Below are 72,089 nucleotides of genomic sequence, written 5' to 3' on the forward strand. Positions count from 1 at the left end.
CACCATCACCACTAAGATCATTTTCAAATAATGCATGACTAGCATGGCCAGTTGGATGAAATAGAACTGTGTCAAGCTCAACGCCGACAAAACTGAAGTGCTGCTCTTCTGGATTAATAGTTCACCTTGGGTCTCCTCCTGGTGGCCCGCCGAACTCAGACCTACACCCACCCCACCCAACCATACTAGAAACCTAGGCCTCATCCTGGACACAAACCTCACCATAAAGACCCAGGTCAACGCCTTCACCTCCACATGCTTCTGCACCCTCCGCATATTATGTAAAATCTTCAAGTGGCTCCCACTGGACACCAAACATACAATCACACAGGCCCTAATCACAAGCAGACAGGACTAGGGCAACCACTCTATGTCGGCATCCCAACCATTCTTCTTCATAGTCTTCAAACCATCCAAAACAACGCCAGACTCATCCTCAACCTCCTGCACCAATCTTACACCGCACCACTCCTCAGAGAGCTCCAGTGGCTCCACATCCAAAAGAACTTTCAATTCAAACTTCTCACACACGTATTCAGGTCACTACAGAATACAGGACGTGCATTCCTCAATCACTGGCTTAACTTCCACCAAATGCACCAAACAACTTTGCTCAGCATCTCTTTAACTCACACACACACCCTGTATCCACAGAGCAGAACAGGAGGTCGATCATTCTCCTGGTAAGCCTCCAAATACTGGGCCGATTCCCCTCCCCATCACATCAGGGCCTCCTCCTCCTCCTCACTTCTTCAATTCCTGAAGAAGCTGAAGAGTTGAGTTTTCAATTAGTCATTTTTCAGGACCTTCAAGACTGCTGGGACTCAGGCCCAGTCTTCCACAAACCTACTCTCACCTATTCAGCACCTGGATACCCTCACGGGTGACAAGCATTGCTACTCCACCCTACAAACTTTTTCCACTAAACTGGCTTTCAATTATTTGAGGTCTTGGGCTAGGTTTCTATTCTTTTGTTTATTATGAATCTATATTAAACCCTTCTCTACCTAGGAATGAGCAAAACATCAAATAATTGCCAAAATTTGCCTGGAGAAGATTTTTTTTTTTTTAAATGAAAGAGAACTCTCACTACTGTTGTCTCTGGAAAATGTTCATTTGTAGTTTTTGTATTCCAGTTAAACTTTGCAACCTCCACAAATGTTCTAAAGGATGCACATTTTGAAGAAAAGTTCGAAAAATGTGGAACTTCGCTCGGTCCTGTCTCTGTCATATAAAGGCTTCCTTTCACCTGCCAGAAATGTGAGTCATTCCTGGTGGTGGCCATTTGGGAGGAGACTGGGAGGGGATGCAACTGCGAGTGCCTGATGCTGACCCGAGTGAAGTGACAACCATCGTTCTCCATCCTGCCTTTGCCAATGGAGTCTTATCTGGAAGTGGTGTGATTCTTGAGGCGACCACACACCTGTGTCTGGGTGCATGTGGTCAGTCATCTGTCCATTACTGAAAACACACTTCACCTCCAATTCAAGAAGTACCTGGAAAGGCCCCAATTAAGAGGGTGGTGATGAGAAATGGGATAACATTGGGCAGGGCATTAAGCATTTCTGCTTTTCTATGATGTAATATCATCTGTGCCTCACTGGAGCACACACAGAGTCCCACACAATGTGAATCTGAATTAGGTGCATGTTCAGTTTTTATTACATAAGTGTAGGCTTGAATAGTTTCAGATTATTTTTCTCCTCATAGTTAGCAGAGTTTCCGGCTTCAACGGCCCCTACGTGGAAGCATTGTTTTCGCTGTAATTAAAATCATGCATGCAGTAAAACATGCCCAAAGAAACACAAAAGTTTTGTTTCCACTCTGTCTGCTTATTCTAATCTTCAGCTATGTAGATAGAAGCTAGGAGATCAGTTTTTTGTATGCGTATGTTTATCTTGCATTGCTTTTCCTCAAGAGTGACTAGATACTTTAGAGAGGAAGCTATGCCACGTTGAATGGGCTGTAGCCAATAGAAGAGGGGCTCCCTCCTCCCTTTAAAAAAAAAAGTAAGCATTACACCCTTGTGCCTCTATGTCTACGAACATTGTAAAATAATTAATCGTATACTCAAGAACGGTCTGGAATACTGGGTGGGCAAATCTGGCCATGCGCGCTCTGCAATATATCGTGTCTTTTCTTTCGAAATGCAGAAAAAATACACCCTTTGGTCTGTTCAGTTGTCCACATGTCCACTTTCCTGTGACATTCCCTACACATCAACTCTCCCTTGACTGTTGTTTTCTATCTATGTGTGTCCCTTGGCCAGTCACTAGAACAGTACCAGATGAACTTCCAAATGAACACGGATAGCAAACTGATTCCTTCTGAATAGACAAATGACCAACAAATTCCATCTCCATCACGTTATGCTTGGACCCCTCTTCAACTACAGAGAAAACAGGACCCTCAAAATACTTCTCATCTTGAAATGTTCATTCTCAACAAGAAAACCTCATCGTCAAGGGTAGCTATCTCGATCTTTCCTTTCTTTGTAGAGTAGGTCGAGTAGGTCCCCTACCAAAAATCCAACCACTGGATGGAGTTAACAAGAGTCCTCGAGATGGCACACCTTGACTATTGCAACATCATCTATGCAGTTCTCATAAGGAAACTTATTGCTGGCTACAAACGTTACAACCATTCAGCCAGACTGTGCCTAAACCTCCACAAACATGTCTACATCAAGCCCAGCATGACATTTCTCCATTGGCTTTATGTCAGAGCCAAGTTCAAGTTCAAGGATCTCTGCACTATTTACAAAGTAACCTGTGCCCATAAACTCCAAAGAAACTGGCCCCACTCTACAATCCTGCCAAACCACCAATCTTCACCATCTCATTTAATATTTCAAACATTCTTTAAGAAGTTAAAATGTGAATGACAGATCCTTGGGAATACAGACCCTGATGTTATGGATGCGCTCTAAACCCAACTATTTAAGATTCAAAAAGCTCATACAGACTGAACCATTCAGACTTGCTTTTCAATTAAGTTCTTTTTTCCGTTCAGAATGGTTAACTAAGTAATCTTGATTGGAAAATGGTGAAAATGCAGAGCATACAATACTAAATGTATTTTGAAAAGTGTAATTTTCACACAAAATCTCACTTGTACAACTTCCGACCTTTCACTTTCTTTTTACATTTTTGGAGCAAAACCTTCACAGGAGATCAGAAAAACACTAAGGGATTGATTTAGAACATGGCGGAGGGGTTTGCTCTGCCACAAACATGACGGATATACCGTCTGCTGTATTGCGATCCCATCATATATTATGGAGATCGTAATACAGCAAACTGGATATCCGTCACATTTGTGACAGAGTATTCCGTCCGCAAAGTTATAAATCAGGCCCTTAGTAATTTTTTGACACCCTTAATCTGTATCCTGCCTTAAAACAATGGTCCAACACAGGAATGCCTGACAAACAAATGCCAAAGGACTGTCTTATTACCATCGAAGACTGAATGTGCTGCACTCCTTATGGCTGAACCTGTCTAAAACATAGTTTCTGTTTTTACTTCCTGTCTGTCTTCACTCACTGTGCAAGCATGGATTTCCTCATTTTCCAACAATTGGAATTACATTTTTAACATGCTAATTTACAGATTTATAATCAAAATTTCGAAATAAATGTATATAAATTGAAAAGGTTTCGAAGGCTAACAAACTGTTCACTCAAAAATAATCCACAGTTTAAATGATGACTATGTGGGATGGCACTTGAGTATATACAAGGGACTATGCTGTGGTTTGGTAGTCTAGTGTTATTAATTGTATTAGTATGGAGGTAACCACAATTGCTGTATCATGGTTGCATACTCTAAAGGACTGATCCATAGTTGACAGAACGTTCTCTTTCTATCCAGTTGGAAAAGGAATGCCTTCCTCTTAATCTAGAGATCAGTGTTGATCCAGCAGTGACCTCTGTATCTTGACAGGAAGTGCTGACATGGTGATCCCTGTCAAGTTACAAAAAGGTTGGTGGGTGGCAGCGGTCAGTTGTGACTTCCGTCCACCAAACTTTAACCAAATTTGTATTGTTCAAATTTAAACTCTCAAAGTGGGAGATCGTTATTGAAAACAAAAAACAAACGATCCCGTCCGACATACCCAGGGAGATTTTTTGTTGAGTGTAGGGATCATTATTTTTTTTTCTATTTCTTATCACCAGGTTTGGCTGTTGTGATGGACAGAAAAGAAAGGCCACCACTCAGTCTTCCCTATTTAATGAGGTAATGAAATGCCCTTTCTCTGAGGGCCCCTGTTCCAAGAAAGCATTACATAGACAAAGCCAAATGGGCTCTGTAGGAAGCTGGCTCTCTACACAGTGCACTGAAAGGAAGTGCACTGTGCAGAGATTGTCCAGTGGATCCCCAAAGGTTTGCAGAGGGAAATAGATAGGTCTAGAGCTCCTTTTGTGGTAGTGTGGGCGAGCAGTTAGGCGTCGTCAAGGAGTCATGTTAAGTATTTGTTGTACTCACAGAGGCCATACATGAAACACACACTCAAAGAATAAATCCAAGACCAATTTAGAAATATAACAGTTGCTTTTATATATGCTTTGAACCAAACAACTTTGTTATAAGATAAACAGTTTTTATATTAAAAATACTTTTCTGTTTCAAAAATCGACACAGTGCAATTTTCAGAGTCTTTAATGTTAACCTATGGGAGGAAAACAAGAATGCAGTTTCACAGGTAAGTACACGACTTACGAATCCCAGTCTTCAGGGTTTTAGTGTAGCAACAGGCAAGGTACAGGGTGGTACCAAGGATGCACCCACAGAGGCAGCTGGGTACAGAGGTCAAAGTTGGAGTCAGTGCCCAATGTTAACCAATGGGAACTTTGGGGAAATGATAACGCTCTGCTCCCAGGTAAGAACAAGCAGTGTCAGGGGTTGGCCTCCAGAGGTTGAGGCTAGCACCAGGGAGGCCACAAGGCAGCAGCAAACTCACACCCTCAGCGGTACAGGGGCGCCCAGGTGTAGAGTGCCAACACAGCGTCGGGCACCCAATGCTATCCGATGGAGATGGGGGTATCCCCTGAAGTGTTGCTTACAGGTGAGTAAAGCGGGGTCAAGGGTCGATCTCCTGGAGTTGAGGTAAGTACAAAGGGGGCCACAAGGCAGAACCAAACTTACACCCTCTGCAGCATGAGGCTGGCTAGGTGCAGAGTGCCAATACAGCATTGGGCCCCAATGTTATTCAATGGAGGAGATGCCTTTCAGAAACAGACTGCAGACTCTGACCAGGAGGCAGGGAGAGGTGAGCCAGCAGCTGCTAAGATTAGTTGAGATGCCAGGTGTCTTAGGGACACCAACGGTTCAGCTTCCTAATGCCCATGGGCTCCCAGTGCAGGGGTGTTTTTTGGTATCAGAAAAAGCTTACCAGGCAGGTTGCAGGCAGGGAAAGTCCCTAGATATAGGCTGCAGGCATCTCTGGGGAGTCCGGCAGGGGTCGGCCCAGGGCTGACTCTTGGTCAGAAGCACTGGGGAACCTTCACTGGACTAGTGGGCCACTTGGACTCAGGCCAGGGGCCTTGGGTGTAGAGGTGGTTCCAGGTGGCATTTTTGCAGTTTGTCAGTGAGACTTCTTCTTATTTGGAGGTGGTTTCTTCTGGACAGGCCTGCTAGCCACTTGTGTTCTTAGTCTTTATCCAAGGCAGGCAGTCCTCCCAAGCCTTTGCAGGTTGCTGGGCTGCAGCACAGTCATCTTCTAGGTGCAGGTTTCTTTGAGAGCTGTAGACAGGCCGATAGGGCTGGGGCCAAGTCAGTAGGTGCCATACTGAATACTGAATTTAGGTGTGTTGCAGGGAGAGCCCGGTGGTAGGCAATGGGATACTCACCTTTAGGATGACTACACCCTTCCTATGGCCACTTCCTTGGGGAAGTGGTATAGCCCTAACCCTGTTGACCTAATTACTTCCATGCAAGAGGGAGGAATTTAAAAATAGTATCCACTTCAGCTTGTCCACCCTAGGGGTGGGACTTGCATGAAGTGTGCACTCCTCCTAATTTACCTAATTTTCCTGCCAGTCCTGATGCCAAAAGTGGGGTCAAGACCTGGGGGTCGGCCTCCTCCACCATGTGGAGGGTCCTGGGTCACATTTCAAAGGTGGCAAGCCCTTTGAAGCTCCCGCCCCAGAATGTCCATCCTGCCTGGGAGAGGAGGTCACGCCCCTGCCCAGAGCACGCCTTTGTTTTGAGCTCTTGAGAGCATTGGCTCTCACCTCAGGGGACCAGAACTCTGTTTTAAGGTGGCTGTACTGGTTTTGAACATTCAGTGCCCACATTAGGAGTTGTTAGGTTTTCCAGGGGGCACCTTTAAGGTGCCCTCTCAGTGCATGTATTAATAAATCCATCACTGTATTCAGTGAGGGTTCATTAATACGAGATGTTTGATACCAAACATCCATATTGTGAGTGAATCCATCATGGGGCTGGGGAACTCTAAGGATCAGTGTCCAGCACATGTACTTAAAATGGGTTCCTGTACTTAAAATGGGTTCCCTGTTCACTTACTATGTCTGAGAATCAACAAAGACATAGCAGGGGCATATGTGCTCATGCAGGTCTGCCCTCACATGTAATATAATGCATCCTGCCCTTAGGGCTAGAAGGCTTGCAAGAGTGGTGACTCACATATTTACATGCAGGGTAACGGGGACAGGGCACACAGGCTGTGTGCCATGTCGTGTTATCATTTTAGTTCTGTAACAAGACACACAGCCTGTGACAGCAGCACTGTGGACACTTAATGAAGACGTCCCTGAGGGTGGCACAATTCATGCTGCAGCCCCCAGGGGCCTTCCTTTAGTACCCCATGCCCTGGGTACCAGGAGTACCTTTTACTAGGGACTTATAGTGGTAGCTAGATTTGCCAATTGGTAAAAATGACTGTGCAGTTTTAGGGAAAGACATCTGGCACTGGGGACCTGTTTAGCAGGGACCCAGTGCACTTTGATTCTAAACTGCACCAGAAACCAGGCAAAAATTGGGGGAGAAGGGTGACGATATCAAAAGAGGCAGTTTCCTACAGGCTCCATTGAGGGAAACCAGGCAGTTCTCTTGACCCGAAATAGTGTGGGCATTTGCAACTGAGTACCATCTCAACCAACATATAAATCAGCCGCTAGGTCAGAGGGGAAATTATCCTTCGAACTGGAGATGCCCTTGTGTCAGTGACTGTTGTAGAGTAGATGTTTTGTTGTGTATGGTTGTAAGGTAATGCCTCTTTTTGCATGTTCATCCCCACAATTTTTTCGCTGCTGGTTTATCAACTTTGAGAGTGCATTGATGCCTGCTAACCAGACTCCAGTGCCAGTGTTCTAACCCCTCACAAAGTTTATGTCATATTGGCTAGCTCCAATCTGCAGAAACTGCCTTACTTATAAGTCCCTAGTATATGGTACCCAGGGATTGTAACGCAGAGTCTCCACCCAGTGCTGCAGTACTGATTGTGCCACCCGGTGTGTGACAAAGTACAAAATGGCTTCCAGCCTGCCACTTCAAACTGGAAGGTTACTGGCAACACTGCTAGTTCTACTTTGCTATTCAAACCAATGGCAAAGCTCCCACTTCCCTTAAAAATATATGCAAGTCTCACCTAAGGAAGGCTTATAAAGCCCTTAAGCAGGGGGCCGTATGTTATTAAGTAGGACATGTATTTTAAAAAGTTGTAACAGCAACACTTGTAAATTGTGATTTTGTTGTGGGAGAGTTGGTAGCCCATTGACTAACAAAGGGTTACTGGCTGACCCCTCAGTCTGGCTAACATCCGAATGGGACTACCTAACTGGGGCATGTAAGGTATCAAAGTGACATTAAACCTGACTTGATGTCCAAGTTGAACTTAATGTCACTATTAAAGAAATTCAACTTTTAGAAAGTTTGACCACTGTGACTCAGTTTGTACAGTGGCCTAACATAGTCACTGGCCACCAGATAGCTTTCTCTCCTGCTGGGGAGAAGTGTGGATTACTCCAATGCCTAGGAACAATAGCATCCTGCTTCTGTGCAAAGTGTTACCCCCCTACCCTTTGCAGGAAGCCACTGAGATTGTTAGCCTCAAAGGCTAGCTTCAAAGTCAAAGCCACTTTTGGTAGGTAAATGGCAACCAGACTCCTAGGAGGCTGCCCTTTGTTCAGGTAGACAGGCTGGTGGCAGGGACAGAGACAGGAGACCAGTGTCCAAACCAGGTTTCCTGTGGGCAGGTAGCCCACAGGTAGCCAAACCTCTAGGGTGGGCTACCAAGCACTTAACATCCGAGGAAGGGTTCAGACTTTTAGAGACTGGGGAGAATAGTCCACTCTGGGATTGCTAGATTCCATACATAGCCAGAAAGTCATCACCAAAAGGGTGACCTGTGCCCAGATTGTTTACCCAAGAGGGACATCAGCCTCCACCAAAGAATACCGCTGGGACCGTTGTGGACGAGACCAGTAGCCCAGGTGCAGCTGGCCTTCTACTGTCTCAAAGAGGACTTCGAAGGACCCGCACTTCTCGACCACACAGCACCCACAGCATCCTTGAGCATTTTTCATCTTCTGCATCCACAGCATCAGGACCATTCCATTGAAGTATATTGCAGTCAGGCTGTAAAGTTTGGAACAGGACTGGAAAATGCTTTGTTGGCCAAGTAATTGCCCAAATACTCCTTATTGTCCCACCAGACCTCCATCCTGCCGGATTTGGTTGTCAGAGTCGGGCTACAGTAGCCAAACACACCTCTGAAAAACTTTTCAAAAGTTTACAAACCTTACAGTTACCAATGGTTGTTTGGGGTTAAACTGTGATTTAAGGTTTATTGCAAAATCTGTATCTCCGGAACCCTCTGGCAGATTTTGCTCATCATGATCTCTAAAAATTCAAAAAACTGTAATCCATTTTAATAAATTGGTGTTTGGTTTCTTTTGTGTTGTGTGGCTTTCTTATTTTGTTTGGTACTGTTAAATGCTTTACACTAGTTCCTTTGTTTAAGCCTTTCTGATGAAAGCCATAGCTACCCAGGGTTGAGCTTAAGGCTTTACAAATGAGCCTAACTGGACCCAAGACAGTTTTGGCAATTGTAATTCATGGTAAGGGCACCCAGCCATACCATACAATACACCCAAATCCATTGTGTCAGTGTCTGTTGTATTGTTTGTATTTTGTTGGGTATGGTTAGTACAGGTTGTCCAATAAGTGGTGGTAAAGGACAAGCTAAATTAACCCCAGAACAATTGTCATTGTAGTAGTTATTGAACTTGTGTAATAAATAGTGTTATTTTTGTTTTCCCAAATGCAGTAGCGGCTGCTGCCAGGAAGGGATGGGGGGGTAGAGGGCAGCGTGGGGGCAGCACGCGGAGCAAGGGTGCGGGGGCAATATAAAATAAGCTTGCCTGCCGCCTCCATGTTCCACTGCTCCAGCCACCTCTCGTCTTCTTCCTCCCTCCCCACCCAATCCAGTCGCTTCTTCATGCTGTTACGCAGCCGAAATTGGCCTGAGCAGGCAGAAATGCTGCTCAGGAAGGGAGTGGAACACTGCGCTTGCTCTCCACAGCGCTAAGTGCACATGTCGGTTTGACCTGTCTCAGATGGCCGACCAAACTGACATGCGCACTTAGAAGCACATCACCAGTTCTCCTCTACTTGTTGACGTGGAGGATGCTGGCCCGCCGCCCTACGAACGTGGAAAAATAAAGGGATGATAAAATAGTTTATTATCCCTTTATTTTTCTGCTTTCAGCAGTGGGGCAACACACCTCCGCCGTAGCGGAGGGGCCGCCTCTGCTCAAATGAAGGGGCTGAGAGCCAGGCATGTTCATCTTTCCTTAATTTAAATTAGAGAAAGAGAAGCTGAGCAGTAGAACTACATTTCCTACAATTTAACATGATATTATTAGAACCACTTTGTCCTTAGGGGCATGCACCATAGACTTCATATTAATGTAATTTTTCTTGGCTGCACAGTTTTAATATACAAAGTGTGCCTAGTGTGTAAAGTAGCTCTATAGGGTCATGCCCCCTCTACTGTACAGGATAGTTTGCAGTTTTTAATTCTCAGGTTCGATTCTTGGAGGGGATTAATCAACATTTTGTAATATTCAAGATGATAAAATGAGCACAGTCAAGGTCGGTAAATGTAGTATCTTCTATTGATCCAAATGAACTATCTCCACATAACATCCATGACCCGATACAACTCCATCGAGTTGGAAAGATCTCCCCATCCGACTTGCTTCTGCTGCTTTGCACCTGATGCAGATTTTTACCATGTGGTTTGGGCCTGCCTTGTGATGATACCTCACTGAAAGAGGATACAGCAAGAACTCTCAGAAGTGCTGGAACGGCCCCTGAATCTTTCTCCTAGTATGGCCCTACTAGAATTATGGATGATCTTGACTGCCCATTATTGGACCATACGTTTATTGAGGGTCACCTGTTTGGTTGCCAAACGTAATAGATTGCCCGCAGGTGTACCTCCCCACGAGCCCCCTCCTTGGTAGAGTCGAAGGCAGGCGTAGGCTGGTGCGCCCAGCAGGAGAAACCTATTTAAGCTGCACGGGGCTGTTCACAGAAACATGAGAAGGTTTGCTAGAAGTGGGGGGAACTATCATGGTTTGGAGCTGTAACTTCCAATCAGGACACATATATACTGTGGTTCTATTACATTAATGATGGTATATTGTTTCTCGTGGACATGTAAAAGAACAATAACATTTGTTTATTAAAAAAGTAGTATCTTTTATCAACGCTTTGAAACTTTGTTGACCTAGTGCAATGTAAAAGATCATACCAAATTGCATAGGTTTAACACCAGTATAGACCATTGGTGCACTGAAACTCAAACACTTTTATACACTGTTGGTCGGTACAAATATTGGTTATGTTCACATCGGTTAGTAGAGTATAAATGTTAGTACAAAATTTCCCTGGATGGATCAAATTTATATAAGAGTGGCCCACTTTATAATTATCTATCACAGGAATTGGGTGATTCTGCGGCTTCAGCTTTTGCCTCGTAGTTATGGATTTTTTGTAGTTGCCACATAACCTGTCATCCTGCTGCATAGTCTGCAGATTTTAGCAAAACAACAATTTGTTTGTATCTCAAACAAATCAAGAGTTACTAAAAACAATAGTGATGTGTTCTTGTGCAGTGGAAGGCCCCTCACTAAGGTGGACTTTAGATGGATATTAATCGGGTATTAGCAGGTGATTTTTTTCCTAAACAGTGTTACAATGTATAAAAATGGCAAAATAATGGACCAGTACTAACACCAAACGTGCCGCGCATGATTTGCATTTTCTTGCCCTTTAATTTAATGAATCTTGAAGCATAACTTGGCCCTCTCTGCCGCATGATTCCAGTGACGCTGATGACATAGATAACACCTTTTTTTCGGAAGATAAAACGCGATACAATTTGTTGTCGTATTTTCTTTTTGTAATGGGTATGCATGTAAAGCTCCCCTTATATATTGGCAAAGGTGAATGCGCCAATTAAGTAAATAAGCAGAGGGTCAGGGAATCAAAACGATCTGACAAGCAGTTGGGAAGGTGCAGTCAGGGGCGTTGCTTGTCAGGATCAGCCTGCGAACATTAGACCGTGTTTTCAAAAGCTTGGGCTGCTGGGAATTAGCCCGGTTTCCCACCCGCCTCCTCGCGGTTTCAAAATGTCAGTCACATTCAAAGACGTGATAAAGGCCTTTGATAGCGCTCTCTGGAGGCGCGTGAAAGCCCCTTGTAGTTCACTGTATCACGGTGTCTTTTGTAGAGACACTTGGGCGCGTGGGCATTTGTCGGGCAGCTTCTCTAATCATGGCTGCCCCGGCCAACAGATTACGCATGTATAGCTTTGATTCTCGAACACTGCAGTTGCTAAGAAAGAGGTCCCACATGGGAAACCCAGGAAATGGCCTTTATCCTGGTTCCTCTGAAATGTAACCCAGTCCTGCGGATTCGTTCAGCAGAGCATGGGCAGAAAGAAGATCATCTTCCAAGTGGCCCCATGTAACACGTGATAACCTCAACTGACCTCACTTTTTTACCAAGAGCGCTTTGCATTCTGGATAGTGAGGTTCTGTGTTCCCACTGCAATTTTGACCTCAACTTTCGTTCCTACCGGCAAAGATTTGTTGGTGAAACAGTTATGACAATCTGACAGTTTTAGACCTGACATACTTGGCCGCAGGTCTGGAGGTGTAAATGTGAGGACGTAGCATGACTCTCCCCCTGTTTGTGTCTCAAGTGGGGCGATATCAGAGTATACATCCTGGCTGCTATTGGATGGTCACTCTCTTAGCTAGCCATTGTCAGCCAGCAAAGCAAGCTTTCCCAGATCCCTCTCAAAGAGTTAAGACAAGCATTGTGTTAGTGCATTGCTTCCCAGATTGTGGGTTATTACCCACAGGTAGGTCACCAGCCGATTTTTGTTGTGTCAGGGAAAGTCTGAACAATATTGATGCCTTCAAATTCTGTGTTTATCTTTCACATTTGGTGCTTCAAAGACGGAGGTCAAACAGGAGACTGTGGGCCTCATTATGACCCTGTCAGTCACCAGACCTCCAGGGTCATAGTCACTGTCGGACCACCTCGAGCGAAACATTACGAATGTGGCAGAAGCACCACGGTCGGACCGCCAGCACTGCCAGGTTGCTGCCAGTCGACAGCCTGGCAGTCTCGGCGGTTGTAATCCGCCAGGGCAGCGCTGCTTGCTGGGGATTACAAGTACCCTTTCCGTCAGACTTTGCATGGCGGTAGCCCTGCCATGCAATGGCTGGCAGAAAGGGGGTTCCGGGGGCCTCAGGGGGCCCCAGCACTGCCCATGGCATGGGCAGTGCAAGGGCCCCCATGGCCAGCCCGTCGCACCTTCCACTACCCAAATTACTGGCAGTAGAAAGGGCAACGGGTGCTGCTGCACCCGCCGCACCACCACATTGGCTCGATTACGAGCAGGCGTCAATGTTAAGGCCCTGTTTCCACCCGGTGGCCCTGTGGTGAAATCCTAATAGGACCGTCGGTGTTCTGGACCCACAGACGGCCTGATGGCGGTACGAGATTGGCAGGCGGCCTCCACCGTCCGCCAAACTTGTAATGAGGGCCTGTATGTCTTCTGATAAATTGCTGGTTATATGATTGGAGTTTACTTTTCTTTCTGTGATTGCAAAGTCAGAGGTGTTTTTAAAGTGAATTGTGTAACAGTCTTGCTGGAATACAGGAAAGTGTGATGCAGTGTGTTTAAAACTGTAGATACCTGTAAATGATCTGTATCCATTCAGCAGTTAAGAAAAGCAACAAAGAACAACATATTTGGTAATTCTGAAGTGTAATGGCAGAGATTGTAATAGGAGCAAAACAAAAATCAAGACACTTTGCATCTTTAAATATTCACAAAACCCCGATTTCAACACATTATCATTTGTGTGCTATATAGTTTTGTCAGCAAAACAGTATGTCTGTGAAAAGTTGGTGTCACTTTAATAGAAAATTTGCTGTCTGTAAATGACAGTGTCAACAACTCAATACTTTAGTTAGATTCAAAAATTGCCCCTCCTCATGTGCATTAAAGTTAGGCAGGTTACAAACGTTTTTCATTCTAAAATGTGGGTTGTGGTTCTGAAAGGTTTGGGAATCACTGCCCTAATGGGTATGAATACTCTTCACTGAGTCCCTCTGCAATCATTAACTGAATTGGGAACCAGAAATTCGTCGCCCCCATATCTTTCACCCTTTTATTGCAGTCATGCACTATGTCATGGACTGAATTCTCAAACAGAACCCAATATGTCTTCTTGCTATCACTAAACTCTGCAGGTGTTGGTCTGGCTTCACTCAAACCCCCTAATCAGAGCATGTTTCATCCAATCTAGTCAGTTTGTCATGCTCCGCCAGCCTTCCAATGGCATCAGTCCCTTCCAGGGGGAGTCAACTCAATACAATCCCTGGTTTCGGCTCAAGGGAGTAGCCAGAAAATTAAAATACCCCCACTTTGAACCAACACTCTTTTGACACCAAGCAGGCCAATCAAGTTATTGCGACCCTCCCCGGAAGAGCTTGCTTGTCTCTTCTAATCCAGCATCTATCCATTCATCTTTTTAATCTTCCATCCACCTCTGATAATCACAATTTCACCTTTATATTGTCATCCATTCAGTCTTTCTTCCAACATTCAGTCTGCAACCATTCCGCCCATCCGTCCAGCCATCCCTATCCAAACTTCTGCATCTATCTTCAAACCTACCCATTAAACATATACATCCTTACACTTAGCCATCCATCCTTTCACTCATCCATCCTCCTTTCATTCAGCGATCTTTTCACTCACCCATCCACCCTTTTACTCATTCATCCTTTCACTACATACAAATATCTATCCTTTCACTCCACCCATGACCCCTTTCACTCAGTCATCTACCCTTTGACCCATCCATCCACTCATCCATCCTTCCAGCCGCCTACCCTTTCACTCATTCATCCATCCTTTCACTCACTGATCTATCTGTCCACTCTTCCACTCATTTCTTCTTCCATTCACCTTTTCACTCATCCATCCATCCACCATTTCATCCAGCCATCTATCTACCCTCTGTTTCAATATCCATCCATTCTTTCACTCAATCATTTCACTCACCCATCCATCCACCATTTCGCTCAGTCCATCAATCCACTCATTGATCCTTCCATTTATACTTTCACTCATTGATTCATCCTTTCTCTCTTCGATTCATCCAGCCATCTACCCTTCCACTCATCTATCTATGGCTTCAATCTTTTACTCGTCTATCCATCCATCTTCCCTTTCACACATCCATCATTATATTCATCCTTTGATTCATTCATCCATGCATCTATCCATCCACCTTTTCACTCACATATCCATCTATCCATTTACCCCTTAACTCATCATTTATCCTTTTACTCACTCATTCATCCATATATTCACCCTTTCACTCATCCATCTGCCCACCCTTTCATCCAGCCATCCATCTACCCTCCGTTTCACTCATTCATCCATTGTTTCATTCATTTGCCCTTACACCCATCCTTTCACCCATCCGTCCATCCATGCTTTTCCTCATCCACCCACCCTTTCAACCCAGCCATATATCCAGGAATCCATCTATCTACCCTTTCACACATCATCCATACTTTCGCTCATTCATCCATCCTCTCATCATTCATCCAACCTGTTAGAAATGGGGTCTCTAGCTGGCAGTCGGTTTGCACCCTGTCCAAGTGGGGACCCTCACTCTAGTCAGGATAAGGGAGATACCTGCTCAGATAACCCCTGCTCACCCCCTTGGTAGCTTGGCACGAGCGTCCAGGCTTATCTCAGAAGCAATGTGTAAAGCATTTGCACATAACACAAAGTAACACAGTGAAAACACTACAAAAGGACACCACACCAGTTTTAGAAAAATAGCCAATATTTATCTATTTAAAACAAGTTCGGACCGGCCGTGGCGTCGCGGGCCAGCTACGGTGTCGGGAAGTCCCGCAAACAGTACCTTGGATTTGTAGGGCACCGTGATCCTCGCCGTGAGCTCCAGAGAGTGGCGTCGCTGACGGCACAGTGTCGGTTCCAGAGTCGGTGCAGAAGTCCCCTGGCCCTTGAAGTCACACATGTTGCAGATCGAACTCCGGGCTGATGAAGTCAGGAGCGATGGCGTGGACGGCGTCGGGGTATGAGGTGCGAAGTGGGACAATGAGATTTGCGGTGTCCACAGGTCACGGCTCAGGCAGAGGCTCGGTCACGGCATCCATCAGCGTCAGTGAGACCAGGGCTGCTGTGTGAAGCGGGCACTGCAACGTGTGGTGTCCACAGGTCACGATGCAGGCAGCGGTGTCGTCGTTGCGGAAGTGCTGTCGTCAGTAGGCCCAAGCTAGCGGTGCGGAACGGGAAGGTGCTTCATGACCCTCACAAGCGGTGTCCACAGGCCACGGTGCAGGCAGGGATGCCTGGTGACGACACTGGAGTTGATGGTGCTGGCGTCAGTGGACTGGGGCTGCAGTGCGGGAAGGGATGGTGCCTCGTGCTCCTCACGAGCTGTGTCCACAGGCCATGGTGCAGGCAGTGGCGCCGGTGTCAGCAGGAGTGTCATCGTCGGGGAAGCCCAGGCTGCGGTGTGGACAGGCGATGCCAGAGTGCGGGGCCCACAGGTTGTGGTGCGAGCAGCGACTCGGTGAATTCGTCTGATGACGGCGTTGTGAGACTAGGGTCTAGGGACTAGGGTCGCAATGTGAAGCAGGGCAATGCGACTCCGTGCGGTATCAGCAGGTCACAGTGCGGCCAGCGGCTTGGTTGGCGGCGTCACAGTGGTTTCTTCTCTTGAACAGCACAAACCACACAGTTCCCAGTGCTGCAGGTCGAGGAAACTGAAGTCTTTGGTGTCCCTTAGACTTCCAACAGGAGGCAAGCTCTATGCCAAGCCCTTGGAGAACTTTCTCAAGCAGGACACACAGCAAAGTTCACCCTTTGCACTCTTTTCAGGCAGAAGCAGCAACTGCAGGACAGTCCAGCAAAGCAACACAGCAATGGGACAGTACTCCTCCTTCAGCTATTCAGCTCTTCTCCTGGGCATAGGTTTCTCTTGATTCCAGAAAGATTCTCACAGTCTGGGGTTTTGGGTCTTCTTCTTATACCCTGTTGTGCCTTTGAAGTTGGCAAACTTCAAAGCAAAGTCTCAAGTGTTTGCAAGATCTCTCCTTGCCCAGGCCAGGCCCCAGACGCACACCGGGTGGGGTCGGAGACTGCATTGTGTGAAGGCAGGCACAGTCCTTTCAGGTGTGAACGGCCACTCCTCCCTTCCCTCTAGCGCAGATGGCTCATCAGAATATGCAGGCTACACACGCCCCCCTTTGTGTCACTGTCTAGAGAGGTGCAAAACAGCCCAACTGTCAAACTGACCTAGACAGACAATCCACAAACAGGCAGAGACACAGAATGGTTTAAGCAAGAAAATGCCTACTTTCTGAAAGTGGCATTTTCAGACAATTTAAAAACCAACTTCACTAAAAGATGTATTTTTACATTGTGAGATCAGAGACCCTAAACTCCATATTTATCTGCTCTCAAACGGAATCTATGCTTTAAAGATTTTTAAAGGCAGCCTCCATGTTAACCTATGAGAGAGATAGGGCTTCCACAGTGAAAACCGAATTCAGCAGTAGTTCACTGTTAGGACATATACAACACACTAGTATATGTCCTACCTTAAACATACACTGCACCCTGCTCCTGGGGCTACCTAGGGCCTACCTAAGGGGTGCCTGACATGTAGTAAAAGGGAAGGTTTAGGCCTGGCAAGTGGGTACACTTGCCAAGTCGAATTGGCAGTTTAAAACTGCGCACCGAGACACTGCAGTGGCAGGCCTGAGCCATGTTTACAGGGCTACTACTGTGGGTGGCACAACCAGAGCTGCAGGCCCACTAGTAGCATTTGATTTACAGGCCCTGTGCACCTCTAGTCCAGTTTACTAGGGACTTACCAGTAAATCAAATATGCCAATCATGGATAAACCAATCAACAGTACAATTTACACACAGAGCATCTGCACTTTAGCACTGTTTAGCAGTGGTAAAGTGTGCAGAGACAATAAACCAGCAAAAACAGACCTGTAAAAAATAGGAGGAAGAAGGCAAAAAGTTTGGGGATAACCCTGCAAAAAGGGCCATTTCCAACACAACCTTTCACACATCTGTTCATCCATTCATTCATTCTTCCTCCCTTTCACTCATCCATCCTTACATCCATCCTTACACTCATTAGCCCATGCATCTATCTATCCGCTCCTTCACCCACCCACCCTTTCACTCACTCACACATCCATCCAACCATCCATCCACTCACTCACATTCGCAATAATTATTAGCCTTTGTCTGCCGAGTTGCATACAGAAGAGGCCCATCAAAAACCCCATCCTGCTGTAGCTGCTAATGTGATGGGATGACGTTGCCCCTGTCATTTCACCTTTACATTCTGTCATCCATTCAGTTTTTCATCCAAAATTCAGTCGGTCACTATTCCATCTATTCGTCCGCCCATCTATAGCCAAACCTATCCCTTGATCTCAAACCTATCCATAAAACATATCCATTATTTTGCTCATCCATCCTCCCTTTCATTCATTCATCCATCCTTTCACTCTATACACTCATCTATCCATCCATCCTTTCACTCATTTGTTCACCGTTCAACTCATCCATCCATCCATTTATCCTTTTGCTCATCCATCCATCCTTTCACTCACTCATCCAACCATCCTTTCACTCATCTGTCCATCCATCAATCCTTTCACTCATTTATCCATCCACAATTTCATCCAGCCACCCATCTACCCGTTTCACTCATCCATTCATTCTTTTACTGTTCCTTTTTTACATCCATCCTTTCACTCATCCATATATCCACTCCTCCATCAATCCACCCTTTCCCTCAGTCCATCCATCCACTCATCAATCCATCCATTTATTCTTTCACTCATCGATCCATACTTTCTCTCATCATCCCCCCACTCTTTCACTCATCCATTCAACCTTTCACTCATCTATCCTTTCTCTCTTTCACTCATCTATGCTTAGATCATCATTATTTCAGCCAATCATCTATGCATCTATCCAGTCACCTTTTTCCCCACATCCATCCATCCTTTCACTTATCCATCCATCCTTTCACTCACTCATTTATCCATTCACCCTATCACTCATCATCCACCCTTTCATCCGTCCATCCATCTATCCTCCCTTTCACTCATTCATCCTTTCATCCATCTTATCACACATCCAATCCTCTACTCTCTCAACCCGGCCATCCATCCAGCCTTTCACACAATCCATTCAACCATCCATCTACTCTTTTACTCATCAGCCATCCTTTCACATATCCATCCATCCTTCTTCCCTTTCACTCGTTAATCTTTACATCCACCCTTTCACTCATTTGTGCATCAATTCATCCACCCCTTTACTCTCCCACCCATCCACCATTTCACTCACACTTCCATTCATCCATCCATCCACTCACTCACCTTCCCACCCTTTTGTATAAGGTATGAACCTGTGTTGCTGACAGAAGAGGCCCAACAAAACTCCCACCTCCACTGCAGCTGCTAAAGAGTGGGGTTGTCACCCCTGTTTCAGCTCATTATCCATGCTCTGCGCCTCACATGTAATATCAAATCCGTATGAACATCCTAGAATTTCATGCCTGGTACCTATGTATGAAACAACTCTTTTGGTGTTTTAGTGGTAGATTCCTGGGGGTCGTAAGAGGAATCACCCTCTCCAGAACTAACCTTTCTTTTTGAAGGTAACATTGACTCTTCTTTCTCTCAGAGTATCCATGTCTTCTCTAATTCACCAGCTCTCTTTTATTCTTGACTATAATAATTCCTCTTCCTTTCTGTCCAGTCCCATTCATTTTGTCTGTCGTTTTGCCTCCCTTCATCATTATGGGGCTGGATTACAGAGTGCGTGTGCCCACGTTCCGATCCCAGGGCTCCTGTATTACAGAAGATGCTGCACCTGTGTAACAGCCCCTTCTGTAATACAGATAGCGCTGGTGCACATATAAAGATGGTGCTATCTTAATGGGACGGTCCCTTATTTGCATCGGAGCATAGCCCCATGAAAATGAGGGAAACACTTAGCCTCTGCGCATATATAATATTATGGATGCCGGCGAAGAGGCAAAAAAGCCACTATGAGGTGAGCTAGCTGTGAGCCACAAAGAAGTGGTGCACAGTCAGGGCACCCCAAGGGTGCCCTCTGTAAGGGACACCCATTTGAACATCATCCTCATGATTACTCCTATTAGAACTGGGGTTCTTGGTTGGCTAAGGTAGGCCAGGCAGGGACTGCCACTCTAGTCAGGGCAAGGGAGTTACACACCCAAGATATCCCCTGCTCACCCCCTTGGTAGCTTGGCACAAGCAGTCAGGCGTGTCTCAGAGGTCATGTGTAAAGCATTTGCAGAACACACACAACACACATGATTCAATAAATACACCACAAAGGAGACACAAGAAGTTATATAAAAGTAAACTGTTTGCGTAAAACATCATTAGATCAAACACGACATGTATCAGTAATACCCTGCTCCACGAGCATTTCTCAGAACATTATACTGGTTACTAGTACTCTAAGAAAGTAAGCAGTAGTCAGGTAAACATTATCACCAAAAAGGTACATGTGATAAGAAACACATCATCATGAATGCAGACGAAGGTAACATTGCCATATTGCATGAGTCACGTAAAACAGTACCATGCTTCCAATAAAAAGAACGGCACATGTACTATAAAACCGCGTCATGAGTGCCCATGGAAAGAAACATCCCCACATGGCCTGTGTCATGAACACACCCTCCCTCTGTACAAAAGGCAGATTCCCAAAAATATGTGGGCCACCCCACAACGACATGCAAGACCTAAACATAATCAGGTCACAAAGGGTGGAAAGGAATGCAGCGTACAGGAGGGCAAAATTATTGTGATGAACTGTAATTATTACCTGCTCGTATGTAAGCATTTTCCATAAGCGGGGTACCACGCCCCTGCACAGCTTCTATGCGATGCGCGGAAGGGGGTAATTAAATGAACCTCCTACTCAGGAGATCCCGCGCTCCTCTCATAAGGATTAAGGTAATCTGGGACGCACATGTCCCCCTCCAGGAGCTCCAGCGCTCCTAGCAGAAAACATGCAGTAAATGAGCAATTGGCAGAGCCGTAGATCTCCGTTGAGGGTCGCCAGCCCGGCCTGCTACTGATATCTGCACCGCTATATCACTGCGGCCCTCTCCCTTGGGGTATGGAGAGGGAGGGGGCACACAGGCAGTCTCAATCCGTGAGGAACCCTGGGTCCCTCGCGGAGAAAGGAATCATCAGGCAGCTGCCCACCTAGCTGCGGCAGCTGCTCACTCCTGCAGAATCCTTTCTGGCCAAGCGCCCCACCTGGAGGGCGTCTCGAGCCCTCCCAGACTCAGTAGCAGGGCGGCAGTGCTCTAGGTGGGCTCGGTCTCCAGCAGCTGGGTCCGATGCACCCACCCTGGGCCGTGGCGGTGGTCTTTCCCCAAGTAGGGGCCATCTTGTGCCCCTGGGGCACCAACAGGTGAGTGCTCCACAAGCGCTCAGAGAGAGGCTGCCGGTGGGCTCCTCTCCACTCTTCCTGCTTCGAGGAAGGGGGCCCACAGCCAGAGGGACATGAGGTGCATCCGTGCGCCAAAAACTGAAGCACTCTTCACACACTGGGACCGGGGAGCAAGGAGCACTCGACTCGTGCTCTATTCTGCCCCCGGAGGCACCACAGCGCTCCTCACATGCTGTAAAACAAGCAAACAAAGCGTTCTTCATGTATTCCTTCAGGTCCACACACCCAGCGCTCTTCATGTGCTGTGGTGAAAGAATGGAGCACTCTTCCACACTCCTGATTTGACTAGCACATTGCTTCCCCCGTGCTTTAGGAATGTGAATGCAGGGGAGAAGGGGGGCAGACCACCCAGCCCCTGGAGACAGCAATGGGTGCACAGGGCTGCAGGGCTGAAGCAAGTAGGCCAGCACAAGGGTTCAAAAGGCAGTGGCTGTCCTTCTTAGTGACCCAGCAGGCCATAGGTTAGTCCCACAGCAGAGCAGTCAGAAGGAGGTTCCTGGTGAGTCCATCCAGCATCTAGTGCCCAGTCTTTCAGTCCATAAGTATCTAAAAATGTGCCCCTGGTACTTATACTCATTTTGGGCAGCTTCCACAAAAGATGGAGAGGGAGTTCCAACCAGCACTACCCGGTTCCAGGAAGGTCCCCTTTCTCCTCCAGCACTGGCTCCAGACATCAGTAGGGGGAAATGAGCCCTCTGTGTGAGGCTAGGGCACAGCCTTTACAGATGCAGGTGTGCCCCGCCTCTACCTCTCCCAGCCCAGGAAGACCATTCAGTAAGCAGATGCACTCTTGTGACACCTCCACCCTCCCTGTGTACAGGCTGTCTGAGAAGTATGCACAAAGCCCAGCTGACGCTATGCCCCAGATGGGGATTGGAGTCAAGCTGCAAAACACCAGAGTCATAAGCACAGAGAAATGCACACTTTCTAAAAGTGGCATTTGCACAATGATAATAAAAAATACACATCGGCCAGTAAGCAGCATTTCTCACTACCATTCCAACCATGCTTACCACACCCCTTATAGAACAGACAATACCACGTAGACATATGTTAGGGCATTTCCAATACTATCATATGAGAGGAGCAGTGCTCACAGTAGTGAGAAACTAAATAGGCAGTTTGTCACTACTAGAACATATACTATATAAAGACATATGTTCTACCTTTTACATACACAGCACCCTGCCCATAGTGCTAGCTAGGGCCTACCTTAGGGGTGACTTATATGTAATAAAAGGGGAATTCCAGGTCTGGCAAGTAAATTTAGATGCCAGGTCCCTGTGGCAGTAAACTGTGCACGCAGGCCCTGCGGTGGAAGGCCTGAGACAGGTTTGAAAGGCTACTTCTGTGGGTGGTGCAAGCTGCGCTGCAGGCCCACTAGTAGCATTTAATTTACGGGCCCTGGGTATAAGGGATACCACTGTACAAGGGACTTACAGGTAAATTAAATAAGACACTCGGTGTAAGCCAGTCATACCAAGTTTAGAAGGGAGAGCACATGCACTTTAGCACTTATCAACAGTGATAAAGTGCTCAGAGTCCTAAAGCCAACAAAAAGAGGTCAGAAAACTAGGAGGACGAAGGCAAAACATTTGGGGATGACCCTGTAAAAAGCGACAGGTCCAAGAACTCTGTTTCTTCTATTGAACCCTGTCTGAAACTTGCTGAAACCCTGTTTCTCTTATTGATCCATCATGAAATCATTAATGGTCTCCCTATCTTTGGGCCTTGAAGTTCTCCACACCCTTTTCCAATACATCTTATTTAGCTCAACTAGTGACAGGTTTCTCAGGCTAGCTACCTCCCATTTGATATCTGACATAAATAGGTAACGTGTGAAGAAAGTGGAATTATTAACCTGTATTAGTGCCTATTGAAATCCAAATCCTGTGATTTCACTGCTTGCTGCAATTTGGGAAACATTTTCCTGGAGCGCAATGGAAAGTCACAAGTTACTTGGCTATTTACCACCAATGTCCAGGGATTTACCTATGAAACAAAAACGTATCACCAATTATACCTTTTTAGCACTGGACTCTCAGGTTATCGGATTAGAGCAGTTGAAGGATTACTCAGGGATGTGGTGTGGGATTAGAGTTCCTAGATCCAAAGGCCAGATATACAGATAAATTATTGAATTTCCAGTCAGAGCACAGTCTTTTAAAAAATATATTTTATTCTGAATCACACGAAATGCAACTCTTTACATAAATGCCTTCAAAAGTAACAAATTATTAAGGGTGCTATGATCACACTGGGAAAAAAACAGCTAATAGGGAAGTGTGAGAAAAGGTCTCTTTTTGGCATGGTTATCCCCCACTTTATGCTTGATGTTTGATGTAGCTTAGAAGTTGTAGTGCCTAGGGGCCCTACTAACCAGGTTCCCTGGGCCAGAGCTGTTTCCCTAAAACTATTGTGTTGCATTGGCATAATTGGATACACCCTTAACTACCACTATAAGTCCCTAGTAAATGGGTTCCTAGGTACCCAGGGCATGGAGTACTATGGGTAATGCCCCCTCTAGTGCCATGCATCTGGATGCACCCAGCACTGTCATTGCAGGCTGAGTGGCCTGGTGCAAATCTAAAACACAAACTCGACATGGCACACTGCCTGTGTGCCCTGTCCACCATACACTGCATTTACTATGGGTAAGACACCCCACTGGCAGGCCTTACTGCCCGAAGTGAGGGTGCTCAATAATATATGTGAGGGCATAGCTGCATGCGCAATGTGCCCCCAATGTGTCCTTGCCAAACCTGGGACATAGGTAGTGATCAGAGCAGCCATTTTAATACATGTGCTGGACACTGGTCAACATGAATTTCCCAGCTACATGATGGCCACTCTGAACCCTGGGTTGTTTGGTATCAAACTACTCTAAATGATAAATCCAAACTGGTACCAGGATTGAATGTATCCCTAAATGTACCCAGGGGCACCTTAGAGTTGACCCCTGCCAAAGCTAACTACCCTGGCATGGTTGCTGACTGGTTCTATCCAGCCTGCCACCTCCAGACACCCAATATACAAACCTTGGGGGAAAGCCCTGACTCTCTGGTTTGTAAAACAATGCCCTTCCTGGGTGGAGTCGGTAACACCCCCTTCCTCAGGAATGTGCACTGCCCTGGCAGTAAGCTTCAAAGGGCTTACCCTCTTTAAAACTCAACCCCCAGGCCTACTGCTAGCAGCAGATGGTCAGCCCCTTTGCAAACCCCAACTTTTGGTGTGAGCAAAGGCGGGAAACCACACAAACAATAGGAAGAGTGGCCCCACCTGGCATGCACCACCCCTAAAATGATACCTGTGAGGTGTACACTCCATTTCATTTTCCTCCATCTTAGATGGAAGGAAAATAGCCAATCAGGTTTAGGGAAGTGACCCTTCCCACAGGAAGTGGTCACTAAAGTGTGTGTAGCCAGCCAAAGATAAGTGCCTCATTGGACACTACCAGATAGCCCCTAAAAAGCCCACTAAATTCAGTATTTAGTGGGCGTTCCTTGACCAAGAAATCACATTTGAAGGACACAAAGAAGACCAGCACAAATAAGATCCAAGGCAAGAGAAGTGTGGACCTGGTGCAAAAATGAAAAGGTGCCAAACCCCCCCTGCTGCACCCAGGACCCGACAAGTGCTGCTGAGGAGCTGCGGGACAACTGGACTGACCTCAAGAAACCCAGGACCTCCAAGCTTCATTAAATGCCCAAGAACTCCCTCCAGAGTAGAGGTACCACTCTGCAACAACCAAAGAACCATCAACCCAGTGAGGGTCACTTCACTGACCGGCCTCTAACTCTTGTATTGGAATTTGCAGCTGGACTTGATGACACACTGATGACCAAAAGGGCAAACCCTGTAAGTGTGCCAAGTTTGGTGGCACTGCGCCCTCCAATGGCAGTACCGTACCAATATCCTGGGTACTGGTCAGATGATGTAGGACACCAGGAAAACCAGCCCGCCGAGGACTGAAAAGGGACCAGGAGGAAACCCCAGTTGAGGGACTTCAGAGACACTCCGGACCTCCCACCAAAGTGCCCCCGTTGTCCTGAAAGCGATCCTTAAAGAGACTTACATCCCGATACAAAGAGTATCTTTGTGCACAGCTCTTGGATCACAAATTCTCTGCACCCAGCCGCCCTGTGCCCTGCAATGAAGAGCCTGCTGTGCCCTCAGGGTTCCTCACCCCTTGCAACCTCAACACTCCAAGGGGACCCCAAGAAACCACCTCTAAACTTTCCTGTACAGTGCTTTTCCAAGTGGTCCCCCCAGTAATGGCCGTGCACCAGCTCCAGAGACCTTTCCCAGCTGGTACTGCCGGAACCGGAAGCCACCCAAACTTCTCCAGCTGGTACAGTATGCCCACCGATGACTTCCACCAACCTGCAAAAGGAGAACTTGGTAACTCAACTGTACGATGTGACTTTCCATTGATGCACATGATGCACATGGTGCGTAATTAAACACAGAAAACTATTTTCTTTAAACTTCAAAAACTCATATCGCCAAAGGTACTAAACACATTTTTATAATCTTGATCTTAAAATGTATATGAAAATCTGAAGTATTTTTATAAATTGGTCTTGAGTTATTCCCTTGAATGTGTGAGTTGCATGATTGATACTGTGAGTACAACAAATGCTTTGCACTTCTCCAAGATTGGCCTAACTGTTCGACCATGCTACCATAACAATTAGAGCATTTGGTCACCTAGTTTTTACCTCTGTAAACCAATGTGTGGTTACCTGCACAGTGTGGCTAGCGTTTCACACTACATAGAGGGCCATCCTCCTACACTTGTGTGGGTCGAACTTTGCCAAGTGCTCTCATACCTCAGTCTCTAGAATGTCCCTGTGTCAAATGAGGGAGCTCGGGGAGTCATTCTCTTATGGTTGAAATCACATCACAATTCTCTTTTATCAATAGGGTCGTGTCTGGTACTGTTTCTCCACCCCTACCCTCACTGTGGATGCAGGAAGGTGAGGTGGAAATGGGAGTATGTGGTCAAGAGAAACCCAAAGCAAGGTTGCAAAGATATATACAGGCTGTTCCCCTCAGCTACCTGTTAACTTCTCTGGCAAAGCCCTTCCAGTGAACAATGTGCCAGGTCAGAGCACAAGAAACCCCCTAAATTTGAAGGAGACTCTGTTTCCCTTTGTAAACCCTCTCTAGTCTGTCCTACTACAAAGATCCCTGGAATGTCTGGAATAACCCTCACGTTTCACATTGGCTACCTGGGCTGCCTCTCCTTCTAATTTGGGCACCATTGGATTTGACCCCGGTCAAAATGCAAGCCGGCGTAGCTATGTCCACAAGAACCACATACACTTCATGCATTTCCTCCAACCATACAGATAAGTTAGTGGATGCAAAATCCATACCCCACAGGGATGAGTGAAGGACCGGGTTTTAGCTAACTGGCAGGCAATTTAAAAACAGCTGGGAGGCCATTAGGGCACTATGCCTAGCAGGACACAGGTATAAAGTCCTTCCTTGCAAATATAATCACCTTACTGCCACCAGTGTCAGTTCTTTAATGCCAGTTAGATGATAGTAGTCATTCTGTTCAAGACCAAGGTGCGCTTTGGTGTGCCCACCTAACCACAGAGTCATGTTCTAGGTCTCACTACTTATCACAGGAAGGCTTGGGGGCCATACATGGTCATTGGGTGTACTGAGGTGGGGTCATAGACGCTATAGCTTGTTATAGAGGAATGAAGTCAGTAGTATAGGCTCTCCAGAGCCATGCAGTGGACCTTTCTCCAGTCCGACAGGGAGAAGAGGGAAGGGATGGAGAAACAAAGAGAACAAGGGTAAATAACAGGAAGCAGAGAGAGAATGCGTAGATTAAAAACGTGGCAAAATTAGAGTGCGAGAAAGAGAGGTTGTGGAGGTCTTTAATGGGTCTGTAAAGTATATGAGGTCTTGACACTTGCTGAATATAAAGACATTAGACTGGTGCAATTTTGTTTGTAGTTTTATATAGCGCAAACTCGACCTGTAGGTATTGGAGCACTTTACATGAGCACCAGTTATTACCCAAGGACACATTTATTTTTGGTAGGTCTGGAGAGATGAAGTGGTTTGCTCAGAATCACAGTATGTTGAGCCGATGCTGAGACTCAAACCTGGTTCCCCAGCTCATAAGTTGGGAGCTCTGGCCGTTACACCACACCTTGCCCCGTATATGAAGCGTATGTCTCATACTGCAATTGTTTGCTCTTACTGGTAGTTCCATTCATTGAAATATTCTTGCTGTGCACTATAAACCTCTAGGACCACCAATGGAGCACATCAGCCTGATCCCTAGGATGAAAATGATTGGCTATACCAAGACTGTCCTCATCCTCTGTCAGCCATCACCGGTGTATTCTCACTTAGATAAGGAGTGTCTGGCCAGTTGGTGAATGTCAATTGAGTTTTGGGATATAGCCTTTGACTATATCATTCCAGCCTTCCAAGAAACAATGGTCTTTCTTCACAAAGGCAGTTTGACTATGTAAATCAGTCCTGTTGTTGTACTCTTTTCCATACTTTACATGCCGTTTTGAATTGACACCAAACGGCAATATTATAGGAATATTCGGGGAATATTTATATACAATTAATATCAATTGAAACCACTTTGTCTCCTTCACCATTTTTCTAAGAATTTGATTTTTCAGGGACATTCCACAAAGTTATTATGTAATACTACTTGCCACACTCCTAAATGTGTTTGTGCATCAGCCCCACTAAGTTTAGCCTTTGCTACTTTTTCAAATGATCATTGTTGCAGCAAGTGCTATATTTCAAATTGATTTAGTAAATTTTTTGTGCTGTGACTTCATAGTAGTGCTTTACAACATCAGCATAGCACTAACTTCTCTGAATGCCTGGGTTGTGTGGTTCCAAAGACTGTGACCTGATAGTATAAGAAAGAACTCAGCGATGAGTCAGATTGTCCATTGGTTAAACTGCTACCCCCATTAAATACATGGTAGCCACCATATTTTCAATATTAGACTGTGTCATAATAACATTATTTGCAGTCCTTCTTACGAAGCGACATTTCTAGTGCTCTCTGTTTTGCACCAAAGATCCCAACCTTAAGATTTGTATAATATAGACACATTACTTAGAGAAATGATACATCGGACTTAACTTTCACTTGCATTGCTTGTGATAACTTGATATTCTCTGAAATAATTTTGATTACGCAAAAGACATTTGACCAGTCAAATGCGTAAAACGTTTGCGCACTGGCATATCATGAATACAATCTGCGACCAACATCTTATATGAGATACCGGTTGCAGATTACTTTGAGCAGAAAATATTGAAAGGTCACAGCACACATTTGTTTACCAGTTTCTGCAAGACATTTTATACTTGAACCAGTTTTTCAAAACTGTAAATTATGTGATAAAGCATAACAAGAAAGGATAAAAATATATGAAATGTGAGAATTATTATAGAGTTTACTTGTGTAGCAAATATTTCGTCCAGGCCTACATTATCCACTGCAGCAACCATCACATTTCCTACTTAGAGTAAGTGAACACTGCAGAGTCAGAAAAACTCAAGGGATGTAGGTAAACTGTTGTTGTCATCACATCTAAGATCCTGCACCTCTAAGCAGAAGATGCAGCATCTCCACCCTCCTGACCGTATTTACAATAGGATGTGGAAAAAATGGATTGACCGGTTGATCTTGAGTTGTAAAGTGCATTGACACCCAGAGGATTTCTAATTCAAGGTAGAAGCCACAGACAACAACGCCAAAAGAATTAAAAGAATAAAAGAAAACTTTGCAATGCCTTGCTAAATGAAGGTGGTTAAATTTGAGCCAAACATTGAGCTGAAATTTTGCTCCAGTGTGTAGCACCCAGAACCAAGAGGCAGCAGCACTGCTACGTGGAGCAGCTGCCAACAGGGCTTAAGACATTGATCTAAAACCATGCAAGGGCTTGTGGTGCTAAAATTTGACCAAAGAGGAGGGGTTCTTCTGATGGTATGATTGATGAGCATGATAGAGAAACTTAAAAGGATCGGCTGTGGCCCAGGAAGCAAACAAAAGAGAGATGGATGAAATGCACGATGGACTCAATTTGCATTTCACATTTGAAGCTCACAAAGGCTGAAACCAGTCTGTAGTTGCTTGGGTTCCTATTCAGAGCTGATATGACCATACAACTCAAGATGAGTTTGTTACATTGGATCCAGACCAAGGCTGGTTTGTGCAGAATTGATTACCATTTGTAGTGAAATAGTGAGCGAAAAACACAAAGAGCTGGAATTAGAGATTAATTCAAGCATTCCACCAATTCTTTTTTTCTTAATACGAAGCAACAAGTGTAGTGGTATGCCCAGAGAGGAGTCCTGTGCTCAGTATATACCACAGAACACGTCTCATGTCACATCTGACTGATAAAGCTGAATAACGTCAAATTTAGGCTTTCCTCCTATCATGTTTTTGTGTTTTTGCAGTCACCTCAGGGGCCTGCATTAGTTTGGGAAGGTCTGGTACACCATGTGGTACACTTCCCCTCCCTCGCAGAGCCACTGCCTCTCTGTACAGGGCACCACACATTTCAAACAGTGCCCTGTCTGATCCTAGCTTCATGTACATTTCCCACAGAGCTCTGCACTCTATGAGGTTCCACACACTTTGCAAGAGAGCCTGCACCAGTCTGGTCGAGGTCTGCTACACTTCCACCAGAGCCCTTTATTCTCTGGTCACATACTCCAAAACGACCCTGTTCAGAGCCCTGCACTGTTTTAGCATGGGGCCTGTACATTTCCCACAGAAGCCAGTACTCTCTGAGCTGGCATCCATTAAACCTCCAGAGTGACTCACCACTCTTGGCTCTGAGGTCCTGTACACTCTCCCCTGTAGTGCCCTGTACTCTTTAAACTGGAGATCCATACAGTCCCTGCAGAGTCCTGTATTCTCTGAGCAAGGGCCCTGTACGCTCTAAATCACTCAGGCCCTCATTACGAGTAGCTTAAGTGTGGCCTGAGTGATGATCGCCTCTGGCTGAGATTAATTCAAGCATTCCATCCATCACTGTGTTGTTTGTGGGCTCTGAAAAGGTAATGTTGGGGTGTCTGATCAAAGAGTATGGTCTGTCGGGGAAAGAATTATGAGTAGCTCATAATAAATCAGTTTATTTCTCCTCCCCGGATTTATCTCTACTGGGTGTCCTGGTAATTTCAGGGCGGTGGTGGTGTGGGAGGTGTGGGGGGGGGGGGGTGGGGAATACCACAAATTATTCCTTTTTTAGGGAATAGGAGGCAATACAGTTTCCCACGCCAATTTCTGCAGATTTTTCCCTGGTATTCGACCAGGAGCCTTTGCCTTCTTGGATTGGTGAAATTTCGGTTGGAGCACCAAGTGTTAGTGGTGTTTCCACTTAACTTACTATTTCTGATAGGTCTATTAACTAAGGTTGCCACCTGATGGGTTTTCTACCTGCACCACCCGTATTTTGATGTCCTTAACGGTGCCAAAATAAGCAAAATCACCTAAAGCCGGTATATTTGGCCTTTATCTCTACATAATTCAAACAACAAATATAATTAGAAAGCACTTCTAGACGTGTGCTAGAGTGCCATTAATGATCCATGACTGATAATTAAACAGATATAAAAGTTATGTCACAAATGAATACATACGATTTTGTTTTCAGCCCTATTTTGTATCACTCCCTGGCCTTTATGGACTCTTAAAACAACAATAAACTGCCGTTATTTTCCCTTTTGCAAAAAAATACAACCCTACTGGTAACTCCTGTTTTTAGGCTCAACCGAATTAACGGTCACTCGTAATGAAGGCCTCAGTGCCGTGCACAGTACGATGGACCCTCTGCCCTGCAGAATGTCCTCAGACTTCAGCCTGGCACTGGTTAGCGCCCACCCTCTGGAGTCCGCCAGCCCTTCATTACTCTGCACACACTGTGAATTAAATGGAAACACGCAGCTGACAGAAAAGCAGCCAGAGTATTTTGAATAATTACAGAGTGGGTACACACGCATTTTGTTTCTCTCTTCAGTCAGATGAAACCCAATTAGGGGCGAAGGGGGGCACTGAAAACAAGTGCTGCGGCTCTGGGTGAGCCTTAATCCCCCTTTACAAGGCGAACAAAAGCGGAGCTGGAAGTGGAGCAGACCGGCCTCGGTCCGCGCGCTCTGGAGAAGGGACACGACAAACAGCGACCCCTTTATTGGGAGCAGTTCAAGGAAAACAGTCGGCCCTTTTCCGGGGCGCGAGACTTTGAAGGGGTAATTGTGACGGGTGCAGATTACACCCTATGAGAAGCAGCGCTCCCTCCGCGTGAAAGGATCTGTGCGGAGGAAGAAAAAGAGGCCCTGAGTAACTGGGGATGAACGACTCACCTCACCTCCGATCCCCTTATACTCTCCTCTGTGAAGGTAATTTTGTGTACCCCTGATACTAGAATACCGCCTAACATATATTGTGTGCCCTAATATATTGCGGAATTGGAGTTAATAAAGGACAATCTACACCAAATGGGATGATATTTTTAACGGCTGTTTAGAATTCAATATTTATGTCAGACGATATTTTTCACTACGGCGTGCAGGCATACAATCCCATACCCGGTCTCTTAAGTCCCTTTAATAGAAAGGGGTTGTGTTCCACAAGCATTTTTCGAAACCTTATTCACAATAGCAGCAAACTGGTGCTGGATATCTCAGACACTCTTCTGTTCCTTACATGTCAACCCCTAGCAGAGAAACAACCTGTGTACTCCACACATCATCCCTGATCCCGTTTACCTCCATTTCAAGGAATTGGGGGAATGTGTTTCGGGCTCCTCTCTATCTTGTATTATCCAAGAGAAACTATGTGCCCCAAACACCTCTGGTGTCTCCCACAGAGACTGGTTGTGTGCTTCACAAGCCCCTCTCTCTTCAAGCACCTCCCTGGTCTCTGCCTTGTCAAGACGAACTAGCAGTGTGCCACCAGACACCACCTGAATCTATACATCTATGGGGGAAAAGGCAGTGTGGCCCCAGTCGCTTCCTCTGTAAAGAACTGGCAGTGTGCCACAAGGCACCACCTGGCTCAGCAGATCTCTCAGGGGAAACGCTGTGTGCCCCAAATACCTCCCCTGTTTCTAAACCGTGTAAAGAGGATTTGGCAGTGTGCCACCAGACACCACCTGACTCTATACATCTCAGGGAAAAAGGTAGTGAGCACCCCAACTCCAACCTCTCTATCATATCCTTTCCAGAGAAATGAGATATGCGTTCTCAGACACCCTCCCCTGCCCCTTCATGCTTTTTTCCCATGGAAAGGGGCTGTTTGTCATGGATACCTCCTCTGATGCCATGCCCCTCATTGCCACCATCAAAAATACTGTACAAAGAGAAAAACGAAAAGTGTGCTCTAAAAAACCTCACTATTCCCTCATATCCATGACTAAAAGAATTAGAGCTCCACTACCCGCCCCCCCCCCCCCACCCCCTTAAATTGAACCCAGTGAGAAATCCAGGCTTCAAACTAATGTTGAATGCCAAGCAAGACAGACGGCTTTGCCGCATCTCTGCTAGGACTACTTTGACCAGCACAAGCACAGTGATTTCTTACTGAGACGTACGTACATACATGCAGAGTCTCCAGAAAATAATTCAATTACTCAATTTATATTGGGAATACAAAAACGTTCGCAATATCTCTTCATTGCCCAGTCCCTTGACAGTGCTCAATACAAGTCGCAGTCACTATTCAACTGATCTAGTGGGGGTCTTTCATCTTCATGAAACTATACAGTCCTGAAGATGATCTCACAGATGTATAACAACTGAGACCGAAACGTTGACGCATAACCCAACTTTCTCTATAGTCGTTGTTAAGTTTCAGTATAGAGCCTAGTTCTTCTGTGCAAGCCTGGATCTTGAACGCCTAGAAAGTGGGCTTGAACATACGCTGACAAATGGCATACTAGCTAAGAAAAGTAGTGCAATGATCACTGTCAATGTACGATGAGATTGAATTTTTGAACCCCTGTACTTATGATTTTGAATTTCTCTATAAATTTAACATAAATACATACACCTGCATCCTAAAATGTACTTTCCTAAAATAAAAGTATACAACTTTTAATTAAGTTTCAATGTCATTCTTCGACATCTCAACTGATTAATGCATTCATGTGTTAATTTGTCTTCTGAACAAATCCTTTGTTAGCATCCTTACCTACCCGACATTTGACACCCAAGCTCGCAAGGGGATATTGAGTGCCCTTTTGTATGTAATCAGAAATGTAAGTGGCACCCTTTTAAAAACAGGATACTGTCCTTTGTGCCTGGATTTTTTGGGTGACTGACAGTCAAGGCACCATGTTTTGCAATTGAATACAGAGGCCTGTTTTACTGCCTCTTTCAGGGGGAGATATCTACCGGCCTGCAAGGTTTAAAGGATTCTGCCAGTCTCACTTAATCGCATTATTTCACTTAAATCTATCTGAAAGATATTAGTGAACCACATGTATGACGCAAATGAGTGTAGAATCAGGGCACATGTTCAGGTACATGTATATGTAGATGGCTACTCTAGTGTGCCACGATACAGACTCATCCCTTCGTATAATGACATGCCTGGTGTAACTCATTGACTCCAGCATTTTATGAACTCTCACTGAGATGAACAATATTTTTATTGTTTTGGATAATGCTTAATTAACTTGTTCCTGTTATGGTACCCTGGCCTGCCTTGACCTGAACAGACAAAAGGGCCCCAGGTTGAAACATCATCTACTATGCAGTGGACTGGATTTTTTGGGGGATGTTATTGACAACCCTGATCCTTCATCCTAAAATTACTATTAAATGTTTCGGATCTGGATATGCAGCAATTGTCTTCCCTCTGCATACCTTCCCATTAGAGCACTTCAGTCACAGTGCACTTTACTGTCAACAGTAGACTCTACAGTGACATTCTGTATAAATGTGTATTGCATATACAGCTCTCAATACAATATTTTGTTATTGTTCTTGTTGATATGTATATCTAACATATGTATTGATTACAACAAGGGTTTTATTTAATTAGCGCTCTTCATACATATAACATGAAATTTTGCTTTATATGCACTGCCAAACAATCAAAACAGATTGCTTGAATTAGTTCTTTGGAACCACTGTCTGATATTTATGTTCAACTGGGGTGCAGAAGGGAATCTTTGGCTCCCCTTTACATATGTGGCAGTACAATGGTGGATGATCTTGGAGGAGATGTTCTCAGGTAGCTAACCTGGGGGCCTTCACTGTAACATTCCACCCCCCTTCCCAGAGTTTCACTGCAGCGGTTGCAGTATCCTGTGGGAGAGGTATTAGATGATGCCACTGTAGCCTGTCTCCTGTTCCCCCTCCCTCAGCCCTAGATCCAACTCCACTTCCTGCCTCATCTGTGCCACAAAACAGATGTGGTCTCTCTGTCTGAGTGTTATTCGCATTCGGTGGCTAACACTAGCTCGGAAGGGCCACTGCTGACCTCTACACTGACATGCCCTGATTATGTAGAGTAACAAACAGCGATGTGATGAATGAAACACCTGAATTAATCTCAGCCATGGGTGATCACTCCTGCTTGCACTACAGTGTATTGTTTTTTTACCACCATTCCACTTTGGATAGAAACCTGTCTTATGCAAATCAGTAGCGACCTTGCTGCTCCTGATAACACGCCATCCTGAAGTGCCAGGCATGGCCCCTGTAGTTTTGGTAAAACAAGCGTGTGCTCATACATGACACGGAGACAGTGCTTATTTGTAGACACGCGTGGAACTGCGTCCTCGCAGTTCCTGCTTTATTTATAACCCCGTGATCCGTGCCCCTCCCGACACGCAGAGCACGCTACGCAAACAAGGAGAGCCCGCATGGCTCTCAGTACACTCTTTACATCCCCCCCATGTTTTACTCCACATGGAGAAGGAGTAATATAGAATAAACTTAAACAAAAATAGAAACAATATAAATAGCTAATAACAAAAGCACTTCAAACCCCTTAACCCCTTATCCCCATGATCGCAAACACTGTATACTTTAAACGGTTGTAAATCTCTTTACGCTATCGACTTCCTTCTCCGACAGCTGCTCAACAATTACTAGACAACAACGGAATCCAGGTTACAAACAGTCCATCTGACAGACAAAGTCTTTCAACTGACTGCTCGGTACAGGATTGGGGCGTAAGTCATATCTCGCACTTCTGGTGCGCAAACCTTCATGCTCAGAAACGCAACCAGGCTGGGTTTGTTCAGTCAGCATTGGCCTAGTAACGCTCTCCGTCTCTTGGACCACGGTTGATGGACCATCTATGATATCATCTACTTCTCCCTCTTCACCAGCCGACTCCCTCAGGCCAGCTCTCTTAAAATGTGACACATTTCGTGTCACTCTTTGTCTTCCTCGGACCGCAGTTATCATTGATCCCTTCACACCAATGACCTCCCACACCTCGGGCTCAAATGGTGTTCTAAACTTTCCTCCTCCTCGCCGACACCTTACTACCACTTGATCTCCCTCTTGAAACCCTCGATACTTAGCTCGTCGTTGGTCACTCGCCCTTTTATTAGTAGCTCTTCGTCGTTTTTGGGTGGCTTCAACATCCAACACCGGAGGTTTCCATTTAGGACCTGATGGGATACAGTCACGGGGAGACACTTTGAACATCAAGGAAGAGGGAGCACAACCAGTAGTGCTATGGGGCGTTTGACGATAAGCACTCAGGAACTGGTGCAAACACTGTTCACTGTCTTCCTTCTGCTCCACTCCAATCCTTAGAGCCCTGTTCAGAGTTCGCATGAACCTTTCCACATCCCCGTTCGCCTGAGGCCAGTAAGGCATTATTTTGCAATGACGAATGGCCAAACTGTCAAGATACGACCTAAATTCTTGCCCTTGGAACGGGGGACCATTATCGGTTCGAAATTCGTGAGGCAGACCAAACAAAGCAAACGTCTTTTGCAGAACTGGCCGCACATTTTCAAACGCCGTTGACGATACCACCTCAACCACCGGGAACTTAGTATAGGACTCAATCAGAACAGCAGTCAACCTCCCATCTGGAAAGCTCCCAAAGTCCATGCTTACTTTAGCCCAAGGTTTCAGAGTGGGCGGTTCGGTCACCACTGGGCAACTCGGAGGTTCCATCGATGTTATGATACAGGAGTGACACCTCCCTATCATCTTGTCAACCTGACTATCCATGCCTGGGAACCACACCTTGGCACGTAATCTCGCTTTAGTTTTAGCAGCTCCTTGATGTCCTTGATGAGCCAGATCAATCACTCTGGACCAGAGACATTGTGGAAGCACAATTCTTCGTCCCCTCAGAATCAAACCATCTTTATTGGTAGACAGCTCATCGCACACCTTCCGGGGGTCCACTTGCAGACCATCTTTCGAAAATACATAGCCGAAGAATTCTACTGAGGTTTGATAGAAGGCACATTTCTTCTTATGCAGGGTTAGCCCTTCTTCAGTCAGCCGTTTCAACGTTGCTCTTAGATGACGATGATGCTCCTCTCTCGTCTTGTAGTGTATCAAGATATCATCGCTTAAGTTGATTACTCCCGGTAGTCCCGACAACGTCTCTCTAATTGCATTCTGAAATACTTCAGCGGCTGAGGACACTCCAAAGGTTAGCCTCTTGTACCTTCTCAGCCCTATTTGTGTTGATAAGGTAGTGATGTTCCTACTTCCGGGGTCTAGTTCCAGCTGATGGTACCCCGCATTGAGATCCAACTTTGAGAACCACTGCGCCCCGTTCAGATCAGCCATAATGTCGTCCATCGTGGGCGTTATGTTCCTCTCTCTTCGAATGGCCTTGTTGGGCAGGCGCATATCAACACAGAGGCGAATCGCTCCCCGCTGTTTGGGTTTTGGCGCGATCACCAACGGTGACACCCATGGCGTAGGCCCATCCACCTTCTCAATGACCCCTTGGTCTTCCAACAGCTGCAGCTCTTTTTCAACGACAGGTCGCAGATGAAATGGCACTCGACGATGTCTCAGTGCCACTGGAACCACACTGTGGTCTATGTGCAGTTTGATGCGTTTTCCTTTCATCCGTCCCAGCCCCTCAAAGAGCTGTGGGAACTCGTTAAGAAGGTGTTCCACTTGAGTATCGTATACTTGTCGTGCAAAGAACACCAGTTCTAGCTCTTCTGCCGTGTGACACCCTAGCAGAGTGCCGCGATCCCCTGCCACCACATAGAACTTTGCCTCTGTAGATCTGTCCCCACTGCTTACAGCCACCTCCACTATTCCCTTGAGGGGAAGGGGATCTCGCCCTCCGTAGTTATATATTTTGGTAGCCGTTGGGGTAAGTGGCGGGGTAGGTACGAGTTTTTGGAAAAGAGTTTCATCCATGACATTGACAGATGCCCCTGTGTCAATGAGTACGGAGACAAGCGTGCCGTTGACATGAACATCACTCATGGGCGGCGGTCTTGCTTTCCGTGGCTTCCCTCCCGTGAAGGATATTACGAAAATGTCCTCTTCCTCGTCTTCCTCAAAGACCGGGCCACTCGCCACTGCTTGGTCCCTTACCTCCTCCGTACTTTTGGATACAGCTCTCACACTCGTATCTCGTCCTTTCTGCTCTCCTGGCTTATTCCTCCTAGATCGGCACATTTTAGCAAAGTGATTCGGCTTGCCACAGCGGTTGCAGGACTGTCCTTTTGCCGGGCACCCCATATTTGGTCGGTGTTCATAGCCACAGCTTCCGCAAGCCCTATCACTGGGTTTGGCAGGGTTTATCTTGCGCTGTGCTGCCTGACGTGTCTGGACAGCATCCACTTGTTCCTCTTTTACCTGGACTACCCTAGATGATGACGCTGCAGCTAACGACTGACCTCTCACGGCCGCCATCGCATCTGTTCGCACCGCAGACAGTTCATGTGACCTTGCAAGAATCAAAATGTCATCAAGGGACATACCCTGTTGTCGAAGAATAAGCTTTCTCAAGGCATTAGATCGGCAACCCTGGATGATCTGCGCTCGGATCTCCTCTTGCTGGTTGAGCCCGGTGCACAAACTCACTAGTTTTCTCAACCTAGCGTAAAACATGTCCATCGACTCAACTTCGGTCTGTTGTGCCTGTCTCAGTTTGAAACGTTCATAATCCGAGTTGAGTTGAGGATCAAAATGCCTGTTCAAAGCAGTTACTGCTGCGTCAAAATCAGCCTTGTCCCCTGTATCAGGGAGAGAATCAAAGAGCTCCTGTAGTTCATCTCCACCCATCAGCAGCATTACAGACCTCCGCACCGCCCCATCTGTTTCCCGGGTGGCACATACACTCTTTACAACCCCTCCAGAAAGCAATACAAGCAAACCCAGACTTATTTCGGCCTATATTGGTCTAGTCAGTAGGGTGTATTTTGAGTCCTATGGCACAGTCCACCCATATCTGAGCACACCTGTTGCACTTAGGGTGTCACTGCGATAAATAACACGATGATGGATGGAATGCTTGAAATAACCTTAGTCACTGCCAATTTCTCAAGCCACATTGCAGTTCATTGTTGCTTATTGTTTTTCACTCACTATGACACTCTAGACAGAGGCTTGCCTTATGCAAATCAGTAATTACATGGGAACAGTCCATGCCAAAATGCCTAGTGTAACAGCCTCAAGAAGGGAACATAAGCAGCCCTAGACTAGTTTCAAGCTATTTAGGCCTTGTCAGTATGACTTGGGTCTCTCATTTAAGTCCACATTTACCCACTCAGCAGTGTGACCATTTAATATGTACTCACCCACTGATAGGATGTGATAGATTAATTTGAATAACTGCTAGTGAGAAGGCCTCGTTCTATAGTGGCTAAAGCGTGCAGCACATCTCTCCTTTGAGCACTAAAATTAGTTCAATATAATATGTTCTACAATTGCAGACGGAAAAGCATGGTACACTAGTGTTAAGTTGCGCACATTAGGTAAATGGTCTTTGGGAAGGACCCCTCTTTCTCCTGACCATTGTCATCCACTTTGTCTGCCAGAGCGGGGTGTGCAGATTCTCAGTGCTTAATTTGTAAATAAAAATGTGCCGGTGCCCAAAGCCCTCCTCTTAAACATGCGGCTGTTGCAAATAAGTGTGAGAACAGGGAATACTGAGGCTGCGTAATCCTGAAGTCATCTAAGGCCTCTTCAATCCATTTAAAGCCACTTCCTGCCCCTTCAGCTCACTCTTGCAACTTTCTGCTTTCTCCCATTGTGATGCTTTTTCATTTTTCTCTTCCTCCATCTTTCCTTTATGTCTCTTTTGCTCGCAGTAAATGCTTGAGGCAGAAAAATAAGCATCAGCCCTCACAAATAAGTGCTGGTGCTCCGCACTGGAAACAACAAGCTCAAATTAAGCACTGCAGACGCTCCTCTGTGAGCCAGCAATGGCCACAGCCAGTCACCACTGCACCCCTCCTAGCGCAAACTGAGGACATTTAGGGCCAAAAGACGCACCTGCCGCTACCAAAATGCCTGTGCAACAAATTATGCACTTTTTGTCTTGCTGCCACCCTGAAAATAGGGCCTCCTATGACTATCAGAGAGTGAGAATTTTCAGAGAATAACTCTCTAAATGGCAGGATTTGTCTTGATTTATATATGAAAAAATGACTATTTCTCCATTGAATTGTTTTAAAAATCATGCCAATAATTGTGGACTAGATTTTCTTCCGTTTTTTTTCTGCTGACTAATGGGTTGAAGGGGGCTGATCTGCGACACCAGCACTGATGCCCTTGGCACCGGTCAGTGGTCCATAAGATATCTATCTATCTATCTATCTATCTATCTATCTATCTATCTATCTATCTATCTATCTATCTATCTATCTAACAGTATATATGTATAATTATATACAGGACACGTTCTGTATGATTATATTACACATTTATGTTCGGGCAGTTTGATGTGTTTCCTATTAGAAAACTTTGTTTACAATGGTACATGAAATAATGAATTGTGCTGTTTGAGTGTCTTTAGAGAAAAACAAGAACAATGCTCCAATACGTAGTTAAAAATATTGATTTTAGATAAAAATGAACATTCAGGCTGTAGAAAGTAAAGACAGTTGAAGCTATTCTCTTCAAGGTTTTAAGTTGTAGCTAAGTGATTACAATTGTCCACTGTTCTAATTCAATTAGTAAAGTGCTGAGTAGTTGGGTAGTTTGAGGTTTTTATTAGGATGAAGCTCTTATTCCACAGGGACCTCTGAATTATTTTTCACATTACAGAGGAACTGGTGAAATATCTTCCATGTTTCATGGATCCCCGTGAAGTATAGGTTTATTGCCATGTTATTTTAAGAAATAAAAGCACTCACTCATGTATAGTTTTATATATATTATTCACTTAAAAAACAAAGTTCACAGGGTCGCTGTAGTTAGGCTCCCATTTTAAGCATACCAAACCCTAGAAATTCACCATTTATAGCTAAAGTTACCTCATGTAACTATAACTTGTGCCCTAAAGTAACTATAACTCATGCCCTCAACATGCACAGTTATTTTCATCAAAAATGTTACTGCAAATATTACATTGATATTATCAATTTTGTTATCAAAGATGTCATGAGTGCTGGAATTTGTGGTGTATTTAGCAGTTTGTGGAAAGGGTGTGAGTTATAGTTACCTTAGAGCACAAGTTATAGTTACATGAGGTAACTGTAACTATAACTGGTGAATTTCTATGGTTTGGTTTGCTTAAAATGTGAACCTAAAAATACCGTCCCTGTAACCTTTGTTTTTTTAAGTGGGTTTCTATGATTTTTTAAAATTCTATTTTCTAAACATAATGTCCCTGTAACTTTTATTTTTTTCAGTGAATTTCTATATTTTTTTAATGTATGGTAATTTTAATTACTATACGTTAATCCAACCACCGCCATGCACAGCCTTTGGCCTTGCTCGGCGGCGGTTGGCCACAGGGCCTGGCTGGAGGCCAACCACCTATAAGCACCCAACCGGGCACATCTTCCACCCATGCGCAGGGGAGGTGGCCTGCAAGACCTGGCCTGCATGCTAGCAACCCCTAACCACCTCTACCCACGCTGTGCACAGCTTTTTTGCCTTGTGTGGTGGAAATTAGCCGCAGCTTCCTGGGTGTGAGAACAGGTGTGAGAGAATGCATCTGGGGGTGAGAGTGGCTGTCAGATTGTCTGGGTGTGAGAGTACGTACATCATTGTTTTAGTTTGTGTGTCAGTGTGTTCACAGGTCTGTGAGTGGCTGCATGAGGGTGTCAGTGGTTGTGTGAGTGGGTGCATAAGTGTCTGAGTGAGTCTGTGAGTGGGTGCTTGAGTGCCTGAGTGGGTCTGTGAGTGGGTGCGTAAGTGCCTAAGTGGGTGTGAGTGGGAGAAATTGATTGAAAGAGAGAGAGAGAAAGAAAGTGAGAGGGAGAGAGAAAGATAGTTTTTTAGGCTTTAATATCTCATATACTTAGAATGAGTAATTTTTGTTGGATTTAATAAAAAAATGTACTTCATATTTTTTTTAAAGTGTAATTGTTTTATTATTTAAAAAAAAAGAGTCCAGCTTGACTCAAACCCCCATAGCTTTTTTTTTAGCCCTTTATAAGCTATGTGGGACCGCGAGGGAGCCCTCAAAGGCTCCCCAGCGGTCCTTACTTCTTTTTTTACTTATTTTGTTTTTTTTAATTTAAAACTTTATTACGAAGCCCTTTGTGGGCTATGTGGGACCGCAAGGGAGCCCTCAAGGGCTCCCCCTGCAGTCCTTATTTTTTTATTATGTTTTAATAAAAAGCCCTTACGGGCTACCTGGCCCTGCGGGGGAAGCCTTAAGGCTTCTCCCGCAGTGCCTATGCTTTAGCAAGCAAGGAGCTGCTTTGACAACTTCTCCCTGCTTGCTGACGCATTTAAGGAGACCGAGATGAAACTTCGAACTTTGAGAGCGGACCTGCTTTAAAGGTCCTACTGTCAAAACCCAAAGTGTTTGCTATAGCTTGGCTGCAGCATGGCAGCCCAGCCACAGAAAACAGCTATGTCCGTGGGTGGACACTCCGGGGACATAGCAGGAGCCAGCCCTGGGGGTGGCGGTCCCAGGGCCATCTATGTCATCAAGGGGGCGGGGTCGCGCAGCTTCCCTCCAACAAGAACCTAATCCCGGGGGTAGTGGTCTCCTAGGCACGGGGTCCAGTAGGGCAGCGGGAAGGGGCCAGGAGGCCCCCTCCTGCATACTACAGGAGCCCTGGGGAGGTGGTGGTCCCCGGGGCATTGGGAGAGGGCCAAGGAGGCCCATCCACTTAAAAAAAAAGCCTGCTGGACTTGGCCCACCCAGGGGCATTAGGCTAACAAAGGGCGATCTCCCATGCTTCATTTTTAAAAGATTTAAGAGCGGAGTCATGGATCCACCGTATCTCTGCTCGTAAACTTTTTTAAAATGCTTTTTAGCCCAGGGGGGTTCCCTTTGGGACCCCACCACCAGAACTAAGGAATGAGAGTATTGGTACGCTGGCTCCTTTCTTTTATTTTTTACTTTTTTTGGGACTCAGCTGAGTCCCAAGATGGCTGACAACACTTCAACAACTTCTGTTGTTCAAATGTTATCAGCCAATAAGATCTCTGCACAAGATTGTGAGGGGTCGCAAATCCTCCGCATCCCTAGATATACACATTTTTTGGGAAAGTTTTGTGAAGATTCGTCAAGAGGTGCCAAAGATATAGGCAAGTAAAAAATACACTTTTTATATAGAAACTTGGTCCTAACCCTAAGATAACTATAACTACCTATTGGTGACCGCAACTAGGTAATATATATATATATATATATATATATATATATATATATATATATATATATATAGAGAGAGAGAGAGAGAGAGAGAGAGAGAGAGAGAGAGAGAGAGGGTGATGGGAGAGAGAGAAACCTTGTTCTATGGTCCAAAATTGCTATGGGGCATTCTAGTGACATCATAAACCACAGGGCTTCTTCCTCAGTGTTTTGTAAATGTCACCAGAACCTCAAGATGGCAGGTCAGGACCATGTCACTCATGTTACCTATTGCATATATTTTATTCTACATGTTTATTTTGGCCCAGTTAGCCTGAAAAGAGTGTTTTCTTCAAAGTGGAGATAACCAATGCGCACTGATTGGAATTATTACGTTTAGTTTTACCTTTCATAAATAAATTGGTGCTGAAAAAATGAACCGGGGCTGGACTGGCCGTATCGGGCATCGGGTGTTTTCCCGGACGCTGGAAGAGTGGGACCGGTTTTGCAGCGGTGGGGGCGGTTTGGTTACTGGAGGCCGGTTTTGCAGAGGTGCTGATAATCAGCCTCCAGTATCAAAAGCAGCAGTGATTCACACTTGCACAGTAGCCCCCCCGCCCTCCGCCACCAGCACTGGGGGGGGGGGGGGTCGAAAAAATTGCCAGGGCTGCTTTGTGTTCCCAGTCCAGCCTTGCAATGAAAACACAAAGGCCCATATTTATACTTTTTTAGCGCCGCATTTCCGCCGCTTTTTAATGCAAAAGCGGTGCAAACTTACAAAATACAATTGCATTATGTAAGTTTGCGCCATTACAAAATACAATTGCATTATGTAAGTTTGCGCCACTTTTGTGTAAAAAAATGACGCAAAAGGGGCGCTAAAAAAATATAAATAAGGGCCAAAGTTTGTACAATTCGTATATTTCGTAAAATATGCGTGTATGTGCCTCTTTTACTTTATTGAATGGAGAGCATCCATGTATAATGGGGCTAAAACCACAAACAGTTGAAACCATCCTCACCCCCCTCCCATGAAAACAGGCAGATACACCAACACCTTCACAATCCGTGTGACTGGGGCGCTGCTGTAGTTTACCTGCTCGGTTTTTGTATTATTCCAGACAATGTACCAAAATGTCTGAAACCGCACAGTTTCGATTTTGAGCAAAATGAGACGGCGACTAAGAAATTATTTGCGCTTTTTATTTTAAGTTCGTAACAACCAGAGCGCTTCACCTCAGATGCGTTGTTTACAGGTGAGCGCGCACAGAATCACCGTGAATTATTTGAATATTGGATCCAATGACACCCGCGAAAGGGGGAGGAGTGAAAAGAGAGCACGTGAAGTACGAATTTTAAGATATTGTGCATCACTGAAACGATATTTTTAGTGCGTCAAAGTAACGTTTGACAGTGGGCAGTTCAGAAAACCAACGCGTGTAAAAACGAAGAAAAAAAACATGTGGTGTTTTTATTCCCACTGGAAGCAGGAACGGTCTCCAGTGAGTGTGTTCGGGGGTTTACGTCCGATAGCATATTTTTGTGTCCAAGCCACGAGGGTCGCCTCAGGGCGCTGACCGGCGCTGACCAGTGCAGGGTGCACCCTGCGCTGCCGGACTGTGCACACAGAGGGTTGTCAGAGGACGTGCCCGCTCTGTGACGCACTGAGCAGCAAACGGACATAAAGGGGGCTTCCGGCCCCGCTAAGCAGCAGATCGGTTGGAGAGCTGCTGGCGTGGGGTTTAAATGAAGCAGATTTGGGGTGCTTCCTGCAATAAGGACTGCACTGTGTGATGTTCCTGACAGGTCTCAGCGTACCCGCAGCCGCGGGGGGAGCTGATGAGGAAGCTGAGTCTGCCACCACCAATCACTCCCGCAATATATCCCTCTGTGACATTGAATGGTCCCAATTCAGCCGAGTTGTTAGCACTAAAGCTCCATTTATCACATAAAATTATAGGTTAGAATTGTATTTCTGTAACTTCCACTGTGGGTTTAATTCTCGTTCAGTATTTCTCTTCTGATGACGTCAAGGTGTTCATTCTTCTCTCCTCTTACCTCACAGTGACGTCTGCCTGTATTTCATGCTGCCCTCCCTGCTGTGCTGCTATGGGTTAATCGTTGTGTTCCTTGTTAAACTCAGAATTATTACAATTATGTACAGTTCATTTACTCAATGGCAACAAGGTGTGAACCGCTCTGCGTGGCGTCGTCGCCAGGCCCTCCGACTGTCGACAGCAAAGAACATTTGTTTTCTCGAGGTGATATTGTGTGGATAGACAACTTTCCATCAAGCGTACTCCGATGTTTGGCAAAATCTAACTGCAAAGAGGTACATACATAAACACATAGGTAAACATACTCGCCCCTGCGTGGCTGTGCTGCGCGCGCCGGTGTAAATTTAAACACGCACACAGTTTAAATTAATGTAAAACCTCGCTTCTGAGCGTGGCACTTTCTTCGCGAAGCGCCTGCAATGGAGTGATAATTCGAGAGGCACTAGACTGCCCATTAGTGCCTGAAGCATCTGTCTGGCTGCTTTGACGGTCACGCGGTGGTCGTGTGGATTAAAACGTGTTTGCCACGGTGCCATCATGAGCTGGGAGCATCTGTGGTCACCAGTGAGTACATAGCACACAGCTAGCCTAGGTGCGTACGGACAGAGACTTCCGTACGCACAAATACACACACGTCCACTTAGGCACCTTCAAGGAACTGAGACAAGCAAACACACCGAAGCATGCGACAAACAGACATGCAGACACACAGATAGACGCACAAGCACACGTACACAACTACTCACCCACAGGCGCACACAAATAAACGTACATGCGCACATACAGAAACTGCATACACACAGCCACACACAGATATACGCACAACCGCCTAGACACGACTACACACAAATATAAGCGCAAACACGCGGCACGCACAAACCAAAGTCAAAGGCAGAATCACTTACAGAAAAACACATAAACGCGAGCAGACATTAACACACAATAACATGAACACACACACACACACACAGAAAAAAGTGTACAAAGAAGTAACGCCCTCACACCACCACTCGCAAACGCGTATACTACACACCAAAACATGCACATACACATGGAAACACCTGTACTGTACAGGGACACGCACACATACACATACGCTTACAAAGACGCATACAGATATAAAAGAACACACACAAACATAGACTCATGTACATAATCACGCACACAGAGACATACAAAAACACTCACACCAAAATATGCCAACACGCAGAGCTATACACAGAAACACACATCCCCCTCATAGAAACATGTTCACAGATACACACACAAAAAGGCAGACTCAAAGGAAAAACATTCACGTGTATACAGCACACAAATAAACACACACACATAGAAACATGCTCACAGATTAGCACGCACCAAGACTCGCTGGCATATAGAAACAAAAACACGCATACGACACACTCAAACATACAGGCACACAGGTGAATACACAAACAATTCAAATCAAACACACACGTGCAAATTCGCACGCGGACGCATGCATCTCAGTGGGGCTGTGCTGTCCGTGCACCTCTGTTCCACAGGGTGCTGTATTGGCGATTTAATGACAAAATAAACTATATATGTTCCTTCTAGAAACTGCCAGCCTGCCCCATCCGAACGCGGACGCTCGCCCCCAAATACCGTAAGGTGGTCTCCAGAGAGGGACGATTGAGAGTGTAAACTGTACCTGTATCGCCGAGAGAGGACACCTGGGCTCAATATGAGACGCCCGTATACGTAAATCTGTGATTTGTTTCAGCACAATTATACTGAAATAATGCAACGTATTTTCTATTTCCACAGGCTTCGATTTCTCAGTTCGTTTATTTTAATTTAAAAAAATATATATATTTTAGCTTGCTGTGGTTCACTGATAAATGTTAGTTTTTAATATAAAGCTCAAATATTTTACACCGGAACCCTGCGGACCGAGTTGTTTGCCCCTGGTTCACAGTAAAAGCTCAGCCTCCGCCGGCCAAATCACCTCCTTTTCAGCCTAAATCCGCAGATTCTTTCAGTTTTAATTTGACTTCCTTTCGTGGATGTTCTCGTCCTCCCGGGTCAGGCGGTCAGCCGCGGAGAAAGCGGGTTTCCTACAAAAAGCATGATTTGCAAACTCCGAAAATGGCTGTTTTGCGCAGTGAAGGCAGAGGCGGGCGCGGCTCCCCGTCAGACGCGCCTTTTATTTCACACAAGCGCAGACAGCGGCTCTGAAAGGATTATGCCGGGATCCCTCGGAATGTTGTGAAGTCGAATTTGGAGATTTTAATACCGAATCCTAGGCGCATTAGCGCATTAGAACCGCATGTTCGGAATTTCGTTTCGTTTTAAGGCGCTAACGTGATTTAAAACACTTCTAAATGCACGCGTCAAGAATGGCGAATATATAAGATTTATGATCGAACCTGATTTAGAAGAGGACTTTTTCAAATGAATGGGTGCACCGAGCCTGGCACCGAATTTAGGTATTTTGGAAGGGGAGGGGGGGTATAGTTTTTTTTCACGGGAGGTCTTGCCATAGGAGCTCTACTACGTAGGTCTGGGGTAGGGGGTGTTCAAGATAAGGAGTTGGTGATGTCAACCGAGTGACTCTAGGGTTTGAAGTCCGAGGGAGCTGAGGTAAGGTTGCTTGCTTAGAGAATAGAGAAGGGCTACCCAGGGTTAGAGAAATGTACTTATCAGGTTCATCTCTTTAGTGGGAACTGCGTGGTCTTCTTCCCAGCGGCACTGAATCTCTATCCCATGGGATACTAATTCTCCTTCTGAAGACTCGGCAGGGGCAGCAGTTCATCTTCCTAGATGCTATAGATTCTCATTCTCAGAGTTGAGGATTTTCATTCCTAGAGATTAAAGATTCTTCTTCCTGGATTGAGGATTATCCTTCCCAGATTCTGTAGATTCTCTTTCCCAAGGCTGAGTATCCTCCTTCCTTGTTCTTTGGATTCTCATTATTATAGCCTACAGAATCTCATTCGTAGTCATAGCGATTCTTCTTCTCAGATGGTGTAGATTCACATTCCTAGGTCCCCCTCCCCAGGGTGAGAATTGTTCTTCCCACAAAGATTCTCCTACTAAGATGTGGGGATTCTGATTTTGATTCTCGCTGTGGTTTCTCCTTCAGACAGGCTACAGATCCTCTTTCCTAAGGGCTTTGATTTCTTCTTCCAAACACCAAGCATTCTCATTTCAAGAGGCCAAAGATTCTTCCTCCTAAACTGAGGATTATCCTTCCCAGGAGTTGTAGAGTCTCTTTCCCAAGGCTAAATATGTTCCTTCTTTGTTCTGTGGATTCTCATTACTAGAGCCTACAGATTCTCCTTCATAGTCACAGTGTTTCTTCTTTCCAGATGCTGTAGATTCTTCTTTCCAGATGCTGTAGATTCTCCTTCGAAGGTCTAGGGATTCTCATATCCTGGGACTGGGGTTTCTCCTTCATAGTGTCTACAGATTTTCTTTCAAAAGAACTAGGGATTCTTCTTCACTAGGTATTCTCTTTCTCAGCGGTCGTAGATTATCCTTCTTAGCGTTGATGAATCTCCATCCCATAGATGAGGATTCTTCTTCCCAAGGGCCACATTTTATCTTTCTCAGAGGCTGTGAATTCTCTTTCCTTGAGCTGATAATTCTCTTTCCTAGATTCTTCTTCTTAAGTATTGAAATTCTCCTTCCCAGGGGCAAATATTCTCCTTTCCTCTAGTCTGGAAATTATACTACCTCAGTCTGTAATTTCTCCTTTGTAGTGGCTACAGAATCCCCTTCCCAGGACTGAGAATTATACTTCTCATGGGCCTTAGATTCTGCTTCCTAGGGGCCGTGGAATCTCGTTATTAAGAAACGGTGATTCTACTCCAGGGCACAGCTAGTATTAGAGCAGCCGTCACAGTGACATAGGGGGCAGGGCTGTGCTAGGCCACTTCTCTCCAAGTATGATTGTTCTTATTAGACAACAAGGGAGATGGGGGTCCATCTTCTGTTCTTGCAATAGGACTCATGGAGCCCTTTGTATGTCATCTATTCTCCTTCAGAGATCTGGGGGTTGCTTTTCCCAGGGGCAGAGTGTCCTTCTCAATGCCTCTTGACTACTTTTCCTAGGGGGTGAGGGGATGATTCCAGGATTCCCTATCTCAGGGATTGGCTGATTTCTGTGTGTGAGATTTTTATCTTTAATTCCAGGAAGTTCCTACTGGATCCTGGTACCTGAAGCTGCCTTTCATCTCTCATCGGAGTGGGGTAGCTCTTGTGCCCAGGAGCCCCCTGCAATCCCTGCAGCGCGTTGGCAACAACCGTTAAAGGGTTCCCCAACCCTTCAGAGGGGCCCCTATTCAGCCCAAGGTCAACGACCATCTGTGAGATATGGGAGATTTAGGGGGCCCTGACTGCATTCCACAGGGAGCTGGGCGGCACCATTTTGCATTACGCCACTGCTTGTGCCCACCCCCCACATGGATGAGGCAGGGGTTCATCACCCTTTCCCGCCGCAGGGTCGTTGTGAAATTTCCATTTCAGACCCGCACACTCCTGTATTGTTGCAGAATCATTTGTGAAATTGCTTTCACCAGGGGAGCATTGTGCACGGAGCTGCAGGAGCCCGCCTTGTACACAGACGCGAATCCCCCAAATTAAGGCTCCTTGCAGGGCCTGTAGAGACGGGAGGGGAGAGGTGGGGCTAAACTAGGCCATGCACGCGCCCCCTCCCTACACAGAACTACCACGGAGAGGTTCCCGAGGCGGCCGTAGGAGAGAACGCATGCAGCGCGCAAACACAGATCTGCAGACATAACACGCGGATGGTCAGTCAGTGTAAAACGCTTTTGCCGGTACTTTTGCAAAGGTCTATTGAAAACTTCAGAAAGCAGCAGAGTTGCAATGTTTTACGACTTCCCCATTTGCATGAAAAAAACAACTTTTACAAAAAATTATGTCGCAAAAAGTATTCTTGTGGTGAAAAAAGATCTTACGTATTTGCCAAATTGTCTGGATTTAATCAAAGTGAACATTCTGTCGTAATACTGTAACAAATGTCTCACAAACTGCAGAAAAGCTTTGCATCGGGATGAGGGTGGTAAAGGGAAACAAACAGGGAAACTTGAAATCTTGCCAAAGGCAAAAATGGGAAATTCCCCAAACTCTGGCAATCTATATCACAATCACATGCATTTATAGATTCATAAACTGCACATAATCTAGTAGGATTGTACTACTGAATATTAACACCAACAACATCGTGACACACTAATATCGAAGGACAAAATATAGCAAGGTTAGTGTGTAGATTTGCTCTTCCTAACACCTCATCTACGTACCGTGAAGATATATGTAGTGTGCAGGGAAATATAAATGGAGTTCCTTGTACGGTTACCCTATAGAGAGGCAATTTTAAGCGTTCACGAACTTTGCCTTTTTTTAAATATATCTGCACTAAGCTTCCCCAAAAATCAGTTTAGGATACTGTACTTTTAAGTGGGTTAGGTGGAGGTCGGTTGAGTGCGTTGTGGATGTGAAAAGAAAACAATTTTAAAAAGTATGTTTCAGAAATGGGCCTTGCCATCTAACCTCCACGTTTTCTGTTTTAGCTACTGCAGAAACTGCTGCACGGAATGTTACAAAATCTTCAAGACAGATTTATTTGACGTCCTTCAGAATATGAGTCAATTACATATTTATTTGATACCTGTAAAATGATCCATCTGGCTTCTGAGTGTACAAACACCACGGCAGCAGCCCATATTGAAGAAGACGCAGGAGTGGCATCACAGAACCCACAGATTCAAAGTTAAATATATGTAACTTCATAAATGCGGACATTAACAAGCATATGTTCTAAAGGAACCTTAACACTGCCCTGCCCACTTAGCCACATTCACACAACTACTCTAGGTACATAAATCTGCCCTGCATGGGTGTGGTGAGGGGGCTCCCCTGGCCAATGATCGGGGCCACTGGAATTATGAAACAGGGGACGAGCAAATTACGTGTCTGGGTTTACTAAACGATGGGGCGAGGAAACAAAAATGATGTGGCACAGTGTGGCATGTTATGTGATAGTATTTCCCCACGATGTTTACACGTTAACACTATTTGTGCAAATATTTTGACCCCCACATACAACAGCAAACAATAGAAAAGTGACAAGTTAACATTTGCGTGGTGCCTTACACTGCTTCTCAACAAATCACAATAATTTTAGTAACTTTTGATCTATTTGAGAAAGAAACATTTTTTGTGTTAAAATTAGCAGATTATTGCGAACATGATGGATTATGTGGCAAATGTAGGAAATGCATATTTATGTGGAAAATTCTGCTTCTGCAAAATCACATAATTCCGATGGCCCTGAGTAGGAAGCTGGCTCTGTACATACTATATAAAAATGAGAGATACAGTGTGCACAGAGTCCAGGAGTTCCCCAGAGGCTTCACAGAGAGTAAAGTAGACAATACTACTGCTCTCTTTTGTGGTAGTGTGGTCAAGCAGTTAGGCTTATCAGAGGGTTGTGCAAAGCATTTGTTTTGCACGAACAGGCAATAAATGAAGCACACACTCAATGCTTATCTCCAGGCCAATAAAGCAAAAATATATTTTGTTACTTTATTTCTAGAACCACAGGAGTCAAGTTGCAGGTAAGTACATTTGCAACTTAGTATCCAACGTATGTATCAATCCCACTTTGTTTCAATTTGGCAAGTTAAATGGTTTTCAAGAACATAGCAAATATCTGTTTTAAAAGTTGACTTAAATTTTCAGAAACAGTTCTGGGAAAAGAAAAGTTAGTACAGTTTCAAGGTAACTGCAAGACTTACAGTTAAAGTCTCCAGGGGTTAGGATGTCCACAGGTGGGGATTCCAGTTAACCCCAATCACCCACCACCAGCAACACTGGGCTGGCCGCGTGCAGAGGTCAAAGCTGAAGTATATTTAACATGGGCTCCTATGGAGACTGGGGGCACTCAGAATCTGGCCTGCTTGCAGGTAAGTACCCGCGTCTTCAGAAGGCAGACCTTGGGGAGTTTAGAGGAGGACCGGGGAGGCCACAGGTCAGCACCAAACACAAACCCTAAGCGGCGCAGGGGCAGCTGGGTGCACGGTGCAAACACAGCGTCAGGCTCCCAATGATTCCTATAAGTGGACCCGGGGGGGGGTCACAAAGATGCTGCAGTTGAAGTCCAGATGGTCGGTTTTGGAAAACCAAAGGCTGGAGAGGGGCTGACTGCTGGATGTTGCTACACCAAAGGTCGGATTCCCCAAGGCCAGGGGGCTGAAGGTCCTGGGGTACCTTTTGGCATCAGGAATCTTTTTCCGGTTCTGTCGCGATCAGGGGGGTCCTCCGGATTTAGGCTGCAGGTGTCGTCGTGTTGGACATGAGGGGTCAACCCAGGGAGGACGCAAGGTCTGAATCACCAAGGGACAGCTCTAATTGGTTGGGCCATCTGGACAAGGATCCGGGGTGGTTGTGGAGTCCTTTGCTGGTGTTTCCTTTCAGGGAAGGCCATTGTCCACAGAAGATGATCTTGGTCCTCTGGGGTGCAGGCAGTCCTCTTGAGGCTTTTAAGAGTTTGCTGGTCCTGCAGGATGCATCACCTTTTGGATGCAGGCTTCAAAAGCTGGAGACAGGCCTGTAGGGTTGGGGCCAAGTCAGTTGGTGTCTTCAGTCTTCTCTGTTGGGGGTCGGCTTAGCAGTGCTTCTTCTTTTCTTCTTTCTTCTTCTTGAGGTCACCAGGAATTTGACAAGCTAGTTTCAGGGGAGCCCTTAAATCCTATATTTAGGGTTGTTACAGGGGTGAGAGGGCAGTAGCCAAGCGCTACTGTTCCTGAGGGTGACTACACCCTTCCAGTGTCTACTCTCTTTGGGGAGGAGGACACAGACTTAACCCTATTGATCCCTGTCCTCCAAAAAAAGATGGAGGTTTTTGCAAGGAGGGGCTCACTTCAGCTCTGGACACCTTAGGTGTGGTCCTAGCTGAAGTGGTCACTCCTCCTTGTTTTTCCTGATGTTCCTGCGGGACTAGCCAGCACAACTGGGGCTTTGTCTGGGGGGCAGGCATCTCCACTAACTGGAGTGCCCTGGGGCACTGTAACAAGATGCTTGAGCCTTTGAGGCTCACTGCCAGGTGTTATAGTTCCTGCACAGTGGAGGTTTGAAGCACCTCCATCCAGTTCAGGCATTGTTTCTGGCCACAGAGAGTACAGAGGCTCTCACCCCATGTGGTCAGAAACCTGTCTGGAAGTGGCTGTCACAGACCGGTGAGACCTGCACTAGAAATGTGGCTATAATCCAGGGGGGATCTCTTAGATGCCCTCTGGGTGCATTTTTCAATAAATCCAACACTGGCATCAGTGTGGGTATATTGTGCAGAGAAGTTTAATACCAAACTTCCCAGACTTCAATTAAGCCATTATGGAGCTGTGGAGTTCACAATGAAACCTCCTAGCCCATATACTCTGTATGGCCACACTGCACTTACAATATCTAAGAATGGACTTAGACACTGTAGGGGCAGATTGCTCATGCAGCTATACCCTCGACTGTGGTATAGTGTGCCCTGCCTTAGGGCTGTAAGGCCTGCAAGAGGAGTGACTTAACTATGCCACAGGCAGTGGTTTGTGGGCTTGGCACCCTGAGAGGGGTGCCATGTCGACTTTGTCTTTTTCTCCCCACCAGCACACAAAAGCTGCAAGGGCAGTGTGCATGTGCTTAGTGAGGGGATCCCCCAGGGTGGCACAATGCATGCTGCAACCCTTGGGGACCTTCATTGACCACAGGGCCCTTGGTACTGTGGGTACCTTTGACAAGGGACTTAACTGTGTGCCAAGGGTGTGTTAATTGTGGAAGCAATGGTACATTTTTAGGGAAAGAACACTGGTTCTAGGGCCTGGTTAGCAGGATCCCAGCACACTTTCAGTCAAGTCAGCATCAATATCATGCGGTGGTAACCATGCTAAAAAGGGCACTTTCCTACACCCTGCCTATGTTAGATTGTTAGTAAAGACACTGAAAGGTATGCAGATTTTTTTATTTTTATATACTTAAAAGTGACAATCATATATGTTCACTAAAGGCCTTCATTGACAATTGATTGAGACCCAAAGTCAAGCTCTGATGTCAGACGGGGCACCCGGAATGCACATTTCAAAGTGAGAGCGACTATTGTCCCCTCCCTGGGGTAATAAATACTTGCAGTGCTGGCAGCATCAATGTTGTTCAAAGCAACAGGCTTTTTTTACCTGGCGCCTTCAAGGATGAGATGGCTTCTTGCCTCTCTTGTTAAAAGGACTGCTAGTGTCATTCAACCAGTCATTTGTCTGATCCATGTAGTGGACAATGGAGATTGCATGTACACTTTGTATGTCTAAGGTGAATGTGGACCTTTTGTTTGTGTGAGCTTTACTGTGTGGACACAGGGATCCATCTTGGGATTCTTTTGTTTTGAAGGCACTCAAAATGGAGGAGTTATTGAAACCTCCAATGTACTTTGCTAATCCCGAGATTGGGTCTGGAACATCCCTGTACTCCACCCATTTATGTCATTGTAGTAGGTGTTGCCGATGGGTGGGGTTTGATATCCTCTCCTTTGTATTTTGAGGATAGGCTCTGCAATCTTCTTCCTCTATCTGCAATCAGGTTTCAGCAGATGGTGGGGAGGGATGCCATATTATTTCCGTTTGAAGTGGAACCACCTCCTCACCTTTTTCCGCTGTACCAACTTAACAAAGAGTGTAGCTGACCCACACTGTGTGTAATACGCAAAACACAGCAACTTGCCCAAACTATCCCTTAAGAGTGCTCCTAGAAATAACATCAGGTGTTTGTGGAGGAGGCACCAAAAACTGGACATGGCGCACACAATAGTTGGTCACCTAGCGAATCAATACATGGCAGATGCTCAGGGTTCCAGGAATTCTCTCGACCATAGATAGAACACACACACTGTGTGTCTGATTGATAACTGAGTGCCAGGATTAGGATCTTAGGACATCAGCCTCCGTCCAAACTGAAATTTGAACCTTCACCCTGAAACCTTTTGGAAGAGCTGTCTGGATCTGCATTAGAGAAAGAAGCCAATGTCCAGTGGAGGGGTGCTGGAAGTGTTGAAGTGTCCCCCTTCAGAAGGAAGCTGTCCTGAAGACGAGACCCCAGCCTATATGCCTGGCGACTAAGGGGTTATGCAGGAAGGATATATGACCCTTAAGAGATAAATACTACATGTGGCCCATGGGGAGCATCATCTCTACAAAGATTATACTGGTGAGCCCCCGCTGCTCCCTCCCCCACTGTCATTGATGAGTGTGCAGGTCCTTAGAGAGCATCACTATCAGTGAACCCCCTGCCTCTGACCATGACATCGCTGCTTCCCTGCTTGGCACCTTTCCTCTTTTGTTATGTGAGGATGTGTGCACAGATGACCAATCTAGGACTGTAGGCAAGTCTGTAAAGCCACTGTTACGCATTCAAGGTGTCACAGCTTTCTACAAAGACTATAAATAGAGACATTATTGTACGGTGAAAATCAGGTTTACAGTGCCTATTGCTTCTGGAGATATAGTTGTAGTTTTATGTGTAGTATTCAGCTGTGTGTGTCCTAAAAGTAAAAGCACTGGTTGGACTGGTAGGGGCTTAAGGAGCTATTACTGTCTCTGCTGAGTGCAGAGGTTTTAGCTAACACCACCTCCTCGATTAAGACCCGGACCATACAGTTTTGCCAACATGAGGGTCAAGTAAAGGGGGTACTTAATGCTCAGTTTTGGATTCAGTAGTGAGGTGGTCTCGGGCCTCCAGAGGTAACATTCTCTAATTGACACAATTAGAGCCTAGAAAACCCTGATTGCCCTGACACTCTCCAAACCAGTTCTGTGAGTCATGTAACAACCTTAATTAGTGACTTTCTGGACTTTTGATGCAACATAGCTTCAGATGGTTTAAAAATGCATTAAAACAGTTTTCTACAGAATGGACTCTGTTCTGGAGAACACAAGAGTGCTTTACCGGTGATGGAGACTTTCCAGTGAAAGTGTAGGTGCACAAAGTAATTTGAGTCAAAAAGTAAAAGAAAAGAAAAAGAATAAGCAAAAGTATATCTGACACAATGTATATGGGCAGAAAAAGTCATCCTAGGATACAGAATAAAACCATATTTTTTATGGTATACCTGGGGAAGAGAAGTAGACAGGTATACCTGGGGAAGAGAAGTAAAACAGTACGTAGAGTCACATAGGTTTCCAACATGTATGGATTTCTGGGGATAAACACATGTTAAGTTATAGGGACATTATTCAGCAGGGAGACTGCTTCAAAATTGAGCGTGGGTAATCTGTTTATCTTGTACAAATTTAAAGATAAGGAAGACTTATGTCTGTGAAAATTTCATTTCGGATCTTAGGTGCTTTAGCAGCGAACGGTACAGGACATTACCTGAAACCAGGGGTTTCTGGCTAAAGTGCGGATTTGAGGCTCAATTTTCATGGCTTTCAGATATGATATTTAGAAGTGTTTAGTTTAGGCGCTTGAAGGTATTCACGTTTTGAAGTTAGAAGTCAGCAAAGTGATTTTATAATTGGTGTTATGGGCTCCTTCTTTCTTGGATTTGAGACCAATCTGGTGTCAGCATGGAGTGCTGCCTTTGGTCGGGAGGGGATTGTGAATTGGTTTGTAGTACCAAGGTAACCTAGGGTTATTCCAGTTGTGCCACTGAGGACCTTTTACCGCTGGTGTGAAGGGGCCACATTCCTATTCGACCCAAAAGTGAACATCTAGTGCCCCTTCAGCAGTGGCCTCCCAAGATTACAAGGCAGAGGGTTCCACGGCATAGTTAGGGAGGTGGTTAGGCTAGAAACTCAAAACACAGCAAAACAATAATTACGCTTAATAATCAATAGCAATAGAGCTTTACCAATAGGTTTCTTAAATCAACTACACTCTTCCTACAGACCTTGAGAGACTTTTTTTTACATGCTATATGCCACTATTTATTGCCTTCATCAAAGAATTGTTCGCAATCAATCTCCTTCTTCCTATGGATTTTGGGAACAGGGTTTATGGGGCATACCAAGCAAGGGAAGAATTCACGTTTTTAGCCCTGACACGCTGCTCACAGACAAGCACACAAAGGCTCCTGCCAAGAGGACTTCTGACTTCAAATATCTCCACAAGTACTGGGGAGTTTTGGATGTGGTCTGTGGAGTTTGAAAGCTTACAACCTGACCTGCAACCCTATTAAACACCAGGTAAAGGAGGAGAACCGTGCATGCTCAAGGTCGTCGTGGGGTCAACCAGGGGCAACGCTGAGAACTCCAAAGATGAAGGGTTTTCACCATAGTTGCTGCCAGAGGTAAATCTTCTCCTGGGTCTCACAGTGATGGGACAGAGATGGGTTCTTGGTCCCTCTGCTAACTTTCTCAAACAGCTGATGCCATGCTTTATTAGAGAGAGAGCTTTAACTCCTTCAGCGACACACTTACCACATCCTTTCAAAGAAGCTCCTTCAAGCTCAAAGCAGTGCCAAGCAGATCTTCTAGCAGAGGCCATGGCCCTAAGTTCCATGCACAGCTCCTAGGGTTAGATGTTCGGAAATTGGTAATAGCCATGACCAAATAACGATTTTTGTGAACCGTTATCTGGTCATCGCCACTACTAATGTACTGAAGTGAAATCTGACACTGATTTCCTAATTGCTTTTTAATAAAGCAATCTTTTTCCCCAAATGTGTTTCAAAAGAAAAATGAAACGTTTCATTTTTATTTTTTAACTGTAGTTAGTGGTCTGTGGGACCAGTGCCTGCTCTTAAAAAATATTTTTCAAACATTCTCAAAGTTGAAGGCGTCCCAACAAGACACCTCCCAATTTGCGAATGGGTCAACCCCAGCCTTTAAATGGCGGTAAATGCACATTTTTACCACATTCTAGTCACAAAGCATTAATACATACCATTCAGATTCCCTATTTAGAAAGGACGCCCTGAACATGCCCTTCCCAAATAACTATTCTGTTTTTGTTTGCAAAGCCAAACTGCGATTCGGTAACAAGTTACAAGTTTGTACATTACAAAAAGCATTTTTGCAGTCGCAAATGACCCGATTCATGCGAATTGGACCACTTGTGTCAGCAACAGTTTTGGGATAGCTAGCACCTGGTTATCAAGCAGCAGGTATGATGCCTCTGCAAGGTAGACACTACTCTGAAAGATGCACTTCTGCAGTCCTCTAGATCCAGAAGGCAGTTCTTCCTTCAGACAGCTCTTATCTCTCATTGCAGGAACCTATTTCAGGTTCTGTTCCCAACTTGGCAAGGGAACTGGCTGCTAAAGACACCAGCCCTAGAAGTCTGAAATCTCCTCCCTTGCACTGCTGTGTGGAGTATCTTGAGTGGCCCGTGAGAAATCCCTGTAAAGGTGACTTGGGCTAGCTACTTCATATCTATCCTTTGCTGGCAAGAAACAGAAATTAATTCCAAGGCTACTCTCTGTTTAGGGTTACATATAGCTTTAAGGGTGTTGGAAGGGTTGACACAGGCCTTCATAGACATAGGGCCTGATAAAAAGTTTGGCAAAGTGGGTTACTCAGTCACAAAAATGACGGATATCCCGTCCGCTGTATTAAAATTCCATTATAGCCTATGGAACTTGTAATATGGCTGATGGGATATCCGTTGTGTTTGTGACGGAGTAACCCCCCTGCCAAACTCTAAATCAGGCTCATTGTCATTTTATCTCCTGTCTCCATAATCTGCAGGAAGAAGGGCTGGAATAGGGAGTGCACTGATGTAGAAAACACTAAGCCCAGGGGTAATTTTAAAAATTAATCATAGTAATTTTGGTAATTGCTCATTACTCTTTGACGTGGAATTACCAATAATAATGCAATTACTCCTGCTTGTGTAATTAAGAGTGATTTTGGGGAAAATTTACCACAGGAGCTCATTTAGAGACTGCGCGCGACCAGGAGCGACCACTCACTATTCGTGTTCTGGTGCATTTAGCGCTAGTTCTTACTGCAAAAGACATCTTTGTGTCTATTTTGAACTAACAGGGCATTTTGCACAAAGAAAATAGCACTAAATGCTGAGAGTAAGTTGGGGGAAAAATCCTTCTCCAGGAGCACTTTTAGCGAGCGTAAACAATGCTCACACACACTATTCGTGTTCTGTTGCATATAGCTTTATTTCTTAGTGTAAAATTTATTCTTGCACCCATTTTAAATGTGATGGTTCATTTTCGGGTTAAGAAATAGCAATAAATGCAAGATTACTCTTCTTGCGCAATTATGCATAATCTCGTTGAACTTTTAGGTAATTCTGTGTGATTAAGCTACAGTGAATTATGCTAGTTACACCCACCCCTAGAAAACACCAGCACACAGGAGGGAGAAGCATTCTTACTAGCCAATGAACAAACCTGTCTGCATTCTTGCTTGCCAATGCAAAAACCTGTCTAGGGTGGCCATTGCATTCACAGGAAAGTCAAATCCACCCTCCGGTTCATGCAGCCTGGCTCACCTTGAAGGCCAGAAGGTTGCCTGTTCCAAGGTTGTCTTCAAATCTCGAACAAAGCTAAACAGGCTTGCTTTTATCCTCCTTGTAATTCCTCCACAGAGGATGTACCAATGTTGTAAAGCACCACACAGACACTGTATGATCACCTTACTTCATACACGCAAAGCACAAATGCACTCTGCTTGCACGGATGGGGCGAGTGTTCTAGGCAGGTCTTTTACTTGACAAGGGCTTCAAGCCTTTCTCTTTTGGAGGTACCAGACAAAAGCGGCCTGTCTTTCATACAACAATCATTTGCTGTCACAACTGCTGTCCTTCTTAGGCCAGTAAGTAGATAGTAGTCACCCTGGGTGCACTTTGTGTACTGGATCTCAGACCCGTGCTATGTGGTCTCAACCATTACATGACAGGCTTTCAGTGACAATGCATGATTGTCTTGTTCACTGAGGTGAAAAATCACAAACCTGCATTAACAAACGGGGACTTTCATAGCACCCTAACAGAGGGCAGGATGGCACACTCTGCTCTGCCATGCAGGAGACATTTCTTTCCTAGAGGGGGCAGTGTTTTTGTCAGGAATCTAGACGTGATATGACCTCTCCCTGAACAGCTTGTTAACCTCTTTGGGATAAAGGCTTTGGCTGATTTGGGTAAAAATAGATGATAGTAAGCAGATTTTGTCAAGGTTTTAAGGTGGTCATCTATAGTCAGTTGATCTAGTGTGATGCTTATGGATCTTGTGATGGTCACAATTCTGGAAAAAGGCCTATATTTTGTGATCTCTTAAGCCATTTGGATGCTACTCTATTGTAGGAGTCTAAAGATACGAAGAATGTATTAATTAGTTTATGAAATTTCAGTTTCCTCTGTGACATCCAGTCTTTAATAGTTTTAAGGCATTGTTCGGTACGTGTGTCTGGTTCTGTGAAGGTAGTTTTCTGTGTCATCCTCACATTGGTGGTAAGTGATGATTAAGAACTTCCTGGGATCGCCTAATGATTCTATATGTAAATTGAAGAGGATGGGGACTTTTCATTTGTAGCGGTAGAACCAAATGGTGTGGGCAGTGGTGATGAGTAGGTGTAATTTACTGTAATCAACTTTGAGAATTAATTGAGGAAATATTTGATCACGTTGAGCACTATTCCACCAAATACAAATCTGTGGGGAAGGTTTTTTTCTGAATATGCTGCTGTCAATGGTGTGAGATGGTGTGGAGAAGTATAGTAAAACTAAAATTGCCCAACACCCGTGCCAGGGACTTGTAAGTCTCCATCAACAAATTTTACCATGGATGTTTCCATGCTATATCTTTGTTTACCTATCTTATTGTAACATTATAAGCATGTTGACAACATCTATCAATCCTAGTTATACATGTATGGATAGATCTTGGGCCAGATGTTGGAAGCTAAAAAATTGCGAGTCGGAAATTGCGAGTCGTTGCGACTCGCAATTTCCGACTCGCAAAATGGTATCCAACAAAAAAAAGGAACTTCAATTTGCGACTCGCAAATGAAGTCGCACCGCAGATTGCGAGTCCGCTGTTTGCGAGGTAGCTTTTTGCGATCTCGCTAAAAACGGACACGCAAATTGCGAATGGGTGTCGTAAATTGTGACTGTGCCGCAAATTGCATGCAGGTGCAGCATAACAGTTTCGAAAACACTTCCTGGCTCTTGCTGATGACATCACAGCCAGGAAGTTAACAAATACACCTGGGATGAGGGAGGACCACACCCTTTTCGAACTGCTGAGCAACCACCTGGAGGAACAGCAGCAAGAATGGAAGACTCTGGCAGGAAGAGAAAACTGACGTTTTCAGAAAAGGAACTTGAGGTGCTGACAGACGAATGCTGCCAGCACCATGACCAGCTGTTCAGAAGGGCTGCCCTGAGTGTGCCAGACATGGAGAAAAGGAGGATCTGGAATGACATCCAGGAGAAGGTCAACACCATAGGGGTGACCCAAAGGGGTTTGGAGGAGATGAAAAAGAGATGGTATGACCTGCGCTCCAGGACCAAGGAGAGGGTGGCAGAGCACATCCGGGAGATGAGGGGCACAGGAGGAGGCCCATCCACCGTCCCACCACCCACACCCATGGAGGAACTTGTGGAACAGACCCTTGAGCCTGAGGCAGTGGCTGGAATGGGAGTGCTGGACACGTCAGCGCCAGGGACATCAACAAGTGAGTACCATTAAACATGCATGTACACCCATGTCTGCCATACCCCCACCCACCCAGTACACAGCAGCATACACAACCAAACTAGCTCCATTCCAGACTTGCAACCACCAGAATGGTGCATTACGGGCAATGTAGTTCAGTAGTCAGCTGATAGGCAACAGTTTATTAGGAGGCATACAACAGATGTTAGATACTGACAGTGTGTTCCCTATGTCCCACAGGTCTCCCACAAGACACCCCCACCAGCCAGTCCGTCCAGGGTGCAGAGAGCAGCCAACAGGCAGCACAGGAGTCCGAAGCAGCCACTACAGGGCCCAGCACCACCCAACCACAGTCCCCTCCAGCTGCACCAATGGACATTGTGGATATCGACACAGCACCTGGTCCCAGCCACAGTGTCATACAGCAGGACCCTGAAGCTCCACTGCGTCGCAGACGCAGAGTCCATGTCCCAGCAGTGTCCCAGGAGGATGTAGGTGACTCTTCTATGTCCGCCGCGGAGGCAGCCCTCATAAGTGGTCAGCGCCTGCAAACAAGGCAGATGAGAGTAATATCAGGGGCAATCCAACGTATGGAGCGTAATTTCACCACAGGGCTGGCACAGGTGAACACACAGTTCACACGACTGAACGATAATGTCGGTGACCTTGCACTCTCCATCCGTCAACTCGTAACAGAACTAGTGTCAGAGAGAGAGAGTGCAAGGCGCCGTGAACGGCAACTCGTACACCGGTTGGACCGCATGGCTGCATCAATTGTCCGCCGGGCTGTCAATACCACAGGGCTGTCACGCCATACAGTTAGTTTGCAGGTGGACTTGGGCCAGTTTGCAGGGGATGTGGCTTGGGGACTGGGTCGGATTAGCCACGCTGTGGACATGATGGAGGCAAGAAAGGTGGCTAGGGGCACGGCAGAGACACCTCAGGATAGTGAGGAGGGGTCCACCGTCAGCAGTGCATCTGCCACGGACACACGAGTCTTGAGGAGTGGCAGTGCATGTCAGGGGTCTGCTGACACACCGAGCACTAGCCATGGTGGGCATCCCAGGCGGAGGAGTTGAGCCTATGCACTGCAGGACACTTGAGGCACATGGGGTGAATGTGTCCTCATTGAAGGTGGACATTTACAGCCCCTTCACAAAAGTTCAGTTCATCATTACTTAGGTTCACTTAATAAAAGTTCTTGTTTGTTCCACTTCACAACTGGGCTCTTTGTGTGTGGCATTAGTGTGTGTGGTGACAGTTAGCACGTACCTTCCAAAGTATTGGTTTGCAATGTGGTCCCATCTCTGTCTGCATTGATTTGCAATGCTTCTATCCCCATGATGGCAATGTGGTAGCTCTTGCTCGTCATCCTCCGAATCTGGGTCTTCAGGGGTGAGATGTAGCCCACGTCTGGTGGCAATGTAGTGCAGTATAGCGCATGCGCCAACTATCTTGAATGCTGTTATTGGGGCATACTGGAGCGCACCTCCACTTCTGTGGAGGCATTGGAATCTTGCCTTTAACAGTCCAAAGGTCCTCTCTATGACTTTTCGGGTCCTCCTATGTGCACTGTTATATCGCCTCTCATTCCCATTGCTGGGTGTTAAGTACGGGGTAAGTATCCATGGTCGTAGCGCATATGCACTGTCACCTGTTTGGCAGAAATGAACAATGTTAGCAGGGCATGGAGGGTTTCTACAGTGACCTGTGTGTATGGCTTCAGGGTGTCTTCAGCAATACCTAAGAGATATCCGTCTCCAGACTCCCCACGTTCTAGGCGTTGGTGTATCCCACTGTGCCTGAAAATGTAAGAGTCATGTGTACTCCCTGGAAATTTGGCTAACATGTCAGTGATAACATAATGGGCGTCACATACCACCTGGATGTTCAGTGAGTGGGTACACTTCCGGTTGCGGAACAGATATTCCAGATTTACAGGAGAGCATATTTGTATATGTGTCCCGTCTACACACCCGGGAAGTTGGCAATCCTGTAGAATTCCAACTTGGTGCTGTTGATTTCTGCCTCATTCCTGGGTAGGTATATGTATCTGGACATGTGTGTGAGTATGGCTTCTAAGAAACATCTGAAGAACCGTGATAGTGCACTTTGGGATACCCCACCTGTCACAGCAATGACCCCCTGATAGCTACCCGAGGCCAAGAGGTGCAGTGAGCATAGCACTTGCACATGTGTGGGGATGGTGCTGCTGCGCACAGTCTGGCGTTGCAGCTGCGGATTGAGTAGATCTATTAATTCTAATATTGCTGCACTGCTGAGTCTGTATTTAACATATATCTCCTCCTCTGTTTGTTGGAAAAGTGTCTGCCTGGTTCTGTATATCCTCTCCTGTCTCTGGCTCCTCCTCCTCCTCTGCTGTGCGGCGTGGACTCTCCTCCTCCTTGCTATCACATATATCTCTGCCATCTTGAGTAACCCAGATGCCTTCTGGGTCTCCTTTTATACTTTGGTTATGGTTACCACCTGCTCTGAGTTAGTGGTAAATTGGGTGTACAAAATGGGCTTTTTGCGACTAGTCGCAATTTGCGAGTGGCTTTTTCATATGGTTTGCGACTCGCAAATTGCGACTTCCTATTTGCGGGTCGCACTATGGGGTCGCAAATTTTGCGAGTCCGTAATGGCTCGCCTCGCAATTTGCGATTCGGAAATGGGGTTTTTGCATCCCATTTCCGATTTTGCGGGGTCGCAAATTGCGATTCGGGCCATTTGCGACTCGCAAAGTTTTGCTACATCTGGCCCCTTATGAGTAGATTAAAGAAGTATAAATAGCAAGCTCTGGTGGGGTTGATATGGTTCAGATATGGATGTGGAGTTGTACATTGTTTTATATTTTTGGATCAATAATAATTTTGGCCCATTTGACACATATCTACATACAACTTAAAAAGAAGTAAAGCTAGACATAAGATGAATACTATAATGTTTTATTCAGATTGGTAACAAGGGACGGTAAGAGAAATCTTGGAGCGCAGGAATGCAAAAACTGCTACCTGGAGAAATTGTCAAGTGGTCACTGCAGGGAGTAGTACTGGGTATAGGGTGTGTGCAAAGGCCATATTTCATGTCCATCGGATACGGGTAAGGTTACTGGGCACATAGCACAAGCATGAGCCACACACTTTCTATATGTCTGCTGGAAAGGGCTGAAGTTGCTGCAGAGCAGGTACTGATGATAGGGTTATTAGGAACAGGGCATAGCCAAAGGCCACACCCTAGGCTCACAGAACATGGCAGCAGGCCTTTCTGCTCAGTGGACACAGGGGATAAAATTACTGGCCAGGCACATCTGGAGAAAGACTGACTGTACTCAGTAGCCACTAAATGCAGGAATATTTAGCAAGGCCACAGGCTGCACTCAGGTGGCAGTAAGTTCAGAATATTGGGCAAAGGCATAGTCAAAGGCCCTGTCCTTTGTCCAATGCCCATGTTGCAGTGAGGGCAGGGGTTATGGGCATACGGCAAGGCTAAATGCAATGCTTGTGTCCAATGGATACTTTGGGCATGATCCTTGGCTCACAACGTAGCTACCGTGGGCATGGTAGCAAACAGTAGACAGGATGTGGACAAAACCCATGCCTTTTGCCAGTGCCTGCTCAGCACAGCTGCAAGTCGTGTGCAGTGGGCACAGGAGGCAGGGGCACGGGACACAGTACATGGTTGAAGGGCACACCATCTCTGCGGTGCCCTCTGGGCTCAGAAATAGGCTATGCTCAGTGAACACTTTTGGTAGGAATACTAAAACAGGGCATATTCAAAGACCTTGTAATGAGTCCAGTGCATGCTATGGGCGAGACATGTACCTCAGGGCAGGGAAACCCACCACTCATAAGCCATGCCTTGTGTCAATCAGGCTGTGTTTGTTCAGGGGCACAGGGAACATGGCATGGCATATGGGCACAAATCTGGTTAATGCCCTCTGGGACAACCACAAGTAAAATGTTGTGGGCACTGCAAGTGGAGTGCTGGGCATAAGGTTTGTCAGTGATAAATGCATTTGGTCAGTGCCTGATTGGCAGAGCCTCAGACTACCTTCAATGGACCCTTAAACAGATGTACTATGGACACAGATATAGGTTGTGGTTGGTACTCAGAGGACACTGTCAAAGACTGTGCGGAGTGATATTACACAGAAGGTATGGATAAAGGGCACACTCTGTGACATGACCAGTGTGCCTGGAAATACATTTAAAGCAACATTGTGGCAGTACTGATGGATATAGGGATGTTTTTCCAGATCCTGCGGGCAGAGATTAAAAAGGCCTGCTGCCTTGGTTTTTCTTTTTTTCACTTCTTAATCTGTAGTCTGATAGTGTCCTGGTTGTGGGTGTGCGAAGAACCATCAGAGATATTGAGCTTGTCTTCAAGGTAAGCAGGGGCACTGGTTATGATCACTTTGTAAATGGTACATGTGATTTTGCAGATGGTGTGGGTTCGCAAGCAGAACGCATGGAGTTGTATTAGGATGGGGGTGATGTGACCTTATTTCTTCAGAACCTGGAAGACACATGCTGTAGCATGTAGGATGCTCTTTAGTGGTGACAGTGTGAGTCTAGGAGCCATGGAGCAGGTAGCTACCACCATATCGAAGAGTATAAAGGCTTGAACAGTAGTTCTGAGGTCGCTTTCTGGAAGAAACAGTTTCAGTTTCTTTAGAAGAGAAAGCTGGTACCATGCCATCTTTGCTTTTTGGCAATGTGCTCCTTGAGAGGGAGGCTGGTGAACAGGGTGAATGTAAATGACTTGGTATTCAGTGAACGTTGAGGTTCATAGCTGTCAAAGTACATGTCATTAAGGCGGGTTTGCACTATTACTTGTTTGTCTGTTCTTGGCAAATAATCATAAATCTGTCTTTGTTGGGTTGTGCTTTAGGTACGTCTGGATGTCCGCAGTGTTTCAGGTGTGGATGTGTGATGCAGAGGAGACTTTCAAGTAGAAATCTTGATGCTGGTGTCAATGAGTAGGTCACCAAGTGTTTACATTGCGAGCATGAAGTTGACAGGAGACAGCCTGGAACCCTGGCTGACTCTGCAGATGAAAGAGTTCTTTTTGAACCTGGAGGTGGACCTCAGTCAAAGCTAGAGTCTACAGATCTTCTATAAACATAGCAACTAATAGAAGCAAAGCTCTAATAAATCTCATTAAGCACTGTATCAATCATCTACTAACAGATTGGTCAATCCCTCCATAATATGACAAATCTATGCTACCAATCACTCCTTACAGAGAAGATCAACAAAGTAACGTACCATATTTACTCAACAACACATTCATTTTAAAACCCATGACCCTTTACTCATGAAGCCTCCACTCACACAAACAGAACCCACAAGAACTCTCACAATAACATCTCATATAAAGATGACATCCTACCCTCAACCACTGTCAAGTCTCTTCAAGGAGAAACACTTGCATCCCTCCTCAACATTGGCAAAGCATATTGCCCAAGTCATCTACCCAGATGCTCTAAAGACAGGACTGATCCTCCCCACTGAAGCCACAAACTGTGAAAAAAGGAGGTTCCACCAACTTTGGCATCACCAGACATCTATCCTCTAGGAAAGATGACTGAAAAAAAACATTCTTCACTAAGATTCAGGAGCAGACCAAAAACAACGATCTTCTATAAGACGTTACCAATTTGGTTTCCGACCATGCTGCAGCATGGCAACAGCTATGCTTTAAGTAGTCAACAACGCTGTCCTCTTCAATGTCAGAAACAAGTTAGTTATGTAATACAAACTGTGTTCTTATTGCCTGAGAAGCATGTTCTACTACAGAGGTTTTCCTCACTATACTTTGGAACAGTAAATCTGGCATAGAAACATGCATGCTACAGTCTTCTACCATATTCAGAGAACATATTTTGATACTAAATAATGCCATAGTAGCTGTAGTGTATGTGTCTAGTGATAACATGCAGCCACTGGTAACAGGACATGGCCCCTGGCCATTCCATGCACTCAGTACCTAGGCTTTCAGCTGGGCATGACTTTCAGCCCTTTCCTGTACTCAGTACTTGTTTGTTCAATACTTGGATGGTACGCTTGCTAGCCACGATTTGTGTCCAACATCCTTGCCAACAGCCTTGAAAGGCCATTGCTCATACCTCGGTCTTTTGGCATGTGTTAAAATGCATTACACTGCATCAGCTGTAGTTCCCTTTGGAAGTCTAGTTCCTGCAGTACCGAAAGGATATTGCCTGCGGCCATGGTTTGACCGCACAGTGCACAGTACCCACACTGCATGCCCTGTGACTATGCCCCTTGACCAGTGGGCATAGGGAAGGACCATTGGGAAGTCCTTGCAGTGAGTAACCATGCATGCAATACCTGCATGGCTTTACCTTTGACCATGCACAAACTAGGGGCTTGTTATGGAGATATTTTCATGCCCACTTCTCATTCCATGACCTTATCAGTTTCACCAGGAGATTATGTATTTTTAAATTGCATGGATATAGTTTCAAAAAAGAGGAAGGTATGGTCTTTGGTATGAGATGGCGGAAATTCGCAGAAATACAGTAAAGGAGACTAAGGGATGCAATTTTGAATAAGCTGTACTCAGAGGCAGGAGGCATCCTGGGATAGAGGTTAGGAGGGCGGCATTCAAAAGAAAGAAGAGGTCCAGGTCATGTCTTGTGGGGGCAATAATTTTATGAAGAAGGCAAACTTTGGGACTACACACATAGTTAGGAAGGATATGATCCTCAAAAAATTTGTGGAATTTCACTAAAAAACTATTTTGTGTGAAACGTGTTCAGTAAAAACACATCTGAGTCAGAATTTTGGTTTACAATTGCTTTATTTCGAAAAACCTCCAGTGTATGGGACTTTTCAACCACGATTTTTTATAGCCTTCACGACTTAGTGTAGGTGACCAAGTTGGAGAACTTTTAATATAAGTATTGAACTTCACAAAGTTTGCACACTCCACTTTTCCTCTGCACCCCTTCGGAAACTGATTTGCCAGGACAGAACCAACAAAATGCTTTCTTCATAGAATGAACTGGGTATGTTTTTTTAACTTAAACTACATTTTGATCATTCTGTCTTTTTTATGCATCAGTAAGTCGAACCATGTACCTTTAAAGAAAAAACCTGAAAACAGAAATTCCATCCCCAAAGGTCGACCAAAATCGAGGCAATAGAGGTCACAGCAAAAACTAGGGAATTAAGAAAGGATGGGAGGGGGAGCTGGGGACTGGGCAGGAGTTCATGTCATTTAAAAATATTAATTTGAGGAAAGGATTTGTAGGTGCAGGGAACAAAATGTCAGAAACTGAATTACACAATTAAAATGGTTTCAGATTACCCGGCTTACGGAGGATGAAGTAGCCGGTCTATCTGTGAATTATTAACTTGTCACAGAAGGGGGCAGTTGAATGTCAGATTAATAACAGGAAATTAGTAATAATAATTAAAAGGAGTGCACAGGACAATAGTAGTAGAATATATTTTGGCTTTTCTTGATTAATATCAGTGTGGTGTTTAAGGTGTCTCCCAGGGTGAGATCAGTGCTCCTTGCCCATGAAGCAAAGGGAGTGAGGGGGCTTTGAGGATGTTTCCACACCAGTCACTGGTTTAGTTGAATTAAAGATAGCCTTCAAGTCAGATTGTGTCCTGGTCAGGTCATTGCAAAACCCCACAAAACATGGGACATTACTTTTATCACAACGTACTAGGAAGTTATCTTTTGTATGTGCAAATCCTCGATTTGAATCCCGTTCACAAAATTTGTATTCAATAGTCTGTCCCTGGCAGGGTTATCATTGAATTAAAGCCATGTCGGTAGACAACACCTCTAGATCTATTGATCAGGCATCTCACAAGTATTGCTGAAGGACTTGGGTCTTGGTCAACTGAATGCCTTGAGTGTAATGTTATCACTCAGAATGAGCAAGAAATAAGATAAGAAGCTGATCTCTTTGTTTATTCTGGATATTCTGAGATAGTTCTATTCCTAGCTGAATCCCTGGCAGATGACAGCAGGAGGTACTTCGTTTGGTTTTATCAATGGTCCTACTCAGAGTCTCTGGTATCCATAGATCTCATTCTTCTTCCAAGCTCTTGCCTCTCTTAATCTAACTGGGATACTCTGTTTGAAGATTGCCTGCATGGGATTTGCTTCTGGAGGAGCAGTAAACCCTTGAACCCTCTCTGGGCCGTACCCCCCTTTCTCCCGACCTTGATGTTCTCTCCAGAAGTTCCTCCTTTCATCTGTGCAGCTGTGTCCTTTCCTAGAGCACATAGCGTGTGCACTTGACACAGAAAGAATATGTCAATGTGGAGAGGCAAGGACTTTCGAAATGCCTTGCGGCAGCTCCGCACACAAAGGAGCTGTTGCCATTTGAAGAGGTCGGTTCTTCAAATTAGTGTTTCAATGCCGATGCGACCCTTGAATTGTGTAGATGGGACCAAGAGTTGTGTAATTTAATAAAAAGCAAAAGTGAAATCATTTTTTGTAAGTAATGGCACTACAGCAACCAAAATGCCCTGCAAGGAGGAGTGAGTATGAAAAGTATTGGGCAGAGAAGAGAGTCAGGATCAATTCACTCTGAAGACTGATGTTGAAACGCGTCAATGGCTAGATGAGGAATGTTTGCCTTTGAATTTGATTGAGGTAATAAAAATTGGAAATTCAACTTCTAGGAGTGCAGTGCTTTGATTATTGTTATATATATATTACCTACTGTAGTCGCCAGTCGGTAGTTAAGGTTAGGACTGTGTGTCCATAGAAAAAGCATTTTTTGACTTGCCCATATCTTTGGCGCGGTATGATGAATCTTCACAAAAGTTTCCAAAAAAAGTGCCCCAGTGATTTTTGTTGCACACTGAATGTTCTGGGGTGATCCATCAAGTGGGGATCGAAAAAAAGACAGGGTCAAAAAAGTTGTTTTCCCATGTTAATTCCCATAGGACCTGTTAGAAATGGGGTCTCTAGTTGGCAGTCAGTTTGAACACTGTCCAAGTTGGGACCCTCACTTTAGTCAGGATGAGAGAGATATCTGCTCATGTAACTCCTGCTCATCCCCTTGGTAGCTTGGCACGAACAGTCAGGCCTATATCAGAAGCTATGTGTAAAGCATTTGCACATAACACACAGTAAGAAGTGAAAACACTACAAAAGGATGCCATACCAGTTTTACAAAAATAGCCAATATTTATCTACGTATAACAAGATCAAAACGATAGAAAATCCAACATACAGCAATAAATATATGAATTTTGCAAGATTTAACTTAAAAATACAGTTCCTTGAAGTCGATAGCTCCACCTGTGGCTATCACAGCGTTGTGATCAACAAAACCAATAGGTTAGACCGGCTGTGGCATCTCGGGCCAGCTACAGTGCCAGGAAGACCCGAAAATAGTACCTTGGATTTGCAGGGCGTTGTGATCCTCGCGGTGAGCTCCGGAGAGCTGCGTCACTGTTGTCACGGTGTAGGTCCCTGGGTCAGTGCAGGAGTCATCGGGCCCTTGAAGTCACACGCGTTGTGGGATCAGACTCTGGGCTGATGAAGTCAGGAGGCCTGGCGTGGATGGCATCGGGGTTGCGGTGCGAAGCGGGATGATGCGACATGCGGTGCCCACAGGTCACAGTGCAGGCAGCAGCTCAGTGACAAAGTCCAGCAGCATCGGTGAGACCAGGGCTGCGGTGTGAAACGGGGGTGGTGCAACATGCGTTGTCACTAGGTCACAGTGTAGGCAGCATTGTTGTTGTTGTTGAAGCGCTGTCATTTGTAGGCCCAAGTCTGCGGTGCGGCATGCAACAGCTCCGGGCGCTATCTACGGGTCGTGATGCAGACAGGGACGTCTGCTGACAAACACTGGAGTCGATGGTGCTGGCGTGGGTGGACCGGGTGGCTGCAGTGCGGGATGGTGCTTTGTGCTCCTTACGAGCGGTGTCCACAGGCCACAGTGCACGCAGCACCGCCGGTGTCAGCAGGAGTGGTGGGGATGCCCAGGCTGTGGTGTGAGCAGACGATGCTGGATTGCTGGGCCCACAAGTCACAGTGCGAGCAGCGGCTCTGTGAAGTAGTCCAATGACAGCGTCGGTTAGACCAGGGTCGCAGTGCAAAGCAGGGCAGAGTGGCTCTGTGTGGCGTCGGCAGGTCACGGTGCAGACCAGCGGCTTCGTTGACGGCATTGCAGTGGTTTTTCTTATTTTACAACCCAGAACACACATGTCCCAGTGCTGCAGGTCGAGGAAACTGAAGTCTTTGGTGTCCCTAAGACTTCCAACACGAGGCAAGCTCTACTCCAAGCCCTTGGAGAACTTTCGCAAGGAGGATACACAGCAAAGTTCACCCTTTGCTCTCTTCTAAGGTAGAAGCAGCAACTGCAGGCCAGTCCAGCAAAGCAACACAGCAAAGGGGCAGTACTCCTCCTCCAGCTCTTCAGCTCTTCTCCCTGGCAGAGGTTCCTCTTGATTCCAGAAAGATTCTAAAAGTATGGGGTTTTGGGTCCAATACTTATACCCCTTTCTGCTTTTGAGGTTGGCAAACTTCA

The sequence above is a fragment of the Pleurodeles waltl genome, chromosome 6 (genome assembly GCF_031143425.1).
Source record: "Pleurodeles waltl isolate 20211129_DDA chromosome 6, aPleWal1.hap1.20221129, whole genome shotgun sequence".
NCBI classification, from domain to species: Eukaryota; Metazoa; Chordata; class Amphibia; order Caudata; family Salamandridae; genus Pleurodeles; species Pleurodeles waltl.